We start from the raw sequence: 72,089 nt of genomic DNA, 5'->3' as shown, positions 1-72,089 counted from the left end.
TTGTATACCACCTACCCGTGGTTTTTTTTTTCTTTCTTCTTTATACATACTACATCTCATTATCAACCAGTCTATATTAGCAGCAGACACAGTACGGTAGTCCACGGCTGTAGCTACCTCTGTGTCGGCACTTGGCAGTCCGTCCATAATTGTATACCACCTACCCGTGGTTTTTTTTTTCTTTCTTCTTTATACATACTACATCTCATTATCAACCAGTCTATATTAGCAGCAGACACAGTACGGTAGTCCACGGCTGTAGCTACCTCTGTGTCGGCACTCGGCAGTCCATCCATAATTGTATACCACCTACCCGTGGTTTTTTTTTCTTTCTTCTTTATACATACATACTACATCTCATTATCATCCAGTCTATATTAGCAGCAGACACAGTACAGTACAATAGTCCACGGCTGTAGCTACCTCTGTGTCGGCACTCGGCAGTCCATCCATAATTGTATACTAGTATCCATCCATCTCCATTGTTTACCTGAGGTGCCTTTTAGTTGTGCCTATTAAAATATGGAGAACAAAAATGTTGAGGTTCCAAAATTAGGGAAAGATCAAGATCCACTTCCACCTCGTGCTGAAGCTGCTGCCACTAGTCATGGCCGAGACGATGAAATGCCAGCAACGTCGTCTGCCAAGGCCGATGCCCAATGTCATAGTACAGAGCATGTCAAATCCAAAACACCAAATATCAGTAAAAAAAGGACTCCAAAACCTAAAATAAAATTGTCGGAGGAGAAGCGTAAACTTGCCAATATGCCATTTACCACACGGAGTGGCAAGGAACGGCTGAGGCCCTGGCCTATGTTCATGGCTAGTGGTTCAGCTTCACATGAGGATGGAAGCACTCAGCCTCTCGCTAGAAAACTGAAAAGACTCAAGCTGGCAAAAGCACCGCAAAGAACTGTGCGTTCTTCGAAATCCCAAATCCACAAGGAGAGTCCAATTGTGTCGGTTGCGATGCCTGACCTTCCCAACACTGGACGTGAAGAGCATGCGCCTTCCACCATTTGCACGCCCCCTGCAAGTGCTGGAAGGAGCACCCGCAGTCCAGTTCCTGATAGTCAGATTGAAGATGTCAGTGTTGAAGTACACCAGGATGAGGAGGATATGGGTGTTGCTGGCGCTGGGGAGGAAATTGACCAGGAGGATTCTGATGGTGAGGTGGTTTGTTTAAGTCAGGCACCCGGGGAGACACCTGTTGTCCGTGGGAGGAATATGGCCGTTGACATGCCTGGTCAAATTACAAAAAAAATCAGCTCTTCGGTGTGGAAGTATTTCACCAGAAATGCGGACAACATTTGTCAAGCCGTGTGTTCCCTTTGTCAAGCTGTAATAAGTAGGGGTAAGGACGTTAACCACCTCGGAACATCCTCCCTTATACGTCACCTGCAGCGCATTCATAATAAGTCAGTGACAAGTTCAAAAACTTTGGGCGACAGCGGAAGCAGTCCACTGACCAGTAAATCCCTTCCTCTTGTAACCAAGCTCACGCAAACCACCCCACCAACTCCCTCAGTGTCAATTTCCTCCTTCCCCAGGAATGCCAATAGTCCTGCAGGCCATGTCACTGGCAATTCTGACGAGTCCTCTCCTGCCTGGGATTCCTCCGATGCATCCTTGCGTGTAACGCCTACTGCTGCTGGCGCTGCTGTTGTTGCTGCTGGGAGTCGATGGTCATCCCAGAGGGGAAGTCGTAAGCCCACTTGTACTACTTCCAGTAAGCAATTGACTGTCCAACAGTCCTTTGCGAGGAAGATGAAATATCACAGCAGTCATCCTGCTGCAAAGCGGATAACTGAGGCCTTGACAACTATGTTGGTGTTAGACGTGCGTCCGGTATCCGCCGTTAGTTCACAGGGAACTAGACAATTTATTGAGGCAGTGTGCCCCCGTTACCAAATACCATCTAGGTTCCACTTCTGTAGGCAGGCGATACCGAGAATGTACACGGACGTCAGAAAAAGACTCACCAGTGTCCTAAAAAATGCAGTTGTACCCAATGTCCACTTAACCACGGACATGTGGACAAGTGGAGCAGGGCAGGGTCAGGACTATATGACTGTGACAGCCCACTGGGTAGATGTATGGACTCCCGCCGCAAGAACAGCAGCGGTGGCACCAGTAGCAGCATCTCGCAAACGCCAACTCTTTCCTAGGCAGGCTACGCTTTGTATCACCGCTTTCCAGAATACGCACACAGCTAAAAACCTCTTACGGCAACTGAGGAAGATCATCGCAGAATGGCTTACCCCAATTGGACTCTCCTGTGGATTTGTGGCATCGGACAACGCCAGCAATATTGTGTGTGCATTAAATATGGGCAAATTCCAGCACGTCCCATGTTTTGCACATACCTTGAATTTGGTGGTGCAGAATTTTTAAAAAAACGACAGGGGCGTGCAAGAGATGCTGTTGGTGGCCAGAAGAATTGCGGGACACTTTCGGCGTACAGGCACCACGTACAGAAGACTGGAGCACCACCAAAAACTACTGAACCTGCCCTGCCATCATCTGAAGCAAGAAGTGGTAACGAGGTGGAATTCAACCCTCTATATGCTTCAGAGGTTGGAGGAGCAGCAAAAGGCCATTCAAGCCTATACAATTGAGCACGATATAGGAGGTGGAATGCACCTGTCTCAAGTGCAGTGGAGAATGATTTCAACGTTGTGCAAGGTTCTGATGCCCTTTGAACTTGCCACACGTGAAGTCAGTTCAGACACTGCCAGCCTGAGTCAGGTCATTCCCCTCATCAGGCTTTTGCAGAAGAAGCTGGAGACATTGAAGGAGGAGCTAACACGGAGCGATTCCGCTAGGCATGTGGGACTTGTGGATGGAGCCCTTAATTCGCTTAACAAGGATTCACGGGTGGTCAATCTGTTGAAATCAGAGCACTACATTTTGGCCACCGTGCTCGATCCTAGATTTAAAACCTACCTTGGATCTCTCTTTCCGGCAGACACAAGTCTGCTGGGGTTGAAAGACCTGCTGGTGAGAAAATTGTCAAGTCAAGCGGAACGCGACCTGTCAACATCTCCTCCTTCACATTCTCCCGCAACTGGGGGTGCGAGGAAAAGGCTCAGAATTCCGAGCCCACCCACTGGCGGTGATGCAGGGCAGTCTGGAGCGACTGCTGATGCTGACATCTGGTCCGGACTGAAGGACCTGACAACGATTACGGACATGTCGTCTACTGTCACTGCATATGATTCTCTCAACATTGAAAGAATGGTGGAGGATTATATGAGTGACCGCATCCAAGCAGGCACGTCACACAGTCCGTACTTATACTGGCAGGAAAAAGAGGCAATTTGGAGGCCCTTGCACAAACTGGCTTTATTCTACCTAAGTTGCCCTCCCACAAGTGTGTACTCCGAAAGAGTGTTTAGTGCCGCCGCTCACCTTGTCAGCAATCGGCGTACGAGGTTACATCCAGAAAATGTGGAGAAGAAGATGTTCATTAAAATGAATTATAATCAATTCCTCCGCGGAGACATTGACCAGCAGCAATTGCCTCCACAAAGTACACAGGGAGCTGAGATGGTGGATTCCAGTGGGGACGAATTGATAATCTGTGAGGAGGGGGATGTACACGGTGATATATCGGAGGATGATGATGAGGTGGACATCTTGCCTCTGTAGAGCCAGTTTGTGCAAGGAGAGATTAATTGCTTCTTTTTTGGGGGGGGGTCCAAACCAACCCGTCATATCAGTCACAGTCGTGTGGCAGACCCTGTCACTGAAATGATGGGTTGGTTAAAGTGTGCATGTCCTGTTTATACAACATAAGGGTGGGTGGGAGGGCCCAAGGACAATTCCATCTTGCACCTCTTTTTTCTTTTATTTTTCTTTGCGTCATGTGCTGTTTGGGGAGGGTTTTTTGGAAGGGCCATCCTGCGTGACACTGCAGTGCCACTCCTAGATGGGCCCGGTGTTTGTGTCGGCCACTAGGGTCGCTTATCTTACTCACACAGTCAGCTACCTCATTGCGCCTCTTTTTTTCTTTGCGTCATGTGCTGTTTGGGGAGGGTTTTTTGGAAGGGCCATCCTGCGTGACACTGCAGTGCCACTCCTAGATGGGCCCGGTGTTTGTGTCGGCCACTAGGGTCGCTTATCTTACTCACACAGTCAGCTACCTCATTGCGCCTCTTTTTTTCTTTGCGTCATGTGCTGTTTGGGGAGGGTTTTTTGGAAGGGCCATCCTGCGTGACACTGCAGTGCCACTCCTAAATGGGCCCGGTGTTTGTGTCGGCCACTAGGGTCGCTTATCTTACTCACACAGTCAGCTACCTCATTGCGCCTCTTTTTTTCTTTGCGTCATGTGCTGTTTGGGGAGGGTTTTTTGGAAGGGACATCCTGCGTGACACTGCAGTGCCACTCCTAGATGGGCCCGGTGTTTGTGTCGGCCACTAGGGTCGCTTATCTTACTCACACAGTCAGCTACCTCATTGCGCCTCTTTTTTTCTTTGCTTCATGTGCTGTTTGGGGAGGGTTTTTTGGAAGGGACATCCTGCGTGACACTGCAGTGCCACTCCTAGATGGGCCCGGTGTTTGTGTCGGCCACTAGGGTCGCTTATCTTACTCACACAGCGACCTCGGTGCAAATTTTAGGACTAAAAATAATATTGTGAGGTGTGAGGTATTCAGAATAGACTGAAAATGAGTGTAAATTATGGTTTTTGAGGTTAATAATACTTTGGGATCAAAATGACCCCCAAATTCTATGATTTAAGCTGTTTTTTAGGGTTTTTTGAAAAAAACACCCGAATCCAAAACACACCCGAATCCGACAAAAAAAATTCGGTGAGGTTTTGCCAAAACGCGGTCGAACCCAAAACACGGCCGCGGAACCGAACCCAAAACCAAAACACAAAACCCGAAAAATTTCCGGCGCTCATCTCTAATTTTTACATTGATTCAGCGAGTCAGTCAGTTCTGCCAGCCAGTCACTATTGTTAGTGCCGGTGTTCCAACGCGCACGCATTACAGGGTAGTAGACAGACTAAATAAACTGCAGCTCCAAGCAGCCCTTAGTGCCGGAGCATTCCGGCGCTAAGGGCTGCTGGGAGCTTTAGTTTATTGAGTGCATCTCCTTCCCTGTAATGCGGCGCATTGGGACACCGGCACTAACAATAGTGACTGGCTGCTTGGCTGCTGTGCGAGTCTCCGAGAGAGCCACCGCTGAAGGGAGGACAGCAGATTAGCTACTTCCAGGAGAAGAAGCAGGAGAAGCATTACCCGCCCCTTCCCCACATGCAGTACCTCTGGGCCGCATCTGCGGCACTCCCACAACCACCCTCCACAACCCGCGGTGGCCCCGGACCCTTCTCCCACCCAGAGCACCCCCGCACCTGCCCCTCCCGCACTCCCTCCCCTTCCCCGTGGCACCACTACAACCGCTCCTTCCCCACCCATGGTGGCTCTGGACTCCTCCCCCGCGGCACCACCGCAGCTGCCCCTCCCCCACCCGCGGCACCCCCGGACCCCTCCCCCATCTGCAGCACCCCCAGACCCCTCCCCCATCTGCAGCACCCCCGGACCCCCTCCACCATCTGCGTCTCCCCCACACCCGGCACTTCCCCAACCACAGCACCTACTAGGTGATTCATCAAGTCCTGCGTGCGCTGTTCACGCCGTTGCAAAGGGCTACGGCCCCTTAACCATCGCACGCCCTTTGTCCGCACAATATTTAACCACTCACAAAATTATGATTGGAGGTAATACTCCATATAAAAAAAAAATTGCATTCCACAAGGGCGTGCTAGGGTTAAGGGGGCGCAGCCCCTTACGACGGTGTGAAGAGCACCTGTAGGGCACGATGAATCACCTGCAGCACTATTATCAGACAAAAGAAAAGGTGAAGAAATCATTGATTTCTTTGTACTTTGCTTTATTTTAAATAGCGAGAAATAAAATGGAGCAACAATGTTGGAGAAATTTAGCAAACAATATTAATTTTATCTACTAAATAGACATACTGTAGTCATTATATTACAGACCAACATATATCAGTATTACTGCTGCTTGTACATATACATGGTCATTAATATGAAATTATTCTTTCTCTAATTATATGCAGTATGCTGAGTGCACATCATGGCCCTCATTCCGAGTTGATCGCAGAGAGACATCGCATCGCAAATGTGCAAAACCTAACTAACTGCGCATGCGCAAATGCGTAAATACGCATGCGCGAGCTCAGCCGTGCGACACCGGTGCAAAAATACTACAAAAAAACCCACACGTTACTCACAAACGAAAACGAGGAGTGGCGGAGGCGTGGCGGAGGCGAGACTTCGCAATGGTCCGACATGGGCGTGAAAGTGGGCGTACAGTGTGGGAGTATGCAACTCGCAATGGGCGTGTTTTTCGCAATAAAACATTGTCGCTGTTAAAACTAACATAGGAATCCATAGCAATCTTCACGCAGCAGCCGAGTAGGTCTGCAGTTACTCTGCATTTGCGAAGTGCTGTTACAAGTGTGTATGCAGTAATTAGCAGTTAATTGGAGAGCACATTCATCTGTTGGCCAATTACTTGTTAAATACTGCTCAGATGAAAGTTAGCAAACAGCAATTGTCTGAACCCACATTACATGTTTATTCTACTCACATATAAATCTCACACACTGCCAAATAAGGTTGTTGTTTGTGTTAAAGTTGGTGTGTAAAATGTTTGTAAAGGGCAGGTTTTAATGTGTGTAAGACTACTAACTGCAAACAAGTGAAATTACACAAAATGTTAATTGCAAGCAGCAACATTTTACCTAAATAAACAGACACCCACATAATGCAGCATACACTTAATTTTGGCCAGAAATGTTGTTTTTTTTATAATATCTGACAATGTTTTAAATGATGTCCTGTTGACCATAGATAAAACTAAAAAGTGTTGTGTCAGTTTAATTAATATGGACATTAAACTGTGGTGCAAGGCATACCTGTAGTATTTTTGAAGATGCAATTGTTTTAAAAACTTGCAGATTGTTCCCTCGTTACACAAGTGTCTATATGCTTACATAATCTTCCTGGAACTAAGATTTACATAATGCATTACCTTGAATAAAGTGCACAATTGTTGGTAAAATATGATATGTTTATTACTGTAGTAATATTTGTAAACATCAAAACAACATGGCTACACGTGAGTATCACAGGCAGAGATGGACCAAGCAGCAAGCAGATGACACTGACACAAATGAGATAGCAGAACTCAGTACTTGGCAAAATTCAGCTTCTGACAAACTGAGAAATTTAACTAACACAATAAAATATTACACACCCTGCCACACAAAAATTTGGACCCAACTGAGAAAGAATTAGGATCCACCACACAAACACAGCAATACATAGCACACTAGTAAGAGGAAGATGGCTCTGTTGTTTCTGAAAATAAGCTCACAGGCTACAATACCTCCAAACATTAATAATACATTTCACTAAGAGGGAGTTAGCCATTCTGGACACACAAGCCAACTCCAAAATAACATAGAGGCAACATGAAAAACATGGGTGCTGCCCATCTGGAGAGACATCACTTTCTTTTTTTTCACCCCGCCTGAGGCTGTTCTTCTTGGCTTGGTCTGCGGAGCGACCTTCGTTGGGCCTGCCCAGTGGCCTGTTCTTCCTGGGCAGGGGCAGGGGAGGGAGCCGATGTGGGTGGCTCTCTGCCACTGTGGGCAAGGGAGACAGCGATGGCCTGGAGCCCTTGCAAGATGTTAGTTGCAAGGCTTTGGAATGAGGAGGCAAGTTGTTCTTGTCCCTGCCTGATCTCTGCCAGACCTTGGCAGAGTTGAGCAACACCTTGCTCAACACTGGTTCGGTGCTCACTGAGCCGGACAGCTATCTGGCTTACCTCCCGGAGGACCCCGTCTTGAAATGCATTTAGGCTCTCACCATACCTAGCTATTTCAAGCAGGATCTCCGGGATAGCAGAGGGTTGGGTGGGGGGGCCAGTAGGAATCTGCAGAGGTGGGATTTGTGGGCCCACACGCCCAGACCCACTAGGTCCCTCCACCTCAGCCTCAGCCACATAACCTTCCTGTGACTCTAACTGATCACCCCCCTGTGCTGTGTTTTGTGGCAAGCAAATAGAAGAATGTGTGGGAAAAGAGTACAATAAAAATTAATTTTATTTAAAAGCATACAGTTTAATTTGCAGACAAATACGTGTGTAAACTTACCTGGCAAGTCATGTTCCGTCAGGATCTCAGGCAGGTCCGTGTCCATATTTAACACCCCTTGGGCCTCCTCATAACTGATACAGGGCATCGCCATCTCCTCCAAGTCTGTAAACTCCACAGCGACAGATGGTCCTCCACCTGTAGCCCTAGAGGCATTCCACTCCGCAGACCTCTTTGCCTTCAGGCGGGATTTGAAGTCGGCCCAACTACATATGTTTGTGGAAATAGGGGCAAAGTAGAGTATTATTATTTCTGTCTAAAAATATATAGGACACATGTTCTGCTTTTGTTTGCTATACATAACATCACATGTAACTACATTTTTAAGACAACTTAGCACAGAGAATGGACTGCCAAGATGCACTTACCGTCGTCTAACTTCCTTTGTTTTTTTTTTTGTTTTTTTGGACATAACCTGTACTTTAGTGTTTCTGTTTTGTGGACTAATGTAAAAATGTTGGTCTTAGTGTCATTTTGTGTCTCTTGTAGGTGTCTTATTTGGGAGAAGTTATCCCTTTTGTTTTTTGGACTACATTCTAGTTTCTTATTTTTGTCCAGCTTAGAACACTAACCAAGTGTTGGTTTTTGAGGAGCAGGTAAGTCCCCTTGGCCTGTGTTTGTGTCTGTTTGTGCTAATGGGCTCTATGTGGTCTTAGTGTCATTTTGTGTCTCTTGTAGGTGTCTTATTTGGGAGAAGTTATCCCTTTTGTTTTTTGGACTACATTCTAGTTTCTTATTTTTGTCCAGCTTAGAACACTAACCAAGTGTTGGTTTTTGAGGAGCAGGTAAGTCCCATTGGCCTGTGTTTGTGTCTGTTTGTGCTAATGGGCTCTATGTGGTCTTAGTGTCATTTTGTGTCTCTTGTAGGTGTCTTATTTGGGAGAAGTTATCCCTTTTGTTTTTTGGACTACATTCTAGTTTCTTATTTTTGTCCAGCTTAGAACACTAACCAAGTGTTTGATTTTGAGGAGCAGGTAAGTCCCCTTGGCCTGTGTGTTGTGGAGTATGTGTGTGTTCAAAGTGTGTTGATTATGTTTGTCATCCATATTTATAACAAATTAACTTATTTTTTGCTGGATTGTTCTGCAAAGTAGTGTTGTTCTTGCCTGTAATAGCTACTAAAGGACTAAATTTTGGGCTGAATCTAATTTAGATGTATAACATAATTTTCATAATTTATACTTAGGTGTTGGTTATGTTTTTGATGCTCTTATTATGTGTCTGTTTGGTTGTTTGTCTTTTTTGTGAATTTTTGTGCTTAAACTATGTTTGTTTCTCCCTTTTAATTTGTGTTTTTCCTTTTTTGTCTCAATTTCAAATTGTTCCGGAATTGAATCCAGAAAAAATGTCGTATGCTCCTGCAGTAAGTTTACACCCTGATTTTATTTTTTGGATTAAGGTTGTACATTTTTTTTTTGCATTTGTCTTATTGTCAATATTTTTTTTTTTTTTAAAGTTGGTGATGTCGGTCTTTGTGGCTGCAGAAGCCCTCCCACCCCAACCCACGGCAGCACTCCCACCCCAACCACCAGCCCCCCAACCACAACCGGCTCCTCATCAACCAAGGCAACGGAGGCGTGCTAGGCCACCAATTTTCCGCACCCGTGTCATACTTTTTGGGATGCCAGATGATGTGGTTTTGCGTAGATACCGGCTGCCACCACATCTAATCCTAGACACTCTCTCCATAATAGAGAGTGATCTGGAGTCTTTAATTCGGTATCCTACAGCAATACCACCATTGACACAATTCCTTGCTGTGTTACATTTTGTGGCCACAGGGTCATTCCAGCATGTGGTTGGAGACCTGGTTGGCATGTCGCAGGGCCAGTTCAGTAAGGTCCTGCGGCGTGTCAGCCAGGCTTTCCTAAAGCGTGTTAAGCAATTTATTGCTATGCCTTTGGATGCTGGTGCCCTAGATGTGGTGAAGTGGCAATTTGAGGAAGGTGGTAGTCGCTTCCCACATGTTATTGGGGTTGTGGATGGCACACATGTAGCTATTGTGCCACCAAGACATAATGAAGAAATTTATAGAAACAGGAAACTGTTTCACTCTCTGAAGGTAATGGTTGTTTGTGGGCCATCCCTCCAGATCCTGTCCCTGAATGCTAAGTTCCCTGGGAGCTCCCATGACGCACATGTTATTAGACAATCAGGGATATGGCAGAGATTAAGATCAAGTCAACGACAAGACATGTGGTTATTGGGTGAGTTATTGTAATTTTTGATATACATTAAATTTGTATACAGAAATAATGTTATCATTCTAATTTAATGTTCTAATCAAACAGGAGACCGTAGATATCCTTGCACCCCCTGGCTCATGACTCCTTACCGTAATCCCAGGCCAGGACCACAGACGGCATTTAACTCCGCGCTTACTGCCACTAGACAGCTGGTGGAGCGCACAATTGGTGTGCTTAAAGGGCGTTTTCGTGTGCTCCACCGCACTGGTGGCGATATCATGTATTCGCCGGAGATGGCAAGTAAAATAGTGGTCCTGTGCGCTATACTTCATAACATCGCGGTAAGGAGTCGCGTTGAGCTTCCTGACACAGGAATTGCCAGATGAGGAGCCAGGGGTTGGGCGGAGATTTGGTGGTGGGAGTGTTTCCCGGAGGGGCAGCCAAGTAAGGGCAAGCATTGTCCAAGAATATTTCAGGTATAGTGTATTTTGTTATCCTTTAGGAAATTCCTAAAAAACACTGTATGCTTATGGTCATTTTGCCCACATGTCATTTAGGTTGTTCTTGTAAGGTCATTGTGTAATTGTTAGGGTGTGTTTGAATATATTATTCTGTTTGTGTTTTATTTAATTATAAAATGTTAAGCTTACAATGTTTTTTCAGGGAATATAATAATGTGTCGTTGCTAATTGTTTTTTTTTATCATTTTAAAAATCATGTTTTCTTTGAAAAAAAAAACACCAACATATGTTTAAAAATGTTGAACATTTTGTGACTGTGCAGCTGATTTCTCACAACAAATGTGGTGAGTACACTGTGTTTTTTGTTAATTTTATACAAAGTGTGTTTGTATTGGTGGTTGTGTCAGAATTTTTATTTTTTCTGGCTCTTCCGCGACTGCGTATTTCCGCTTGAGCGAAATAAGGAGTTTATTTCAATGACAGCATAGATTTTACACCAATCACATGCCAACACACACTATAAATATATGCCCAAACAAGGAAAACGCCATTGCCATGATGCGTGCTGCCCCGTTCACACGGCGGGAACTCCGCGTGCTGGTGGCGGTAATGGACCGACGCGTAGGCCGCGTTGGGCGTTTTATCCCAAATAGGGTAAAACGCGAGGCCTACGCGGAGGTCCGCCGCTTACTACGGAGGCGCCTCCGCAGTCGCAGGACCATCATCCAGCTTGAGAGGCGCTGGAGCGACCTGCGGAGGCGCACGCCAAACCTCATGGCTGAGCTCCGCCAACAGATCCGGACCCTACGTGTCCGCAGTAAGTAACATTTCGTGCACAGACAGAATTAACGCATAACCTTTGCATACTATCGTTAAGTGTGGTTGCAAAAATTTGCACAGAGAAAATTTGCATGAGTGTGTGTAGGTAGGTTATGCAGTGATGCATAACTCCCAATATGACCTTTTGCAAGAGGAACCGAAAACTCTGCTTAGGTATTTGTAACTTAATTGTTAATCTCAAGATTTCTCTGCACAAATGATGCCAATCATACATTAAGAGTGAAGTGACGGAGCAGAACATTCTGTCCCTCCTGGCGAGACTCATGTTGGGAGGTATGGTACTGACTGTATGTTGTTGGCCATAATTAATACACAGGCAGAAAAGTTTAAACTAATACCGGATCATTGTTTTTTTAAACATTTAAAATTGTGGGTCAATTTTTACACTGGGGATGTTGTTTAGATTAAAAAATGTGAATATATTTTAAAATGGATAGACGGTATTTAATATACTTTATTTTGATTCTGTTTGTTTGATAAGGGCAACATCACCATGAAATATATTTTACTAACTTAGTCATGTTAACCCTGTTTCTTTAACATGGTACAGAACAGAGTAATAGGAATATTGTGGGTTTTTTTTTGGTTTTTAACCAAAAAATAACATATGTCATTATAGGGCGAGCACAACGGCAAGGTGCTGGTGCAGGGAGTACACACCAGCAACATTCCCCATCCCCTTCCCGATCACCCTCCCCCTCTCCGGCCCAATCCCCCTCTCCTGCCCAATCCCCCTCTCCTGCCCAATCCCCCTCTCCTGCCACCTCACCCACTCCAGCCACCTCCCCCTCTCCTGCCCAATCCCCCTCTCCTGCCCAATCCCCCTCTCCTGCCACCTCACCCTCTCCTGCCCAATCCCCCTCTCCTGCCCAATCCCCCTCTCCTGCCACCTCACCCTCTCCTGCCACCTCACCCTCTCCTGCCCAATCCCCCTCTCCTGCCCAATCCCCCTCTCCTGCCACCTCACCCTCTCCTGCCACCTCACCCTCTCCTGCCCAATCCCCCTCTCCGCCCACCTCACCCTCTCCAGCCACCTCTGCATCATTTTCCAAAACCCCCTCTCCAGCCCAAGCCCACTCTCTTTCCCAATCCCCCTCTCCAGCCCACACCCCCTCTCCAGACCAATCCCACTCTCTTACCAAATTCCCCTCTCTGCCCCCCTCCCCCTCTGTGTCCCAAAAAAACACACCACCACCCTCACCCTATCATTCCCAAACACCCTCTGAAAGTACCTCCCCCTTCCATCCTCTCACCCAATTGGACCCTCCTTCCCCCATCCTGCCTTCTTCCCCCATCCAGCACCCATCCCCCATCCAGCCAACCTCACCCATCCAGCCTCCATTCCCCAGCCAGCACCCATCCCCCATCCAGCCTCCATCCCCCAGCCAGCAAACATCGCTGACAGAATGGGCAGCAGAGGCCCCGGAGCCACTAGAGGGAGGTGTCCAAGTGGCAGAGGAGAGTAAGTTGGCACACATTCCTTATTTTTAATTTTATTTAAAAAAAAAACATTCAAATAAATGCAGTGTTGTACTGTGGGCAATCTTTTGTCTAGGTTAAATGCTTGTCTTCTTCATCATGGTATGGATGATGCATTCACATTTGTGTGCGGGACATTATATGTACAGTGTCTACATCTGGTTGATAATCACTATGTGGACAGGTTTGCCCGCACAACAAGGTTTGTATGTGAAACATTATATGCAACACATTTAGACCAGAGTGTTATTTTTTGTGTTTTTTGACTTTTACAATTGAGCTTGGGTCTTGCAATATTTTCTTACAAAAGTTGCAGGAGTCACTTTGTTAGCCAGCCTAACGACACAATGATTTGTGTTGTGAAAGTTACACTCACAAAATACTTATTTGCTTTTTCAAAACCTGTTTGACCTTGTTTTTTTTTGTATGGCAGGCTTTCAGGGAGTGTGGGCATGCTAGGGTATGTTGTCCTTCTGAAGATGTTGATATGCAGTGTGATGATGCCGGACAAAACAGCACAAAAAACAAGTCTGCTTCATTACAGATGTGAATGAAGACCAGTATGGGGTTACATGTACTAATTTGGGGGTGTGATTCAAGATTGGATGTTTACCATAGCAAACAAACAAGAACAAGATTTTTGTTCTTTTCCACCTTCTAGAAGAGAAGTTTAAAGTGATTGGTTGCTATGGGCAACATCCCATCTTAAATATAACTCCCGTCTTGGGAAATGTACATCATGGTGTGTTAGACTTTTACACATTGTAATTTTCGAATGACAAACATTGCTGAGTATGCTTTGGTGTTAGTATGCTACTGTTTTGTCATTTAAACATCCATGATGTATATCATTTTATATGAAAGTGTGCTTTGTGGAATTGTGATGTAATAGCTAATGTGAGTTATGTTTTAAATGTCATTTTTACTCTGCATTTCAGATGTTGCCATTGGAGATCCCACAAGCCTGGTAGGCATCGTTGGACGAATGAAGGCAAATTTGGAGGCCATGTTGGCCGAACTTAACAATTTGTCCGAATTAATTTAACCCAAAAAAATTATTTATTTTTAAAAACTGAAAAAAAAATGAGTCCAAAAAATATTTACAAACAAATATGAAAAAAAAAAAAAATTTGATCTGTTATGCGCTTGTGATGTTTTTATTGTCCAAAAATTAAAGCATATTGCAAAGCAGAAATTGGTTAACAAAACATAGAAAAAAAAAAAAAACACGAGTATTAGTCTTATTTATTACATACAAATTAGGTTAGTTAGTAGCTACTTTTTTAAACAAACATGTAAACACATACATTCACACACTAAACATCCACACCAAATTAAGCTATTTACATTTATGTCAGGCACAGTTTACACATCTCTTGCACACCTTTAAAAACAAACATGGTAATGTCCAATTATGCCTGCAAAGTGTTCTTGAGGTATTCTTTGCAGACTTAATTGGTCATGCACACAATCAATTATTCCACTAAATGGATTTATAATTGAGGGACGCTTGCTGAGTTAGAATTGCAAGGTGTCATCTAAATTAGGTTTAAAAAGCCATTGCTGTGCGTTTGTTTGCACAAAACTTAGCATATTTAAGAGGAATGCGTAAATCTACGATGATATTGTATTTTTGTGATGAGGTTTGTGTGTATGCGTTGGATTCGCAATAATGCGTCGTAAAATGGCATACGCCTACCTTGTGTAATACTGCGTACGAAATAGCAAAAATACGTTGGGGGCGGATGTTCGCAATTTTACAACATAATCGCAACTTTGCGAATATGTTGTGCGAACGAAAAACTTAGCGACCAACTCGGAATGAGGGCCCATGTTTTTTCAGTGGCGTGCGGTGAGGTCAGTGGCTGGTGAGGCACTACAGCCATAATGTCTGCCGAATCCTGCCGATGACCACTACCGCCGCTGAGCCAATGCCCGTTACTAGCCCTGAGTCAATGCCTGCTGCCACCGCCAATGGCTTACAAACTCGCCCACCATCAACTGACCCAGCCCTCCGCCACTAATTTGCATCTCAGTCCGATGCTGCTAATGGCCGCTGCCTGCTCATCATACTTGTGATATATTGTACATTTGTATAGGAAAAAAATAAAATAAATAGTGTTTGGGACTGGGAAGGGAGTGGGAGGAGGACATGAATGCAATTTTGCTTTCCAGGGCTTCCATTAACTTAATGGAAAAGGGTCTGAATGGGTTAAAAAAAATGCGCGAGGTCCCCCCTCCTAAGTATAACCAGCCTCGGGCTCTTTGAGCTGGTCCTGGTTGTTAAAATACTGGGGGGAAAATTGGACAGGGGTTCCCCGTATTTAGACAACCAGCACCGGGCTCTTAGTCTGATCCTGGTTCCAAAAATATGGGGGTACCTGTAAAAATGAGAGAGAGATTACTTACATATATCCCACACCGATCACGTCCACTTGTCCATGTAGAATCCAGTAGGGGTACCTGTAAAAATGAGAGAGAGATTACTTACCTACATCCCACGCCGGTCACGTCCACTTGTCCATGCAGAATCCAATAGGGGTACCCGTAAAAATGAGAGATAGATTACTTACCTACATCCCACGCCAATCACGTCCACTTGTCCATGTAGAATCCATAGGGGTATCTGTAAAAATGAAAGTCATCCACAGGTGGTGGAAAAAAGGAGAGGGAGAGAGAGAGAGAGAGAGAGAGAGAGACCTGGTTATCAGTCTGCTGCTGGCTGGGACCGGGGAGGACGGAGCCAGCAGAGGGGGAGATCAGCGGTGATCATGCTGCTGCTTGCTGGGACCGGGGAGGACGGAGGCGGCGGAGGGGGAGAGCCACAGTGATCATGCTTCTGCTGGCTGGGACCAGGGAGCAGGGCCGGATTAAGCCTTCAGGGGGCCCAGGTCACTTAAGACAGTGGGGACCTCTCCCGCAACAGTGAAAACCGTGCCCTGGCTTAGCCCAGAGAGATGGGTATGTCATCCCCCTCCCAGCACCTCATCACCTCTGCCCTTAGAATAAATATATTTAATGATCCCCATCTCAGCCTCACACGTCACCCCTTATATAATATATTTAATGATCCCCCTCATATATTTAATGACCTCCCCACATATACATACACATATATGTGTATATATATATATATATATATATACACATACATACATATATACATATATATATATACACACACATATATATATATATATACATATATATACATACGTGTGTGTGTGTGTGTGTGTGTGTGTGTGTGTGTGTGTGTGTGTGTGTGTGTGTGTGTGTGTGTGTGTAATGATCACCCCCATATGAATAGATGTAATGATTTTTCACACTCATATTTTTAGCTCACTGACCTGGGGTGGGCTGCTGTCAGGTCAGACCTCCCGGAGAGTCCCTCCAAGTCCCACTCCGCGTCGCCTTCATCCACCAGTGTCAGTTGCGCTGAGCAGCGGCACCGCCATCTACTTGTCAGCGTCATTGGCCGCCAGAGGAGGGGAGCGACTGTGAGGAAGCGGGACGGGAGCACTGTGGCTGTGCAGAAAGAAAGACGGATGTAGGTGGACGGGGACGATTCTGTTTATCTCCAGGGTCTGCCGCCAGCAGCAGCTCTCCCAGCAGCTGCTGTTCTGCTGCTGAGAGTGCTGCTGCTAGCAAAGGAACTCAGAGATGAGCAGAATCTTCCGTTGAGAGCTTGAGCTGGGTCTGAGCAGCTCTGGCCAGGGGGACCCCAGCGTAAGAAGGGCCCAGGGTACTGACCCCATGTGACCCCACATTAATCCGGTACTGCCGAGGAGGACGGAGTCGGCGGAGGGGGAGAACCGCACTTACTCTCCTGCTTCAGGGCCGCTACTTCCACAGCAACTGACCGCCGGGACCCGCCGCCACTTCCTCCAGCGCCGTGTGTGCGTGATTGGACAGCGGATCCAGCACTGGATCCGCTGTCAAATCACAGGTGCCTCGCTGATATGGGGGTGGTGTCCTTGTCAGCGAGGCACTTGAATAAGTGCCGCTTCCTCTGTCTTTTTCAATGGGCTTTTACAGCCCAGTTCTTGGCCCCGCCCCCCACTCTGTCCCCGTTCCCATTCTGTATGGGAGGCACTGCTATCAGTGCCTCCCAAAGTAATTAAAGGATAGAAAATTATTAAAATTACATAAAGAAAATATTTATGACACAGAATATGTGTCATAAGTATCTTCTTTGTGTTATTTTAATAATCACAGGGGAGGCACTGCCTCCCCTGCCTCCCCTAACTGCACGTCCCTGTGTTTTTTTTCCTTACTGAATTTCCTGTATTACTCACTGAAGGGATTAGCAGTGGAATAATGGATACCCACGACACTGCTATGTAACTCCCATGACACTCTCACCAGTTTTTCACGGAAAAACAGATCGAGCAAAGACGGAGATACATGTACACAACAGGGACGTGCAATCAGTGGAGGCAGTGCCTCCCCTGTCATATTCCAGGGGCAAACACAGGATTTCAGGGGGATTTCTGTGGGTGGGTGTGTATGTGTGCAACTATGTCTATATATATATATACACTGCTCAAAAAAATAAAGGGAACACTAAAATAACACATCCTAGATCTGAATGAATGAAATATTCTTATTAAATACTTTGTTCTTTACATAGTTGAATGTGCTGACAACAAAATCACACAAAAATTATCAATGGAAATCAAATTTATTAACCCATGGAGGTCTGGATTTGGAGTCACACTCAAAATTAAAGTGGAAAAACACACTACAGGCTGATCCAACTATGATGTAATGTCCTTAAAACAAGTCAAAATGAGGCTCAGTAGTGTCTGTGGCCTCCTCGTGCCTGTATAACCTCCAAACAATGCCTGGGCATGCTCCTGATGAGGTGGCGGATGGTCTCCTGAGGGATCTCCTCCCAGACCTGGACTAAAGTATCCGCAAACTTCTGGACAGTCTGTGGTGCAACATGGCGTTGGTGGATGGAGCGAGACATGATGTCCCAGATGTGCTCAATTGGATTCAGGTCTGTGGAACGGGCGGGCCATAGCATCAATGCCTTCATCTTGCAGGAACTGCTGACACACTCCAGCCACATGAGGTCTAGCATTGTCTTGCATTAGGAGGAACCAACCGCACCAGCATATGGTCTCACAAGGGGTCTGAGGATCTCATCTCGGTACCTAATGGCAGTCAGGCTACCTCTGGCGAGCACATGGAGGGCTGTGCGGCCCCCCAAAGAAATGCCACCCCACACCATTACTGACCCACTGCCAAACCGGTCATGCTGGAGGATGTTGCAGGCAGCAGAACGTTCTCCTTGGCGTCTCCAGACTCTGTCACTTCTGTCACATGTGCTCAGTGAGAACCTGCTTTCATCTGTGAAGAGCACAGGGCGCCAGTGGCAAATTTGCCAATCTTGGTGTTCTCTGGCAAATGCCAAATGTCCTGCACGGTGTTGGGCTGTAAGCACAACCTCCACCTGTGGACATCGGGCCCTCATACCACCCTCATGGAGTCTGTTTCTGATCGTTTGAGTAGACACATGCACATTTGTGGCTTGCTGGAGGTCATTTTGCAAGGCTCTGGCAGTGCTCCTCCTGTTCCTCCTTGCACAAAGGCAGAGGTAGCGGTCCTGCTGCTGGGTTGTTGCCCTCCTACGGCCTCCTCCACATCTCCTGATGTACTAGCCTGTCTCCTGGTAGCGCCTCCATGCTCTGGACACTACGCTGACAGACACAGCAAACCTTCTTGCCACAACTCGCATTGATGTGCCATCCTGGATGAGCTGCACTACCTGAGCCACTTGTGTGAGTTGTAGACTCCGTCTCATGCTACCACTAGAGTGAAAGCACCGCCAGCTTTCAAAAGTGACCAAAACATCAGCCAGAAAACATAGGAGCTGAGAAGTGGTCTGTGGTCACCACCTGCAGAACTCCTTTATTGGGGGTGTCTTGCTAATTGCCTATAATTTCCACCTGCTGTCTATTCCATTTGCACAACAGCATGTGAAATTGATTGTCAATCAGTGTTGCTTCCTAAGTGGACAGTTTGATTTCACAGAAGTGTGATTGACTTGGAGTTACATTGTGTTGTTTAAGTGTTCCCTTTATTTTTTTTAGCAGTGTATATATATATATATATATATATATATATATTAACACACACACGCACACACACACACACACACACACACATATATATATATATATATATATATTGTAATAGGAGTCTTGCTAGAATGCGCTCTGCTACAAAAATTCCGCCAGCGACCGTCTCCAGGCTTGTGCAAAATCAACAAATACCATTTATTCAAGTAGCTCAAAAACAAAGATATACATAAAACAAAGATCACTGTCTTTAGTATAAACTACCAGGGAGGTTAGCCCCTGCCTCACTCCCTCTTACTTAATAAGGAACCCTTCAGGTCCCGGCATTCTGACACTACTGGCCCAGCCCTCCGGATCCCACTGTCCCTAGCAGGCCTGGACACTAACTGCCTTCAGGAGCCCTGACTAATGGGAGAGGTGCTGGCTGATGAAGCAGCTTCTTGGGCTAAGAAGCCTATAGGACCTGGTCTGGGCCAAATGGATGGGAACCCGGTCCATCCACACTTCCCATCTACCCCCAGGACCCTGTGTGTAGCTTACAGGTGGCAAAGTACCTCTCCTGCCACAATATATATATAAAATCAGAGCCGGATTAAGACAGGGGCGGCCGTCCCGTGGCCCCCACACATTAAGGGCCCCCACACACTTAATTTTGAATTGCAAATGTCACCCTATTACTCTGGCCTGTCAGCAGGCATTAACTCCGCGGCTGGGGACCATGCTGGCCAGCTGGCGCTGCTGGCAGCAGGGACGGAGGAGACCCCAGGGCGGAGCAGATGGGCTGAGTCCAGGTACTCAGATCTCCCCCCCCCCCCCCCTGCATGCACTACTTTATACTGTGTCATAAGTATCTACTTTATATTAATCTAATCATCTTAATTCATTAAATTAGTTTGGGAGGCACAGTGTGTGTGTGTGGGGGGGGGGGGGGCACCATGCACTGGGCTGTAAAAGCCCATTGAAAAAAGTGAAGAAAGCGACACATATACAAGTGCCTCGTTGACAGGGATGGGCTTTTAGCCGTCATCAAAGCACGCCCCTGTCAGCGAGGCAGCTGTGATTAGACAGCGAATCCAGGGCTGGTTCCGCTGGTCCAATCACCCATACGAGGTGTGGGAACTAGGCTCCCCTCTCTTCATTTCCTCTGACTCCACCCTTGCTGGTGGTAGTGGGAGCCTGACAGGAGCCTGGTGCTCTCCATTTCCCTGCAACTGGCAGCACCGGGGAGGCGGTAAACCCAGAGCTGGGACTGCATCGAGTAGCAGTTGCCGGTGCTCTCCTCCTCCTCTAAGGAAGCAGCCTCTGTAGTGCCGGAGTTTGTTACACTCTCCTGACAGCGGCTCTGCACACAGGACCCAGGTGAGAGGGGCTGGGGGGAAAGTGAGTGGCATTATTGTGGAGTCGGACAGTAGGATATCTCACAGGAGGCATTACGTGTTCCTGGCACTGAAGGGGGCATTATGTGTTCCTGGCACTTCAGGGGCATTAAGTGTAATTGGCACTACAGGGGGCATTTAGTGTAACTTGCACTACAGGGGGCATTACATGTAACTGGCACTACAGGAGGCATTAAATGTAGCTTGCACTACAAGGGACATCACGAGTAACTGGCAATGCAGGAGGCATTACATGTAACTGGTACTACAAGGGGTATTACGTTTAACTGGCACTACAGTGGGTATAAAGTGTAACTGGCACTACAGGGGGCATTATGTGTAACGCACTACAGAGGGCATTATGTGTAACTGGCACTACAGAGGGCATTACTTGTAACTTGCAATACAGGGGGAATTACATGTAACTGGCACTACAGCGTGTATTAAGTGTAACTGCCACTATACTGGGAATTACATGTAACTGCCACTACAGGAAGCAATTTGTGTAATTGGCACTACTGGGGCATTACGTTTAACTTGCACTATATTGGGGCATTACGTGTATCTGGCACTATACTGGGGACATTACGTGTATCTGGCACTATACTTGGGCATTATGTGCAACTGGCACTATACTGGGGACATTACGTGTATCTGGCACTATACTGGGGTATTACATGTAACTGGCACTATACTGGGGCATTATGTGTAACTGGCACTATACCGGGGGCGTTATGTTTATCTGGCTCTATACTGGGGCATTAGGTGTAAGGAGCACTAGTGTGGGCATTATTGTGTGTGTAAAGGGGGTGATAATACGGTATATATATTTATATAACACTATATAGTTGTGTGGCCACACCCACTTTCTTAGGCGCATGCGTGCCTTAAGCGCGCACATTGGATAGAGAGGAGGGTGCTTCAAAAGACCTCACTCAGGGTGCTACTAGTAGGCCTGGAGCCAGCTCTGGCTGCTGTCTGGGTAATTGGGGGTCTGCTTCCCCTTTTAAAAGGGATTGGATTTGAATCAAACACTGCCAGTGCTTTATGTTACTTTTCCTAGACGGTGCCTCAGCCCTGTGTTCCTGCAGTCCCTGGAAATCTCCTGCTTCACTCTCCAGCACGATACTTCACTATCCTCTATGCTCTGGCTCCGAGTTTGGTACTGACACCGAAGCTGTGGAAGTTGTGGGTTATCTGGAGCTGTTGTGATTCCTTCGGTTCTCTGCTCAGTTGCTTAGTATTCAGTTTTTGTGATCTAAGTCTTTCAGTCTTGTTTTTCAAATATCCAGAGCTCACAGTCCAAGTCTTTCAGTCACATTTTTCAAGTGTCCAGATTTTACAGTCAAAGTCTTTCAGTCACGTTGTCCAAGTATCCAGAGTTCACAGCATAAGCCTTTCAGCCACGATTTCCAAGTATCCAATTCTCTCAGTCTGAGTTTTCCATTCATGATTTCCAAGTATCCAGTTTTCTCAGTTAATATCTCCAAGCTAGAGGCGGAACAACCGCCAGTGCAACCAGTGCGTTGCACTGGGGCCCGCCTCTGTCCAGGGGCCCAAAGCATGTAATGAGTCAAACTGACTCATTACATGCCGCTGTGTGCTGCGGGCAACCGCTGCCCGCAGCGCACAGCCGCCCGGAGAGGAGAGGAGCAGCGGTACGGGGGAAGGAGGAGGAGGAAGGTTAAGGAGGGAGCCGCAGCAGCGCTTTGTTACTGGTGGAGGCGCTGCTGCCCCTCTGCTTCACTATAGGCTGTCTTCCGAGAACAGCCTATAGTGAAGCAGAGGGGCAACAGCAGCAGCGCCTCCACCAATAACATAGCGCTGCTGCGGCTCCCTCCTCCACCTCCCTCCTCCTCCTTCTCTCCTGCCCGGGAATCGTCAAGCTGCACCGAGGAGCCTGAGCCAGCGGAGAGGGTAAGTATAATTCTGTCTGTCTCTTTCTTTCTTTCTTTCTTTCTTTCTTTCTTTCTTTCTTTCTTTCTTTCTTTCTTTCTTTCTTTCTTTCTTTCTTTCTTTCTTTCTCTCTTTCTTTCTTTCTTTCTCTCTTTCTTTCTGTCTTTGTTGGGACTGCCTGCCGCAATGTGTAAAAAGGGGGAATCTGCCTGCCGCTATGTGTAAAAATGGGGAATCTGCCTGCCGCTATGTGTAAAATGGGGAATCTGCCTGCCGCAATGTGTAAAAATGGGGAATCTGCCTGCCGCAATGTGTAAAAAGGGGGAATCTGCCTGATGTAATGTGTAAAAATGGGGAATCTGCCTGCCGCTATGTGTAAAAATGGGGAATCTGCCTGCCGCAATGTGTAAAAAGGGGGAATCTGCCTGCCGCAATGTGTAAAAAGGGGGAATCTGCCTGCCGTAATGTGTAAAAAGGGGGACGCTGTCTGCCGTAATGTGTAACAAGGGCACGCTGTCTGCCGTTATGTGTAAAAAGTGTACGCTGTCTGCCGCTATGTTTAACAAGGGCACGCTGTCTGCCGTTATGTGTAAAAAGTGTACGCTGTCTGCCGCTATGTATAACAAGGGCACGCTGTCTGCGTTATGTGTAAAAAGGGGACGCTGTCTGCCGTTATGTGTAAAAAGGGGACGCTGTCTGCCGTTATGTGTAAAAAGTGCACGCTGTCTGCTGTAATGTGTAAAAAGGGGGACGCTGTCTGCCGTAATGTGTAAAAAGGGGACGCTGTCTTCCGTAATGTGTAAAAAGGGGACGCTGTCTGCCGTAATGTGTAAAAAGAGGAATCTGTCCGCCGTAAGGTGTAAAGGGGTCTCTACCTGGTGTAGTGGTGCTACTGTGCGGCGTAATTTGAATAATGGAGACTACTGTGCACCGTTTTATGAATTGGTATTATTTTGTGGCCACACCCCTTCCCCACGAAGCCACGCCACTATGTATTTTTGCGCACACCTATGGCGCGCACTGCCCCTGTTTTGCAGGCAGGGGTGGGGCTCCGATGCCGTTTCTTGCACACAGTGCTAAAATGTCTAGTTACGGCACTGTTGCTAGGTATCCATTTCTCTGGCCCTGAGCAGGTCCCCCTCACCAGATCCTCTCCAGGGGTGAGGGGGTGGACTTGGATGGGGGGGGGGCCCAAAGCATTTTGTCGCACCTGGGCCCACCGCTTGCTAGTTCCGCCACTGCTCCAAGCCACCATTACCAAGTTCTCAATTTCTGCAGTTGTTTCCAAGCCACTTTTGTCAAGTCCCCAGTCTCCACAATCATTATCATCTCGCCGCAGTTGTCTTGCTCACAGGTAATATCTGCCTATCACAGTTACTGAGGCTCCAGTCTTCATAATCACAGTTATATAGTGTCCACTTGTCACAAATAGGGGGAGATTCAAATGCTTGAAAAGTCAGTTGGGAGTCTGTTTTTTCCTATCTAATAGACAGGAAAAAACTAGAGATGAGCGCCGGAAATTTTTCGGGTTTTGTGTTTTGGTTTTGGGTTCGGTTCCGCGGCCGTGTTTTGGGTTCGACCGCGTTTTGGCAAAACCTCACCGAATTTTTTTTGTCGGATTCGGGTGTGTTTTGGATTCGGGTGTTTTTTTCAAAAAACCCTAAAAAACAGCTTAAATCATAGAATTTGGGGGTAATTTTGATCCCAAAGTATTATTAACCTCAAAAAACATAATTTACACTCATTTTCAGCCTATTCTGAACACATCACACCTCACAATATTATTTTTAGTCCTAAAATTTGCACCGAGGTCGCTGTGTGAGTAAGATAAGCGACCCTAGTGGCCGACACAAACACCGGGCCCATCTAGGAGTGGCACTGCAGTGTCACGCAGGATGGCCCTTCCAAAAAACCCTCCCCAAACAGCACATGACGCAAAGAAAAAAAGAGGCGCAATGAGGTAGCTGACTGTGTGAGTAAGATTAGCGACCCTAGTGGCCGACACAAACACCGGGCACATCTAGGAGTGGCACTGCCGTGTCACGCAGGATGTCCCTTCCAAAAAACCCTCCCCAAACAGCACATGACGCAAAGAAAAAAAGAGGCGCAATGAGGTAGCTGACTGTGTGAGTAAGATTAGCGACCCTAGTGGCCGACACAAACACCGGGCCCATCTAGGAGTGGCACTGCAGTGTCACGCAGGATGTCCCTTCCAAAAAACCCTCCCCAAACAGCACATGACGCAAAGAAAAAAAGAGGCGCAATGAGGTAGCTGACTGTGTGAGTAAGATTAGCGACCCTAGTGGCCGACACAAACACCGGGCCCATCTAGGAGTGGCACTGCAGTGTCACGCAGGATGTCCCTTCCAAAAAACCCTCCCCAATCAGCACATGATGCAAAGAAAAAGAAAAGAAAAAAGAGGTGCAAGATGGAATTATCCTTGGGCCCTCCCACCCACCCTTATGTTGTATAAACAAAACAGGACATGCACACTTTAACCAACCCATCATTTCAGTGACAGGGTCTGCCACACGACTGTGACTGATATGACGGGTTGGTTTGGACCCCCCCCAAAAAAGAAGCAATTAATCTCTCCTTGCACAAACTGGCTCTACAGAGGCAAGATGTCCACCTCATCTTCACCCTCCGATATATCACCGTGTACATCCCCCTCCTCACAGATTATCAATTCGTCCCCACTGGAATCCACCATCTCAGCTCCCTGTGTACTTTGTGGAGGCAATTGCTGCTGGTCAATGTCTCCGCGGAGGAATTGATTATAATTCATTTTAATGAACATCATCTTCTCCACATTTTCTGGATGTAACCTCGTACGCCGATTGCTGACAAGGTGAGCGGCGGCACTAAACACTCTTTCGGAGTACACACTTGTGGGAGGGCAACTTAGGTAGAATAAAGCCAGTTTGTGCAAGGGCCTCCAAATTGCCTCTTTTTCCTGCCAGTATAAGTACGGACTGTGTGACGTGCCTACTTGGATGCGGTCACTCATATAATCCTCCACCATTCTATCAATGTTGAGAGAATCATATGCAGTGACAGTAGACGACATGTCCGTAATCGTTGTCAGGTCCTTCAGTCCGGACCAGATGTCAGCATCAGCAGTCGCTCCAGACTGCCCTGCATTACCGCCAGCGGGTGGGCTCGGAATTCTGAGCCTTTTCCTCGCACCCCCAGTTGCGGGAGAATGTGAAGGAGGAGATGTTGACAGGTCGCGTTCCGCTTGACTTGACAATTTTGTCACCAGCAGGTCTTTCAACCCCAGCAGACCTGTGTCTGCCGGAAAGAGAGATCCAAGGTAGGCTTTAAATCTAGGATCGAGCACGGTGGCCAAAATGTAGTGCTCTGATTTCAACAGATTGACCACCCGTGAATCCTTGTTAAGCGAATTAAGGGCTGCATCCACAAGTCCCACATGCCTAGCGGAATCGCTCCGTGTTAGCTCCTTCTTCAATGCCTCCAGCTTCTTCTGCAAAAGCCTGATGAGGGGAATGACCTGACTCAGGCTGGCAGTGTCTGAACTGACTTCACGTGTGGCAAGTTCAAAGGGCATCAGAACCTTGCACAACGTTGAAATCATTCTCCACTGCACTTGAGACAGGTGCATTCCATCTCCTATATCGTGCTCAATTGTATAGGCTTGAATGGCCTTTTGCTGCTCCTCCAACCTCTGAAGCATATAGAGGGTTGAATTCCACCTCGTTACCACTTCTTGCTTCAGATGATGGCAGGGCAGGTTCAGTAGTTTTTGGTGGTGCTCCAGTCTTCTGTACGTGGTGCCTGTACGCCGAAAGTGTCCCGCAATTTTTCTGGCCACCGACAGCATCTCTTGCACGCCCCTGTCGTTTTTTAAAAAATTCTGCACCACCAAATTCAAGGTATGTGCAAAACATGGGACGTGCTGGAATTTGCCCATATTTAATGCACACACAATATTGCTGGCGTTGTCCGATGCCACAAATCCACAGGAGAGTCCAATTGGGGTAAGCCATTCCGCGATGATCTTCCTCAGTTGCCGTAAGAGGTTTTCAGCTGTGTGCGTATTCTGGAAAGCGGTGATACAAAGCGTAGCCTGCCTAGGAAAGAGTTGGCGTTTGCGAGATGCTGCTACTGGTGCCGCCGCTGCTGTTCTTGCGGCGGGAGTCCATACATCTACCCAGTGGGCTGTCACAGTCATATAGTCCTGACCCTGCCCTGCTCCACTTGTCCACATGTCCGTGGTTAAGTGGACATTGGGTACAACTGCATTTTTTAGGACACTGGTGAGTCTTTTTCTGACGTCCGTGTACATTCTCGGTATCGCCTGCCTAGAGAAGTGGAACCTAGATGGTATTTGGTAACGGGGGCACACTGCCTCAATAAATTGTCTAGTTCCCTGTGAACTAACGGCGGATACCGGACGCACGTCTAACACCAACATAGTTGTCAAGGACTCAGTTATCCGCTTTGCAGTAGGATGACTGCTGTGATATTTCATCTTCCTCGCAAAGGACTGTTGAACAGTCAATTGCTTACTGGAAGTAGTACAAGTGGGCTTACGACTTCCCCTCTGGGATGACCATCGACTCCCAGCGGCAACAACAGCAGCGCCAGCAGCAGTAGGCGTTACACGCAAGGATGCATCGGAGGAATCCCAGGCAGGAAAGGACTCGTCAGACTTGCCAGTGACATGGCCTGCAGGACTATTGGCATTCCTGGGGAAGGAGGAAATTGACACTGAGGGAGTTGGTGGGGTGGTTTGCGTGAGCTTGGTTACAAGAGGAAGGGATTTACTGGTCAGTGGACTGCTTCCGCTGTCACCCAAAGTTTTTGAACTTGTCACTGACTTATTATGAATGCGCTGCAGGTGACGTATAAGGGAGGATGTTCCGAGGTGGTTAACGTCCTTACCCCTACTTATTACAGCTTGACAAAGGGAACACACGGCTTGACACCTGTTGTCCGCATTTCTGGTGAAATACCTCCACACCGAAGAGCTGATTTTTTTGGTATTTTCACCTGGCATGTCAACGGCCATATTCCTCCCACGGACAACAGGTGTCTCCCCGGGTGCCTGACTTAAACAAACCACCTCACCATCAGAATCCTCCTGGTCAATTTCCTCCCCAGCGCCAGCAACACCCATATCCTCCTCATCCTGGTGTACTTCAACACTGACATCTTCAATCTGACTATCAGGAACTGGACTGCGGGTGCTCCTTCCAGCACTTGCAGGGGGCATGCAAATAGTGGAAGGCGCATGCTCTTCACGTCCAGTGTTGGGAAGGTCAGGCATCGCAAACGACACAATTGGACTCTCCTTGTGGATTTGGGATTTCAAAGAACGCACAGTTCTTTGCGGTGCTTTTGCCAGCTTGAGTCTTTTCAGTTTTCTAGCGAGAGGCTGAGTGCTTCCATCCTCATGTGAAGCTGAACCACTAGCCATGAACATAGGCCAGGGCCTCAGCCGTTCCTTGCCACTCCGTGTGGTAAATGGCATATTGGCAAGTTTACGCTTCTCCTCCGACAATTTTATTTTAGGTTTTGGAGTCCTTTTTTTTCTGATATTTGGTGTTTTGGATTTGACATGCTCTGTACTATGACATTGGGCATCGGCCTTGGCAGACGACGTTGCTGGCATTTCATCGTCTCGGCCATGACTAGTGGCAGCAGCTTCAGCACGAGGTGGAAGTGGATCTTGATCTTTCCCTAATTTTGGAACCTCAACTTTTTTGTTCTCCATATTTTATAGGCAGAACTAAAAGGCACCTCAGGTAAACAATGGAGATGGATGGATTGGATACTAGTATACAATTATGGACGGACTGCCACGGTTAGGTGGTATAAAAAAACCACGGTTAGGTGGTATATATTATAATAATAATACAATTATGGATGGACGGACTGCCTGCCGACTGCCGACACAGAGGTAGCCACAGCCGTGAACTACCGCACTGTACACTGGTTGATAAAGAGATAGTAGTATACTCGTAACAACTAGTATGACACTATGACGACGGTATAAAGAATGGAAAAAAAACCACGGTTAGGTGGTATATATTATAATAATAATACAATTATGGATGGACGGACTGCCTGCCGACTGCCGACACAGAGGTAGCCACAGCCGTGAACTACCGCACTGTACACTGGTTGATAAAGAGATAGTAGTATACTCGTAACAACTAGTATGACACTATGACGACGGTATAAAGAATGAAAAAAAAACCACGGTTAGGTGGTATATATTATAATAATAATACAATTATGGATGGACGGACTGCCTGCCGACTGCCGACACAGAGGTAGCCACAGCCGTGAACTACCGCACTGTACACTGGTTGATAAAGAGATAGTAGTATACTCGTAACAACTAGTATGACACTATGACGACGGTATAAAGAATGAAAAAAAAACCACGGTTAGGTGGTATATATTATAATAATAATACAATTATGGATGGACGGACTGCCTGCCGACTGCCGACACAGAGGTAGCCACAGCCGTGAACTACCGCACTGTACACTGGTTGATAAAGAGATAGTAGTATACTCGTAACAATTAGGATGACACTATGACGGTATAAAGAATGAAAAAAAAAACCACGGTTAGGTGGTAGGTATATAATAATAAATAATACAATTCTGGTCGGACGGACTGCCTGCCGTGTGCCGACACAGAGGTAGCCACAGCCGTGAACTACCGCACTGTACACTGGTTGATAAAGAGATAGTAGTATACTCGTAACAATTAGGATGACACTATGACGGTATAAAGAATGAAAAAAAAAACCACGGTTAGGTGGTAGGTATATAATAATAAATAATACAATTCTGGTCGGACGGACTGCCTGCCGTGTGCCGACACAGAGGTAGCCACAGCCGTGAACTACCGCACTGTACACTGGTTGATAAAGAGATAGTAGTATACTCGTAACAATTAGGATGACACTATGACGGTATAAAGAATGAAAAAAAAAACCACGGTTAGGTGGTAGGTATATAATAATAAATAATACAATTCTGGTCGGACGGACTGCCTGCCGTGTGCCGACACAGAGGTAGCCACAGCCGTGAACTACCGCACTGTACACTGGTTGATAAAGAGATAGTAGTATACTCGTAACAATTAGGATGACACTATGACGGTATAAAGAATGAAAAAAAAAACCACGGTTAGGTGGTAGGTATATAATAATAAATAATACAATTCTGGTCGGACGGACTGCCTGCCGTGTGCCGACACAGAGGTAGCCACAGCCGTGAACTACCGCACTGTACACTGGTTGATAAAGAGATAGTAGTATACTCGTAACAATTAGGATGACACTATGACGGTATAAAGAATGAAAAAAAAACCACGGTTAGGTGGTAGGTATATAATAATAAATAATACAATTCTGGTCGGACGGACTGCCTGCCGTGTGCCGACACAGAGGTAGCCACAGCCGTGAACTACCGCACTGTACACTGGTTGATAAAGAGATAGTAGTATACTCGTAACAATTAGGATGACACTATGACGGTATAAAGAATGAAAAAAAAAACACGGTTAGGTGGTAGGTATATAATAATAAATAATACAATTCTGGTCGGACGGACTGCCTGCCGTGTGCCGACACAGAGGTAGCCACAGCCGTGAACTACCGCACTGTACTGTGTCTGCTGCTAATATAGACTGGTTGATATTTAAAGAGATATTAGTAGTATACAACAATACTATACTGGTGGTCAGGCACTGGTCACCACTCCTGCAGCAAAAGTGTGCACTGTTAATTAATATAATTGTACTCCTGGCTCCTGCTAACAACCTGCAGTGCTCCCCAGTCTCCCCCACAATTAATTATAAGCTTTTAATTTATACATTGATGACTGTGCAGCACACTGGGCTGAGCTGAGTGCACACAGACTGAGTCACACTGTGTGACTGACTGTGCTGTGTATCGTTTTTTTTTTCAGGCAGAGAACGGATATAGCAGAGAGAAGTGAACGGATATATTATATTAAATAAAAGTTAACTAGCAACTGCACTGGTCACTGACTGTGGTAAACTAACTCTGTCTGCGACTCTGCACAATCTCTCTCTCTCTATCTAATCTATCTCTATTCTAATGGAGAGGACGCCAGACACGTCCTCTCCCTATCAATCTCAATGCACGAGTGAAAATGGCGGCGACGCGCGGCTCCTTATATAGAATCCGAGTCTCGCGATAGAATCCGAGCCTCGCGAGAATCCGACAGCGTCATGATGACGTTCGGGCGCGCTCGGGTTAACCGAGCAAGGCGGGAAGATCCGAGTCGCTCGGACCCGTGAAAAAAAACATGAAGTTCGGGCGGGTTCGGATTCCGAGGAACCGAACCCGCTCATCTCTAGAAAAAACAGACACCCAACTGACTTTTCAAACATTTGAATCTCCCCCATAGTGTATCTTCCCGTTCCAGGAGTCCATGAGAAGAAACCACATACGACCTCCATACTTTCCCCCTCAGTGGTCCCTGCTACTTCAGCTCAAGTCCATTCGTCAGATACCTTATTACAGCCTGACCTGAAACCTATTGCACAGTTCATTAGAACTAAATATGTTTGTATGTCCGTGGCACTGTTTTGTAACATTTTTGCTTATCCTACACACAGTCCACCTTATGTACAAAAAATTGGCCCGGCCCCTCCCTCATTTCACCTCCACCCACCCCTTCAAACCAAATTGTTCCCACTCCCCTCACCCAGCACTAGCTAGGAATGGCCATCAGTGTGGTTATACCTTGCCATCAATGGAGGGAAACCATGTGAGTCTCCCCATCAATGGCAAAAATACTACATTGGCCATAAATCATCAAATATTTGTCATACGTCCTAGAGGATGCTGGGGTCCACTTTAGTACCATGGGGTATAGACGGTTCCGCAGGAGCCATGGGCACTTTAAGACTTTTTCAGAGTGTGAACTGGCTCCTCCCTCTATGCCCCTCCTCCAGACCTCAGTTTAGAAAATGTGCCCAGGCAGACTGGTCGCACTCTAGTGGAGCTCTACTGAGCTCTACTAAAATACTTTATTTAGGTTTTTTATTTTACATGGAGACTGCTGGCAACAGTCTCCCTGCTTCGTGGGACTTAGGGAGAAGAAGTAGGAACCAACTTCCTAAATAGTTTCATGGCTCTGCTTCTGCTGACAGGACACCATTAGCTCCTGGAGGGTACTGAACACTAGCTGCGGCTATGCGCTCACTCCCACAGCACGCCATCACCCCCCTAACAGAGCCAGAAGTCAGAAGACTGGTGAGTAGTGTTACCGGAGATCTGCAGAGAGGGACCTCCGGTCATCGTGACGGCTTAAGGTACCGTGCAGCGAGCGGGAACGCTGCGCGAACATGCTATCCATAGCACAGAGCCCAGCAGGGCGCGGGGGGGGGGGGGGTCCAAGGCAGCATGAAACCTCCTCTCACTGGCAAAAGGTAGCATATGATGTTGTGGCACAGTCCTACACCCCCGCCAGTCTAAAGATTAGAAATTAGCTCTGAGGGGAAACGCGCCATTACAGGGGGCGGAGCTTCTTCCTCAGGCAGCCAGCACACTGCTCAGCACCATTTTCTCCCACCTGTTGCAGGGGAAGAAACACTGATTCTCCTCTCCACTTCTGAATCAAGTATCAGGGTGCAAAAAGGGGGGGGGGGGGTGGACAGTGTAATTTGGGTGCTCAGTCATATTATTGGCATTATATAAGCGCTTAAGGTCTCTGTGTACAAGGTACATGGCAAAGGGATTTTTTCCTTGGCGCTGAGTTGTGAGCTGGCAAATCCTGTTCTGTGTCCTTCTGACAGATTTTACTGTGGGTCTGTCCCCAATAAGCCCCGTAGTGTCTTTGGTGTGATTGTGTACGTGTGTGACATGTCTGAGGCAGGGAGCTCGTCCCCTGAGGGAGCCATTTTAGAGACTCAGAGTTGTAATGTGGTGGCGTTGCCGTCGCACCACGAGCCTGAATGGGTGAAAGAATTACATGATAGTGTGAATCATATCAGTAAGAGATTGGATAAGTCTGAGTCTCATGCAGAAAACTGGAGAAAATCCGTGGAAGATGTGATTTTTAATAGTTCTGCCTTTTCATCCACAGGGGACCCCTCGAGTTCACAAAAAAGATCTTTTGCATAAGTAGTACAAACTGATACCGACACGGACTCTGATTCCTGTGTCGACACTAGTGATTCCAGGGGAATAGATCGAAAGTTAGCAAAAAACATTCGATACATGATTGTTACTATAAAGGAGGTGTTAGAAGTTACGGAGCTCCCTCCTTTACCACAGGAGAAGGCTTACTTTAATAAAGAGAAGAAAATTAATGTAACTTTCCCTCCATCTCATGAGCTGAACAGTCTCTTTGAGGGAGTCTAGACAAACCCTGAAAAGAAATTTCAGATTCCCAAAAGAATTCAGGCAGCTTACCCTTTTCCAGCAGAGGACAGGAAAAGGTGGGAATCACCCACCATTTTAGACAGTACCCTGTCACGGTTAACAAAAAAGGTGATGGGATGGCTTCACTAAAGGAGCCAGCAGACCGCAAGTTAGAGACTACGTTGAAATCTATTTATGTGACCAATGGGACACTACTCAGGCCTACCATTGCCTGTGCGTGGGTGAGTAGTGCTATTGAAAAGTGGTTAGAAAACTTGTCATCAGACATTGATACAATAGATAGAGACGAGATACTCCTAACATTGGGTCATATCAAAGACGCTGCTGCGTATATGCTAGAAGCTATGAAAGATATTGGTCTCTTCGGATCAAGAGCCGCTACCATGGCGATCTCAGCATGTAGGGCGTTGTGGATTCGTCAATGGAATGCTGACGCAGATTCCAAAAGGAATATGGAGGCTCTCCAGTATAAAGGCGAGGCCTTGTTTCGAGATGGGCTGGATGCTTTAGTTTCTGTGGCTACCGCAGGTAAATCGACTTTTTTGCCTAATGCTCCTGCGCCAGCGAAAAAGACACATCACTCTCAGATGCAGTCCTTTCGGCCCAATAAATACAAAAAGGGTAACGGTTCCCCTTTCTTTGCGGGTAAAGGAAGGGGAAAAGGTAAATAATCCACAGCCTCTCCTGGATCACAGGAGCAGAAATCAACCTCTGCTTCTGCCAAATCTTCAGCATGACGCTGGGGCTCCCTTGCGGGAATCCGCTCAAGTGGCGGCACGTCTGCAACTCTTCAGTCAGATTTGGGTTCAATCTCTCCTGGACCCATGGGTCTTACATATAGTGTCCCACGGGTACAAGCTGGAGTTTCAAGACATTCCCCCATGCCGATTTTTCAAATCGGCCTTACCAGCTTCTATCCCAGACAGGGAAGTGGTATCAGCAGCAATACAAAAATTGTGTCAGGATCAAGTGATTGTCCTGGTTCCCTTGTCGCAACAAGGAGAAGGGTTTTATTCAAGCCTTTTCGTAGTTCCGATACCGGACGGCTCGGTCAGACCGATTCTAAATCTGAAAACACTGAATCTCTACCTGCAAAGGTTCAAATTCAAGATGGAATCTCTGAGGGCAGTAATTTCCAGTGTGGAGCAGGGGGAATTCATGGTGTCAGTGGACATAAAAGATGCCTATTTACATGTTCCCTTTATCCTCCGCATCAAGCTTATCTGAGATTTGCAGTGCAGGATTGTCATTACCAGTTTCAGACGTCGCCGTTCGGACTCTCCACGGCACCGAGGGTGTTCACCAAGGTGATGACAGCAAGGAGTCAATATAATTCCTTACCTGGACGATCTCCTGATAAAAGCGAGGTCCAGGGAAAGGTTGGTGCAGAACATTGCACTCTCCCTGACAGTACTTCAACAACACGGTTGGATCATAAATTTTCCAAAGTCACAGTTGGAACCGACAACAAGATTATCGTTTCTGGGGATGATACTGGACACAAGTACAGAGGGTATTTCTTCCAGTAGAAAAAGATCTGGAAATCCAGAGAATGGTCAAACAAATTCTGAAACCAACAAGAGTGTTGATTCATCAATGCATTCGGTTGTTGGGGAAGATTGTAGCGGCCTAAGAGGCCATACAGCTTGGCCGCTTCCATGCCAGAGTATTCCAGTGGGAACTGTTGGACAAGTGGTCCGGATCCCATCTACACATGCATCAGAGGATAATCCTGTAATCCAAAGACAGAATTTCGCTCCTGTGGTGGCTGCACAGTTCTCACCTCCTGGAAGGACGTAGGTTCGGGATTCAGGACTGGGTCTTAGTAACCACGGATGCAAGTCTCCGAGGCTGGGGAGCAGTCACACAGGGGGAAAGCTTCCAAGGAAGATGGTCAAGTCAAGAAGCCTGTCTTCACATAAACATTATGGAGTTGAGAGCCATTTACAATGGCCTTCTACAAGTGGTGCATCTTCTTCAAGATCAACCCATACAGATCCAGTCGGACAAAGTAACAGCAGTAGCGTACATAAACCGTCAGGGCGGAACGAAAAGCAGATCGGCAATGGCAGAGGTGACAAAGATCCTCCTCTGGCAGAAAGACATGCAAGAGTTCTGTCGGCAATTTTCATTCCAGGAGTGGGCAACTGTGAAGCGGACTTCCTCAGCAGACACGATCTCCATCCAGGAGAATGGGGCCTCCACCAAGAAGTCTTCGCGGAAGTGACAGGTCTTTGGGGAGTTCCTCAAGTAGACATGATGGCATTTCGTCTCAACAAGAAGCTTCAGAGATATTGTTCCAGGTCGAGAGATCCTCAAGCAATAGCAGTGGATGCACTAGTGACCCAGTGGATGTTTCAGTTGGTGTATGTAACATAGTAACATAGTAACATAGTATCTGAGGTTGAAAAAAGACAATTGTCCATCGAGTTCAACCTATTTGTGGTCTCCTATGCATGATGATTTGACTAAAATTTCTGACTGATGCTGCTGTCAGCCGTTGCATTTTATCCCTATTTATAGTAACTATAATGCATGACTATGCACCATACCCCTGGATATCCTTATCCATTAGGAATTTATCTAACCCATTCTTAAAGGTGTTGACAGATTCCGCCATTACAACTCCCTCAGGCAGGGAATTCCAAACACGTATTGTCCTTACCGTGAAAAAGCCTTTACGCCGTATTGTGCGGAATCTCCTCTCCTCTAACCTGAGCGAGTGTCCACGAGTCCTCTGTGTTGATCTAACCAAAAACAGGTCCCGCGCAAGCTCTGTGTATTGTCCCCTTATATATTTGTAGATGTTGATCATATCCCCTCTTAGTCTCCGCTTTTCCAATGTAAACATGCCTAGTCTTTCAAGCCTTTCCTTGTATTCCATCGTCTCCATGCCCTTAATTAGTTTGTTCGCCCTCCTCTGAACCTTTTCTAGCTCCAGGATATCCTTTTTGTAGTACGGTGCCCAGAATTGTACACAGTATTCAAGGTGTGGCCTCACTAGTGATTTATATAACGGGAGTATAATACTCTCGTCCCTAGCATCAATACCCCGTTTTATGCATGCTAATATCTTATTAGCCTTCTTTGCTGCAGTCCTACTTTGGGTACTACTGCTTAGTTTGCTATCTATGAGGACACCTAAGTCCTTTTCCAGTACAGAATCCCCTAATTTTACCCCATTTAGTAGGTAGGTGTAATTTTTGTTCTTGTTACCACAGTGCATTACCTTACTTTTGTCTGTGTTGAAGCGCATTCTCCATTTGGCTGCCCATGCTTCTAATTTAACTAAGTCGTTCTGAAGAGACTCGGCATCCTCCTCTGTATTTATAGCCTTACACAATGTGGTATCATCTGCAAAAATTGACACCATGCTCTCTAGACCTTCTGTTAGGTCGTTAATGAAAATATTGAACAATAGCGGTCCTAATACTGAGCCTTGCGGCACACCACTTAGCACGTCAGTCCAAGTTGAAAAAGATCCATTAACCACAACGCGCTGCTCCCTATTATCTAACCAGTTTTTGACCCAAGTGCATATTGTGCTTCCTAGCCCTGATTCTTGTAGCTTGTAGATAAGTCTCATGTGTGGTACAGTATCGAACGCTTTGGCAAAGTCTAAAAAGATTACATCCACGTCTTTACCCTGATCTAGGTTTGCGCTTACTGTTTCATAAAAGCCAAGTAAGTTGGTTTGACAAGATCTGTCCTTCATAAACCCATGTTGATTCCTTTTAATGACCTTATTGACTTCAAGGAACTTATGAATACTATCTCTTAAATACCTTCCAATACTTTCCCCACTATAGATGTAAGACTAACTGGTCTATAATTACCTGGTTCAGCTTTACTTCCCTTTTTGAATATAGGCACTACTTCCGCTATACGCCAGTCTTTGGGAACCATACCTGATATAACTGAATCCTTAAAGATCAAAGATAGCGGTTTTGCCAGTTCAGAGTGAAGCTCCATTAGAACCCTTGGGTGAATACCATCGGGCCCTGGTGATTTATTTATCTTTAAATGTTTTAATTGGTCACAGACTACTTCCTCACTTAAATAAGTACCTATCAGTGGGATATTCTCATTATTGAGATTGTGTGTCAGCCCCTGAATTGGGTCCTCTCTAGTGAATACTGTTGAAAAAAACTCATTTAGTGTGTCCACTATGTCATTATCATTTTTGCTTAAGACTCCCAACTTGTCTTTTAAAGGGCCTATACTCTCCTTCTTTAATCTCTTGCTATTAATGTATTTAAATAATGTTTTGGGATTCGCTTTGCTTTCCTTTGCTACTAGTTTTTCAGTATCTACTTTAGCCGCTCTTATTTCCTTTTTGCAAATTTTGTTACATTCCTTATAGTGCTGAAATGACTCCGCTTCCCCGTCAGATTTGTATTTTTTAAATGCTCGCCTTTTCTTGCCCATAAGTTCCTTGATCTTTTTGTTAAGCCACATCGGTTTATGATTTTTATTCCTTTTTTTGCTGCTCATAGGAATAAATTTGAGTGTATTTTTAGCTAGCAGGAATTTTAGTACCTCCCATTTCTCCGTAGTATTTTTTTCCTAAAAACAAACCTTCCCATTCAATATCCCTGAAAAATACCGTCATCTTTTCAAAATTTGCTTTGCTAAAGTTTAGAGTCTTAGTTGAGCCAGTATAGGGCTGTTTATGGAAACTGATTGATGTGACCATATTGTGGTCGCTGTTTCCTATGGGTTCCCCTACTATAATACCTGATACCAAATCCCCATTGTTTGTTAATACCAGGTCTAAGATTGCATTGTACCTAGTTGGTTCCTCAATTAGTTGGACTAAGTAGTTATCATTAAGTGTGTTTAAAAACATATTGCCCCTAGCAGTATCACATGAATCGTTTTTACAGTTTATCTCTGGATAGTTAAAATCTCCCATCACTACTATGTCTCCTACTCCTGCTGCTCTTTCAATTTGCTTTAGTAACAATTCCTCATCAGATGCGTTGATGCCAGGCGGCCTATAGCATACACTCAATACTAACTTTTTTATTCCTTTTTCCCCGCATGCAATTTCTACCCATAATGTCTCGACAGTGTCTACAGTCCCCTCCTGAATATCTTCCCGTATATCAGGTTTTAAAAACGGCTTTACGTAGAGACACACCCCTCCACCATTTTTATTTAGTCTGTCTCTCCTAAACAGTGTATAGCCCTCTAGATTGACTGTCCAATCATGAGATTCATCCCACCAAGTTTCAGTAATGCCTATAATATCATACTGTTTGCTTGCTGCAAGTATACAACTAAGATAAGTATTTTCCCTTGCGTTAGGGACATCTTTCACCTTATGTAGCAATGATGACCTGTAATCGGCAATGATTAGTGCTATGACCCGTAGTTTCTAGCTAAACCCTCCCCCCAGGCTCCTAGTTTAAAATCTCCTCCAACCTTCTAACCATCCTTCCCCCCAGCACCGCTGCCCCCTCCTCAGTCAGGTGCAATCCGTCACGACAAAAGAGATAGCGCCTGACTGAGAAGTCTGCCCAGTGTTCCAGGAACACAAACCCCTCTTTCCTGCACCAATCCCTAAGCCACACATTTACCTCCCTAATCTCCCTCTGCCTCCCTGGACTAGCGCATGGCACGGGTAATAATTCCGAGAATATTACCTTAGATGTCCTTGCCTTCAGTTTCTTTCCTAAGTCCCTATAGTCTTTCTTAAGGACATCCCACCTTCCGCTAACTTTGTCATTGGTGCCAACGTGCACCAAGACCGCCGGGTCTTTCCCAGCCCCTCCCAACAATCTATCTACCCGGTCCGCGATGTGCCGTACCCGAGCACCCGGGAGACAACAGACTGTACGGCGATCACGGTCCCGGTAGCAGATTGCCCTATCTGCCTTCCTGATGATAGAATCCCCTACCACCACCATCTGACAAGGTATCTCACTATCTTTTATCCCAACCGCGCCAGAGGGACCGCTCCTCTGGATGCTAGAGGGAGCAGTCTCCTCCGGCACCGTCATTTCTTCACTATCATCCTCCGATTCCTCGTCCAATCGGGCAAATTTGTTCGGGTTTGATAGTTCGGAGATGTCGAGCCTCCCCCTCTTTTTCTTCCTTCTAACTGTGACCCACCTGGCTACCTAATCATCATCCTCTTCTACCAGTGACCCCTCCCGCAACTCCTCCACCGTTCTGTCTAAACTACGCTCGAGATTGTGAATCTCCCTCAGTCGCGTAACGGTTTGCTCTAGATCAGTTACTTGGGCTTCCAGGGTAACCGTTCGCACACACCTTGTGCAGATGTAATCACACTGGGCCGGTAGCTCCAGGTGTGCATACATCTTGCACGACATGCACTGAGTGAGGTCCCCAATCACAGCCCCTCCCATATTGTTTGTAAGGTCTAACTCCCTGTTACTCTCAAAGAAAAAGCAGCAAAAATAAAAAGTAGAAGACAAGCAATCTAACTTATACAATAATTAAGCTGGCTTATACTTATCTATCTTTGTGCGGTTCTTGGTCCTTCACTTTTATGCAGCCGTAGTACTCTACTCCACTTAGCAGTTGCAGTTGTTCCAGCTTACTGCACCTCCTTTTCACTCGGCTTCCAGCTCCTGCTAAAAAAAAAAAAAAATGCCCCTCACACACGCACAATCACAGCCCCTCTGCTACTCCAAGTAAGAGACCCTCTCACTCACTCACCAGAAGTTTAATGGTACTGCAAATGTGTGTTCCTGATTGTGTATTATAAAACTCACCTTTTTCTGTATTCTAACTCACCTTTTTGCTGTTTAACACTCACACTTACAAATCCAAGCAGCACTTAAACAATACAAGCCCTTACACTTCCACTGATACCAAAAGTTCTCAAAATCATAAGAAGAACAAGGGTTCGAGCGATCCTCATTGTCCCAGACTGGCCAAGGAGGGCTTGGTATCCAGATCTTCAGGAGTTACTCATAGAAGATCCTCGGCCTCTTCCTCTTCGCGAGGACCTGCTGCAGCAGGGGCCGTGCATGTATCAAGACTTACCGCGGCTACGTTTGATGGCATGGCTGTTGATCGCCGGATCCTAGCCCGAAAGGGTATTCCCAAAGAAGTCATTCCCACTCTTATTCAGGCCAGGAAAGGAGTAACGTCTAAACATTACCACCATATTTGGAGAAAATATGTGTCTTGGTGTGAAACCAAGAAGGCTCCAACGGAAGAGTTTCAGTTAGGATGTTTTCTCCATTTTCTTCAGGTGGGTGTGGATGCTGGTCTACGATTGGGTTCAATCAAGGTCCAGATTTCGGCCTTGTCCGTTTTCTTTCAGAAACAATTGGCCTCCCTTCCAGAAGTTCTGACGTTCGTGAAAGGGGTTCTGCACATCCAACCTCCATTTGTGCCTCCTACGGCACCGTGGGATCTTAACGTGGTATTGCAGTTCCTTCAATCAGATTGGTTTGAACCTCTCCAGGAGGTAGAGTTGAAGTTTCTCACTTGGAAAGTGGTCATGCTGTTGACCTTGGCATCCGCAAGGTGTCTGAGTTAGGGGCCTTGTCTCACAAGAGTCCTTACTTGATATTCCATGAAGATAGGGCTAAGCTAAGAGCTCGTCAGCAATTTCTTCCAAAGGTGGTTTCTTCTTTCCATGTAAACCAACCTATTGTGGTGCCAGTGGCTACTGACACCTTCGCTGGTTTGAAGTCTCTGGATGTGGTCAGAGCTTTGAGAATTTATGTCGCAAGAACAGCTCGGATACGGAAAACAGGCACTGTTTGTACTGTATGCTCCCAACAAGATTGGGTGTCCTGCTTCTAAGCAGACTATTGCGAGTTGGATCAGAGGTACGATTCAACACGCTCATTCCACGGCAGGATTGCCGATGCCTAATTCGGTGAATGCCCATTCTACAAGAAAGGTGGGCTCATCCTGGGCGGCTGCCCGGGGGGTCTCGGCATTACAACTTTGCCGAGCAGCTACTTGGTCAGGGACAAACACGTTTGCTAAGTTTTACAAGTTTGACACCTTGGCCGCTGATGACCTAAAGTTTGGTCAATCGGTCCTGCAGGGACATCCGCACTTTCCCGCCCGTACTGGAGCTTTGGTAGAACCCCATGGTACTAAAGTGGACCCCAGCATCCTCTAGGACGTATGAGAAAACAGGATTTTTATACCTACTGGTAAATCCTTTTCTCATACGTCCTAGAGGATGCTGGGGACTCCGTAAGGAACATGGGGTATAGACAGGATCCGCAGGAGACATGGGCACACTATAAGACTTTGAATGGGTGTGAACTGGCTCCTTCCTCTATGCCCCTCCTCCAGACCTCAGTTAGATTCTGTGCCCAGGAGTGACTGGACACACACTAGGGGAGCTCTACTGAGTTTCTCTAAAAGACTTTATTGTTAGGTTTTTTATTTTCAGAGAGACCTGCTGGCTACAGGCTCCCTGCATCGTGGGACTGAGGGGAGAGAAGTCAGACCTACTTCTGTGAGTTAAATGCTCTGCTTCTTCGGCTACTGGACACATTAGCTCCAGAGGGTTCGATCACTTGGTGCGCCTAGCTGCTCGTTCCCGGAGCTGCACCGTCACCCCCCTCACTGAAGCCAGAAGAAAGAAGCCGGGTGAGTATGTGAAGATCAGAAGACTTCAGTGACGGCAGAAGACTTCAGTAACGGAGGTACAGCGCAGCGGTGGCGCTGCGCTCCATGCTCCCACACACCAACGGCACTCACAGGGTGCAGGGCGCTGGGGGGGAGCGCCCTGGGCAGCAAGTTACTGATGGTCTCTCCACTGGCATAATATGCATATTCGGTGCCTGGACACCGTGTACGATACCACCACCAGAATAAAGCAGCGGTCGCGCTGCGCACCATTGCTCCCACACACCAACGGCTTTACAAGGGTGCAGGGCGCAGGGGGGGGCACCCTGGGTGGCAATATATACCTCAAATAAGGCTGGCAAAGCATGTATACAGTGCATAGGCACTGTATACGGACCCCTGCCAGCATAAAAAGCTATATTAATAGCGGGGCTGAAGCGCGCCGAGAAGGGGCGGATCTTAGCCCTCACAACAGGATTCAGTGCCATTTTCTCAATGTCCCCGCCAAAAGCAATGTATACAGTGCAAACGAGGGGGGGGGGGGGGCACAGTGTTTTAGTGCTATATAGAGGAAATATAGCACTATTTTAGAAACGGTCATGTGTTGTGCACATATCTCTGTGTGTTCCCTGTCGTATATACCCATAGCATTTTAGTCCACATATGTCGAGTCGACACAACCAGCTGTGGGGATCACTGTCGGCATCGCCGACGCCTGTGGGTACTTGATTCGGTAGATGCAGTATCAGCTGGTCGGTAGTTGTATGCTTGTCAAAGTAAACACTGTATGGGAAACACAGTAGTATGTGGGTGACCCTGTCGGCACCAACTGTTATTACTGGGTGTAAATTAACATGTTGTAACTACCTTATACCTGTATATATATTTATATGTATATGTATGGTACGGTTCCATGGGTCGAGCACAGACATGGTAGTATATGTGAGGGAGTGTTATTAAACTTATTTATCTATACTTCCCTCGGACCCCTCGGGGTTGCAAGAATGCTATTTTGCCTGGTTACTACTCCCTGCTGTCGACGAATACTAGGTTTTCTGTCGACCATAATGTTTCCTGGTAGATCCACAACTGGGGCATTCAGTACATGGTCATACACATTCAGAACACATTAATGTCACTAGGGACCCGAAGGTTCCGGACAATCCGCTTATATGTATGTTATATATATATATATATATATATATATATATATATATATATAGGATATGTGTGTAATTGTGTATTACATTATGTATATTCATATTATGATTTATAATATTATGATTTATAATGAATGCTGAAGTAATAATATTCCTTTTCATGTGCTGGTCGCTCTGTTGATAAAGATCTAGGTCGGCCGTGACGAGTTGGTCTCAGATCCTCTCAAGGAGTCCGAATGTTTATTCTTTTCCCGCCGCGGATAGAATACTGTGAAAGTCAACTCCTGGTCGTCACGGGGCCCTGTCACAAAGGATCGTATACAGGAAGCTAAGTGATATTTTATTTCTATGCTTCGGGCTTATTTGCATTACATGCACATGAGGGAGTGTTTATATTCGGAAAGGCATCCGATAGAATTACCCTAAAGAGAGAGGAGATGTTCCTTATGTTGGTTCTTCTCTATAACATTGCGGCAGGCTGCCGTGCGTATACAGGAGGTGTGGCCGGGGGAATGCTGAGGCTGACTCCGAGAGATACTGGAGTTTTTCCCTGGGACGGTGTACCGCTGTTTGGGGATGCCTCAGTTCAGTCAATCTCGGCGGATACTGCTGGTAAAACTAACATCGTGAGTTAGTCTCCTTCACAACGGTTGGTGACGCATTCTTTTGTGGGATGCAGTCGTTTTAACCGGTTCAATACCGTTCTTTTTTCCTTTTCTGTGCAGACAGCGGAAGGTGAAAAGGTAAGAGTTCTGCAGCCTTGTTAGGTTCGCAGAAGCGGATGTCGTTTTCTGTTTCTACCACATCCACCACATGTCGCTGAGTCTATCTGGCTGGAGCCCACTCCGGTGGGAACTCGTCTACTACTTTTCAGTCAGTCCGGGAATAGACTAGGACCTGTGATTTAATTATAGAATCCAAAGGGGGACATTCTGGCGTTACAGATGTTTCCCCTCACTGATTTTTCTAATAGATCTTGCCGTTTCCCCTCTGGAAGGGGAGGTAGTACGCGACGCCATATCAGAGGTACGTCAGGTTCAGGGCATTGTCCTGCTGTCCCTGTTTAAAAAAAAAAAAAAAACTAAGAGGTTTAAATGCGTTGTTCTCCGCATTCAGATTACCTCGGTGGATATCCAGGATTGTCTTTGTCATTTCACCGGAGTGATGGCAGTAGGATGGTATTCTTTCAATAGTAAAGCCATTGTTATTCTGTACTGGGACACTCTCCTGATTAAGGCGAGGTCAAGACACAAGTGGTGCAAATCGTTGTTTTCTCTCTGACTGTTCTTCAACACAGGGGAAGGCTGTTATTCCCAATGACGCAGGTGTCGGAGGTGGGTATCAGAGTAGATACGGAACGGTTGAAGTTCTGTGTGTTCCTGTGGAAAGAGGTCTGAGGATCCGGAGTTGGATCAGATTTGCAGTGACAATCCATCAATATGTTCCGTTGATGAAGAAGATCGGTGCGGCCTAAGAGGCCTTTTCGGTGAGCAGGTCAAATGCCAGAGTGGTTTTCACGGGGCCAGTTGGAAATGTGGTCCGGGCCTCACCTGCGCATGTGCCGGAATATAATCCTAATGGCCAGGTTTTCGCTCCTGTGGTGTCGGCTCAGTTCTCACCTCCTAGAGGGACGAAGGTTCGGAATCCAGGATGAGATCCTGGCGTCCATGCATGCAGATCTCCGAGACTGGGGAGCAGTCCGTGCAAGGGAAGTATTTCCAGAGGAAAAGGTCAAGCTGGGAAGCTTGTCTGCAATAAGCTTTCTTGAATTAAGAGCTATTTTCAATGAACATATGCTTCGTGATCTGCCCGTGTTAATTCTGTCGGACGACTTGACAGCAGTGGTGTAAGTAAGCCGCTAGGGCAGAACAAGGAGCAAAGCGGCAATGGCAGATCCCGAAAAAGTTTTCCGCGGGGTGGAAAGACTGGTAAACGCTATATTAGTAGTCTTCATTCCGGTTGTGAACGACGGAGAAATAGATTCCTCTGCAGACGCGATCTCCATCTGGGAGAAATACGGTCGTCATCGAGAAGTTTTCACTGAAGCGACAAGTCTTTGAGGAGTGCCTCAATTGGACATGTTGGTCTCTCGCCTCAACGAGAGATCTCAGAGATATTGTTCCAGGTCAGAGGACACTCAAGCTATAGCAGTGGATGTCCTCGGGACACCTTGGGTGTTTTCAGTTGGTGTATGTGTCCCCTCCGTTTTCACTCTTCTGAAGGTGATAAACGGAAGAAGAACAAAGGTTCAGGTGATCCTCATTGTTTGGTCTAAACGGGGAGGGCTTGGTATCCAGTTCTTTAGGATTTACTCATAGAAGATCCCTGGCCTCTTCTTCTACGTGAGGAACTGTTACAACAAGGTCCGGGCGTGTATCAAAACTTACCGCGGCTGCGTTTGACGGCGTGGCGGTTGAACGCCATATCCTAACCAGAAAGGATATTCCCAGTGAAGTCGTTTCCACACTTCTTCGGGCTAGAAAAGAAGTAACGGCAAAGCCTTACCACCGTGTTTGGAGAAAATGTGTGTCTTGGTGTGAATCCAAGAAGGCTACTACGGAAGATTTCAGCTGGGTCGTTCTTCTCCATTCTTTGCAAGCAGGTGTGGGTGCAGGCCTAAAGTTAGGCTCCATTTCAGTGCGGTTTTGGTCTTATAAATTTTCTTTCGAGAAAGAATTGGCAACCTTTCCGGAAGTTCGGACCTTCGTGGAAGGAGTACTGCACATCCAACCTCCATTTGTGCCCCCATTGGCACCGTGGGACCTTGACGTGGTGTTGCGTTTTCTTGTGTCAAAATGTTTGGAACCTGTATGAAAGGTTGTGGTAAAATTTCTCTCTTGGAGAGTGGTCATGCATTTGGCTTTGGCGTCTGCAGGGCGGATGTCGGAAGTAGCGGCTGGATCTCTCAAGAGCCCCTGTTTGATCTTCCAGGTGGATAGAGCGTAATTGAGAACTCGGATAATAGTTCTGCCAAAAGTGGTTTCGGTGTTTTGCAGAAACCTGCCTATTTGATGCATGTGGTTTCTTAAGCATTGGCTGATTCAAGGTCTCTCGATGTAGTCAGGGCTTTCAATATTTATGTCGCCAATTTGGCTCAGATTGGGGAAACAGAGGCTTTGTTTGTCCGGTATGCCCCAGCGTGATTGGGGCGCCTGCGTCTCTGCAGTCTGTTACACGCTAGACCTGTGATACGATTCGGCGTGCTCGTTCTACAGCTGGATTGCCGTTACCGAAGTCGGTGGTGACCCATTCTACTAGGTAGATGGGCTCTTCTTGGGAGTCTCGCCACTTCAACTTTGCCGAGCGGATACTTGATCGGGTTCAAACACTTTGGCTAAGCTATACAAGTTTGATACCCTGGCAGATGGGGACCTCATGTTTGCTCAATCGGTGCTGCAGAGTCGTCCGCACTCTCCCGCCCGGTCTGTAGCTTTGGTATAAACCCCATGGTCCTTACGGAGTCCCCAGCATCCTCTAGGACGTATGAGAAAATAGGATTTTAATACCTACCGGTAAATCCTTTTCTCTTAGTCCGTAGAGGATGCTGGGCGCCCGTACCAGTGCGTACTGTGCCTGCAGTTATTGGTTATGGTTACACTCTTGTGGTGTTTCTTTTCTGTCAGGCTGTGGCTGACGTTGTGCATGCCATGGCATGCAGTGTCTTATTATTAGTTGTGTTGACACACTGGTTGTGTTACATATTCTCTCAGCATGTGGCTGTGTATTGTTCATGCCGTTGGCTGGTATTCTATTGAATGCCACGTTCTGCGGTATGTTCGTGGTGTGAGCTGGTATGACACTCACCGTGTTTAAACAATAAATTCTTTCCTTGAAATGTCCGTCTCCCTGGGCACAGTTTTCTAACTGAGGTCTGGAGGAGGGGCATAGAGGGAGGAGCCAGTTCACACCCATTCAAAGTCTTATAGTGTGCCCATGTCTCCTGCGGATCCCGTCTATACGCCATGGTCCTTACGGAGTCCCCAGCATCCTCTACGGACTAAGAGAAAAGGATTTACCGGTAGGTATTAAAATCCTATTTTCTCCTAGTCCGTAGAGGATGCTGGGCACCCAACCCAGTGCGTACTTTACCTGCAGTAGTTATTTTGCTATAGTTTTGCACAGGTGTTGTGTTAAAATTATTATCAGCTTGCTGCTGTAATGTTTATGCTGGTTAGCATGTGTTAGGTTGAATGCCATGTTGTGCGGCATGGTTGAAGTGTGAGCTGGTGTGAATCTCACCATTAACTTAAAAGTAAATCCTTTTCTCGAATTGTCCGTCTCCCTGGGCACAGTTCCTATACTGAGGTCTGGAGGAGGGGCATAGAGGGAGGAGCCAGTTCACACTCTGAAAAAGTCTTAAAGTGCCCATGGCTCCTGCGGAACCGTCTATACCCCATGGTACTAAAGTGGACCCCAGCATCCTCTACAGACTAGGAGAAAAGGATTTACCGGTAGGTATAAAAATCCTGTTTTTAAATTATTGATGGTCAATAGCCATCCGTATCACTAGGTCCTGAACCACCAGCCTCTGTGTGTATGCTATATGTGGCCCGCCCCCTTCCCCTGCCAATCCTTACTCAGCTTCATTAGCAGTTCTGCTAAAACAGCAGAATTGCTACTGCTAAAAATCGCAAACTGAGAGGCACCCAGTACAGCGCAAGGCTGCCCAACATGTGAAGTGCCGCCCTGTGATGCATTTGCATTTCAAATGCAAACACATCGCAGAATTCAAATACCACCGGGAATACCAGTTGTCCACCTGCATACGCAGCCAGGCTATGTATGCAGGTGCACCAATGCCATGTTTCACAGAGATCCCACGTGATGTCACGCTCCTGCCCAAAATTGGCCAATGACGCGCCTACATTTCCCGCACCATTTCTCACCAACACGCGTTTCCGCTCCCGAACACCCGCCGGCTGTCAATCAATATGCGATTGCATCATGCTGAAATGCAATAGTATTGTGGAAGTCCATGCATGCGCGATGCGAATAAGGCCGTATGTACATAAAGTGGACCCACCCCCTTTTCCTAAACATTACTAACTGATGAACAAGGTTTGCTAAAACAAGGAAAAAGATTATTTACTAAAAGTGTATATAAAGAATTTTCTGCAGCAGGTTACATTGGTTTCCACAGGGAAACATCGGGGTGTAGAGTGTATCTTGATCCAGAGGCACCAACAGGCTAAAGCTTTAGCCCATGCTTGCCGATATTCTGGCTGCTCTCTGCGGGAGAGAGCAGCCAGGTTGGCTCAGAGGGCGGGCAGGGGAGGCTGTGACATAGAGGAGGGGGTGGACCGGAGGCGGGATGGGGCGGAGCAAGGTGGGGTGGTGGCGAAGCAAGGGCGGGGTCACGATGACGCCTCCTTTAAGCCACGCCCCCCGCTCTGTAATGCCGCTATCACCGGCATTACACTGCAGGGGGCGTGGCTATGATGATCAGCAAGAATCGCGTCATCAACTGCCCGGACCTCCCACTTTACACACTAAGTGGGCGGACGGGCAGGGGGGACCCCGCGAATCGGGTGTCTTGCCTGCTCTTCCGGGGGGGCGGGAGGGTCACCCGATTTTCGGGAGCCTCCCGGCCATTCCGGGAGAGTAGGCAATTATGTTTTAGCCTATCCCAGGATGCATTTGGGCATCCTCTATAACCCCGCCTCCAGGCACTGTGAGATCAGTTTCAGTTGGTGTCTGCAGCAGCAGGTCACTTAACAGGTGGGCTGCACTGAGCAGCCCTGAAAAAGCTTTTCCGGAAAGAAAATGTACTCAAAACTGGGCGGTCAGCGCTGTATGTCATGGAGACACTTCAGCGCTGCAGCTCCATCACCTCCAATGCAGCGTCGCATACTCTCACTGCCTCAGTTCCCGGATAATTGCGGCGGAGATGCTCCGACTTTAGGCACATGGTCGCAGTCACTCTCCTGGTTCGAGTGGCTGCTATGGCGAAGAGCTAAGAGGGTCCCCCAGGTGGGACCTGCCATTAAATTGCATTCCATCTGCGACCTAGGGAGACGGGTCGCGGCACTGACGTGGATACTGTCGCTGAACAGAGACCCTACTAGACCACCTGCGCATATTGAATACAGGTTGGGTGTACTAACACCCCATTTAATAAGGCTTACAGTACCCAGGGTGGAAGTGCAGCATAGGGGAGACGGCGCTTGACCTGTAGCCCCGGCCCAGGGCTCCATCTACTGCAGGTTTTCCCGCCCTGGACCTGCCTCACACAATCCCTCACTCCCTGACTGAGACGCTGGGCGCCATCTTATAAGCATAGTTGTGGCTAGTCTCTGGAACTGCAGGGCAAGATCTCCCTTGTAAAGCCGCTTGTATACAGCGCTGTGACTTTACAAACACTTGAGTATTCTTCATGTCTTTATACAGACAGCATCAGTAAAGAAAAAGTGTACCTACTGTATTACAGGATATATTGTACGATATAGAAAGATAGATATCTGTACTATACTAGTCCAGTGCAGTTTTATTGTCATAATAATGTCAAAGTCGAAAAATATCATGATGCATACCCCTTGTACTAACCCCTCATGCACATGCACGCTGCTCGTGCACCTGTTCCCCCGTGCGTACACATACCCGAAAGTTGCGTAGGGGACGCTCCAGCGTCTCGTGCGCATAAGATGTGTATTTACGGCGGAGTTTGTGAGCATGTAGCGTGCGACTCGATCGTAGCATATTTAACCCAAATAGTGCATTTTGTAGTTAATATTCCCCTAGACCATGTCAGCGAGTATGATTAGTTTAAACTGTTCCTGGACAGAGAGATTCCTCTTTGCATGATAGGAAGGGTCAGATAAAGGTTGAAAGGTGGTGTCTAGTATCCAGCTGTAGGGCATTTTAAGGGTAACATTCCGATGTTAGTTAGGAAAGGATCGCTCGCTCCTGCGTATAGTTATGTACAGAAGTAGATTATGAACATTAACTGTATTTGCTGTAAATTACACATGCGGCGGGAATCCTGAGGATACCTCCCACCAGAGCAGTTGGGGAAAGACACAGCCCACCTGTTCAAATCCACCTATGACCTTTGCTGTAATGTATAGACACATCCCTGTGTCCAATGAACAATGAGATTACAGGTACCATTGTATTGTGAATGTATGTTGTGTATATAAAGACCACTGTTGCCTGGCCAGCCTGATGTCTCTGAAGGCTTTCTACCTGAATAGCTGAGGACTGGATTCCAGGTCCCGCTTGCGAAAGATTCCCCACGTATGTATATTCTCTGTAGCCATTGTTCGTCTTATTCTCTGTTATTCTGTTAGATTTCTGTGTTAGCTTGTAGTGTATAACTTGTACTGTTTTCCCCTTTTTCTCTGAATAATCCACGGCGGTGTTAGTGCTGCTGTGGTTGTATTCTAAGGGGGAGGACACAAAGTCCAATAGATACTGCACTTGTAACTAAGAAAATTATAGGATATAAAGTGTATAAACCAACCATTTGAGGAAGAAATTCAAATAAGGGCCACTAGGAGGTCCTTCTAAAAATCAATGAGGGTTGGAGGTGCGCCACTAAGCAAGATTAAAGTATTTTTTGGGGGGAAATTGTTAGTGTAGGCCACTAGTGGGCCTGCCACTAAGAGAGCTTAGTGTGTGGCGCACTCTTTTGAAATGATTATTTTGTATCACTGCTGTGGTTGTAACCAAACCCGGTGTTGTGTTTTCACTTTCCTGCAAAGGGCTTTCTTAGAGTCTTAATCGCTCAAACAGCATACAAATTGTTAAGGTTTTTAAGCGTTACATCATTGCAGTATTTGACTACTAAGGTTTAGAGTATAAGCATATTCTTACTGTGTTTTATTAACAAGGTTTAAAGGTTATCAACTGTGTGTGCGCCCGCTGTGTGTATTCCGTACACTCAGCGCAGCGTGTGTACGTCAAGTGCGTACCACGTGCGGGACTCTGTACGCATATAGCGTACAAAGTGCGTAGCACGTGCACGTGGTCTAGCGGCCATACCAGCTCCACGGAAATAGTGTATAGCTTTATGTTTGAAGATAATAATTGACATTATCAATTGGGAGCTCGTCCGGTTCTCCTCATATCCGCAGCCTAGCAGGACAAGGCAGACTTTTATCTATCAGCAAAGGGCGGGAAGGTAGTGTCCCCTGTTAGCCGTTTTGTGGTCGGGGATACATTAGTGCTGATTAGATAAGCGTCTGCTCCGCTTGGTTTGAAGGGATGCTGGTGGGATCCGGAAGGTAAGAACGTAAAGCTATTTTTTGTTTTTTTTAATCTGTTTAATTTGTTTGGTGCCAACTGCGCACACAACACACGTAACACACGCACACACCTGTATTTTATTTGTGTATTTTGCATATCTACCCTCTTGTTTGCCATTAGCATTGATCACGTGCTGAGAAATTTGTTGCTATTTAGTTAAAAGTAAAGAGTAATATTTAAGGGAGTAAGTGTAAAACACACACGCAGCCTGACCCAGTTATAAAGGTTTATACAGGAGATACTGTGTGGTGTTAGTAAGCGATTATAGTTAAATATCGTTTACATTTATAGAAGCGTGTTATTTGTGTTACTGCGGGCGTATCCGGCCTTTGTACACGTGTCTCGGACAGCGTGCGAGACTGCGTACGCAACGCAAAGGTCTACACACGTGGCGTATTTTACGCAACGTGCGTACAGGTACGCCCACTTAATACAAATCACACGATAGCATTGGTTTTAGTTTAAGCGACACGGTAGCACAAATTATAGCGATAATAGCACAAATTAATCAGTGTCCAAAAATTTAGTTTAAAAGATCCTTCTCTTTTAAACATCATCTCTGGGATTAGGCTGTTTCACCTGTATGAAAGTTAATTTTCTGTACAGAAAAAACAAAGTGTATATGAGTGAACGAGCGTGTGTATGCAAATAAAGGTTTTGTGAACCCGGGATCCGGGATCCCAGAGGACACCAGTGAAGTGAACACTTGGTGGCGTGAGATTGGCTTGCTCACGTTAACGTTGATAAGGTATAAAGGAGCAGAGTAGCAAGTAACAGCAGACCAAGAGGTCGGCGAAGTCAGAAATCAGCTGACTAGGTCAAGCGAAGCTCTGAAAACCCTGGCCTGAGAAAGGTCAGCGGTGAGAGCGCAGCCCCGGGGGTTTGCGTAGTACCCATATAGGCCTGTTAATACGCTCCGGCTGAGGTTTCGCAGCCTAAACAACCGATTCCGTTGGTCGTGCAGCGGATTAGTAATAGTTACTTATACGCAGTGCGACTGTACCGCACGTTACTGTGTGCATTAGTTAGTTCACCTTGATACCCATTACGCAATTTGTGTACAATCGCGGGGTCATAGATGCTAATTGTACACGTAATGTGATTTGTGTAACAGGTTTTTTTTATTTTAAGGGAGTTTCCCTGTTCACTCAGGAAATCTCCAGCAACTGATATTTACTGGGAGGGGTAGCATACTCCCACACGCTCTCAGTAAATAGAGGTTACACAGGGGCCCTAGGTTGGGTACGACCAGCGCTGCAGACAGTGTGTAGGTGTATTGGCCGACGTGGGCGAAAGTGAGTGTGAGCACTTGTTGGACTTTCACCGTTGCCTTACCTCTTAGTAACTTGGTTTTTGTAGGAATTCGCTGAGAAGGCAATACCTGCAAAGAATGGGGGCCAGTTGCTCAAGTAAGGGACGATCAACCAGGGTTCAGGTTGATATCATTCCGCGGCCCAAAGGGTCGGCGAGGTACATAATGTGTGAAAAATATGGATCACACGCAGAGGTCTTATGCAATGAATGGGAACGAATGACTGTGGATGATAGGGAACCGTTCCCTAGGGTAGGCAGTTTTAATCCTGAGGTGTTGCAAAATCTAAGGAGAAGGATATGTCTGATAAAATCCAAGACACAAAGGATTAGACATTATGATTATTTACAGTTATGGCAACAGGAAGGTGAAATACAACGGGGATTAGCTCAAGCAGCTGGTTCCAACCCTAGCAGGAAACTGATAGCAACTGCACCACCACCACCACCGTACATAACAGGAGAGAAAATGGCTAGAGAGAATGGCATACTGGTATACGATAAAAGTGCACTTACTAAATGTATTAATGGTGATAAGAGTAAAGTAGATAAGTGTATTAATGCTAATGCTAACCCGTGCAAGTTGTATCCCATCCTAAACTTCCCTCAGGACTGCGACCAAGAAGATGAGCCCAGCACGATATCGGCACTCTCTCTAGCAGCCACCATACTAGAAACTCAAGTGGGCACGGCCCAACCAGTAAGAGCAGTAGCGAAGGCCCCTAGTGGAGGGACAGGTGAGGTCGTGTCCACAGGTAAGTACGGTACTGTACATTACACAGAAACAATTGCACCACACATTATAGAGTCAACACAAAGTGATGTAATTGAACTGAATCCTGTCAGGGTGATCGCAGTCCCCAATGGGAAAACTGACGCTCTGGGAATCACTCCCGTCAGGAACATTGCTATGCATTGCCCCTGGTCCCGGACAGAATTGAGAACAATTATGTCTGAATTTCCCGATCCCAGGAAAGATCTAGTCGCATGTCAGAGGTTTATTAGAGAACTAGGTAATGCCACCGAACCCACAAACAAAGATCCATAATTTCCAACATAATTGGAAAACAAGGGATGTGGACCTTAGACTTTCTAAAGCTGAAATGAAATGGATCTACTTATTGAAATCTCTGGTCCCTAGAGGTTTAAATGGGGATTTTGAGCTCAAGCATTTCCTCTAGATTTTAGTATCTTTTTAAATGATTTTTTCCTATCTCTTCCCTCTATGGATTTTTTATTTCATTAATTGTATAATTATTAATATGTTCTGTATTTATTTTTTTACAGACTATTTATTATAATTGACCACTTTCACCCCAAGAGAGTGTGAGCCGCTAGTAAACGCTAACTACGTTACTATGGAAACCACCGCCGCTATGCTTCCGAATCAGAGTAAGGGGAGCGTGAAGAAGGAAGCTTTAAGAACTGCCGCAATGGAACGCGGTGGAACGCAAGTACCACTTCCGGGCGCTACCGGAAGTGAGCGGACGAGACCTAGATGTTTGAATGGAATGCGGTGGTACGCATACTTCCGGTAATCGAAAGTGATGCAACTTGAAGAATGGCTCCGTTTCTTGCCCTATTGGCTGTTTTGATTTTTGGCGCCCATTCTCAGGTGGGGTGGGAGTGGTCCCAATTATGTTTCTTTGGTATAAAAACCCAATTAGATTGTATTCCACCATGCTTCTGATGAAGGACCTTTGAGTCCGAAACGCGTAAAGCAGGTGGATTCTGTGCTCTGGACTTTTGGACTTTGGACTTGCCTCTGGGAACATCTTGGGGACGGTGATACCTTTTTGGCGGTTGGAACGGCTGGTTCCAAATCTCGCTGTCGTGAGAATCATCTTACCCTATTGAGGAGGTTCTATATGCTTTGTTTTCTTTTAATAAATGTGAGTGTAACCCTGTAATAAATCCATTTTTGCTTTTAAACAAACAGTGTTCCACTAAATATTTCTCTTTATTTGAGCCACATATGTGCGGTGAAGGAGGAAAAGACATGTGGAGGATGATGGGCATACATATTTATCATAGAATGTGAGTGCGACATCATATGTTAAAAGTGTGTTTCATCTAGATCTAACAGTGTTACACTAAGAATATTTTCCTCCCATCTGAGGTATTTATCTGGAGTGAATCCCTTGAGAGGAGGATGACATTCCTGGAAGAACTCTACTATCCCTAACAAGGGAAATAAAGGGGACTGTATTGTATATATTATATACCATATCTGCGCCACAGGGTCTCTCTCTTTTCTATTGTAAAGATCTAGTCGCATGTCAAAAGTTTATTAAAGAACTAGGTAACGCCGCCGAACCCAATAATAAAGATTGGCGGACATTGCTGAGGGCATGTTTGCCCTCCAATGTTGACCCCGTGGAATTCATTGCTGAATGTAAATTAGATGAAGAGGTACCTCTCACTGATGAGTACAATCAGGAGAACGTAAAACGGATCAATCTGCAGTTAGGAGTATATTTCCCAGCTGTTGTCAAATGGAACAAAATCTTCTCCATTAGACAAAAAGAAGGTGAAACTGCTTCTGACTATTTCCATCGAGCACTGCAGGAAATGGCTAGATATACTGGGATCGAAGACATTAAGAATAATGTGAACCATAGGGAGGTAGCGGTGTCTGTATTAATGGACGGGTTAAAGGAAGTGTTGAGAACCAGGGTACAAACCACTCAACCTAGCTGGAGAGGTATTTCTGTGGCTGCCTTGAGAGAGACCGCTATTGAGCATGATCGGAACATCATTAAGCACAGGGAGTCACAGGGGGACAAGCTGATGACAGTAAGTATACAGGCCCTTACAACAAGGCCTCATCAGCCTAAACCCCTGACCCCTGTTGGTAAGTCGAATGTGATAACATGTTTTAACTGTCAGAGAGAAGGACATTACGCACGAAGCTGTATTTTTAAAGACCCACATAAGGTATATCGACCCCCTAGACAACAACGTGACACACAGTATGACACACGTAATTGGGATCAGGGACCGCAGAGGAGAAGTTATGAACTGCATGCAGGGGAAACAAAAGTCTCACCAAGGAGAGACTGGCAGGTCTCTGAAAATTCTCAGTTACCCCCCTCACATATTGTAGCTGCCAGCGCGCTGCAGGGAGGTCACCACACACAATAGGGGTGGGGCCACACCTGTAGTCTGCAGCCAGTGAAATTAATTGCGAGCCTTGGAAGTGAACCTGAGGTCACAATTGATGTAGCTGGTAGATCACTACCTTTCCTTGTAGATACGGGGGCGGCCAAGTCAGTGTTAAATTCAATGGTGGGTATGAAAACCACGGGTAAAACAATCCCAGCAATGGGAGTAACAGGAGTAGTACAACACTACCCTTTAAGTAAACCAGCAGAGATTACGATAGGGCCTTTGCAGACCAAGCACTCCTTTTTGCTACCTGCATCGGCTCCGACTAATCTACTTGGGAGAGATTTACTGTGTAAGATGGGGTGTGTCATATATTGTACTCCTGAAGGTGTTTTCTTAGATATACCCGAGAACCACGCTCAGGAAGTGCAGGATATGTTAGACTCCCCTCAAAGGTTGCTGTTACAGACAGGTGTCCATCCAAGGTAGAGAAAATGATCTCCCAGATACCGGAGTCACTTTGGACAAAAGATGGACAAGACACTGGATTGATGGCAAATGTAGCTCCTGTAGTAGTTCAAGTAAAAGATGGTAGGATAGCTCCAAAATCCCACAGTATCCTCTGAAGCCAGAGGTGGAGTTAGGAGTGTACCCAGTCATAGAGCGCTTGCTGCAACAGGGCATCCTAGTTAGGACGTGCAGCACTGCCAATAGTCCCATCTTCCCTGTGAAAAAGAGTGGGGGGAGGGGTTACAGGCTAGTGCAGGATCTAAGGGGGATCAACAAAATAGTTTAGAGCCAATTCCCCGTAGTGCCAATTCCAGCTGTCATCCTTATTCAAATCCCTCCCACTGCGAAATGTTTCACTGTTATTGACCTCTGCTCCGCCTTCTTCTCGGTCCCTCTGCACCCTGACAGCAAATACTTGTTTGCATTCACATACAGAGGAGTACAGTACACCTGGACTCGCTTACCACAAGGTTTCATTGACAGCCCAAGTATTTTCTCACAGGCTTTGCATGACTGTTTACAATCCTTTCAACCTGAGAGCGGATCAGTATTAATACAGTATGTAGATGACTTACTGCTGTGTTCTGAATCACTCGAATCGTCCTTGAGAGACACGAAACAGATTTTGTTTCATCTTTCTGATACGGGACACAAGGTCTCAAAGGATAAGTTGCAGTTATGCCAGACCAAGGTAAAATATTTGGGACATTGCTTGACACAAGGACTGAGACACCTCACCGCTGATAGAATACAGGCGATTCGCGACATGACTCTGCCACAAACCCAGCAACAGATCCGCACTTTCCTAGGAATGTGTGGGTATTGCCGAAACTGGATCCCAGGGTTTTCCATGCTAGCCTTACCTTTGCAAGAGATGGTCTCGTCAAACAAACCAGATCGGATTTCGCACACAGATGAGTCCGAACTGGCATTTGAGAGACTCAAACAGTGCCTATCACAGGCACCAGCATTAGGTATGCCAGATTATGGGAAACCCTTTGAATTGTACGGTACGGAGAGTGCTGGGTGTGCGGCAGGTGTTTTAACCCAGAAACATGGTGATGCCAGCAGGCCGGTAGCCTACTACAGCGCTCAGCTAGACACCGTAGCACGATCTCTCCCCACATGCTTGCGAAGTGTTGCAGCGATAGCATTGCTAGTGAGTAAAAGCGAAGATGTAGTGTTGGGACACAACCTGACCATCCATACACCTCATGTAGTGTCAGCCTTACTGAATTCTGCCCAAACCAGACACGTCTCATCTGCACAATTTACAAGGTGGGAATTAGCACTAATGGCCCCTGTAAACATCTCCATAAGGAGATGCAGCGCACTAAATCCTGCAACGTATCTCCCAGGTGTGCCTGGACAGGCACAAAGGGTGGGGGATGAGAGTGATGGTGAAGGAGGATTTAGTACAGACACTGACACACATGATTGTATGGAATATTTGACCCAAAATTTCACTGCAAGGCCTGACATCAGTGACAACCCATTGGAAGGTGTAGATTTAACTTTTTACACTGACGGTAGTTGCCACAGACAGACGGACTCGGGAGACTTGTGTACTGGATACGCAGTCGTAGATGACAAAGGTACCATAGAAGCGGAACCCCTGGGCCCACCTCACTCAGCACAAGTTGCTAAGCTGGTCGCCCTAACCAGAGTGTGTGAATTGGCTAAGGGTAAGTCAGCCAATATCTACACGGATTCTAGGTATGCCTTTGGAGTAGTGCATGATTTCGGGGCCCTATGGCGCCTCAGAAATTTCATGACGGCAGCTGGCACACCCGTGGCGCATGCGACCCACATCAAAAGACTTCTAGCAGCGATACAGGAACCTGACAGAGTGGCTGTTATCAAGTGTAAGGCCCACACGTACAGCCAAGACCCAGTGTCACTTGGTAACAGCCGGGCAGACGAAGCTGCTAAATCAGCAGCCAGCACCCCCATACAGACAGACATCACACAACTGATGGTATTCAATACTGTCAACACACAGAAATTGAGTGAAATGCAAAATTTGTGTTCCCCACAGGAAAAGGCAGTCTGGAGGTCAAAAGGATATGGCCAGGAGTCCTCAGGACTCTGGGCAGATGGACAGGGTAAGCCAGTGGCACCCAGAGCATACCTTCCAAGTTTAGCTGAGGCGGCACATGGTCTGACTCATCTGGGCAAAGAAGGTATGTGCAAGTTGGTAAGAGCCTACTGGTGCGCACCAGGATTCTCTTCTCATGCGGGTAAGAGAGCAATGACATGCCTCACCTGCTTGAGGAAGAATATTGGAAAGGCAATACCAACAGAACCATCCCATATCCCGCCAACAGACGGCCCTTTTCAGGTAATGCAAATTTATTTCATACAATTACCACCCTGTAGAAACTTAAAGTATGTGTTGGTTTGTATTGATGTGTTTTCAAATTGGGTAGAAGCGTTCCCCGCTGCCACAAGTACTGCTGCGTTTACTGCAAAGAAAATTGTGCAGGAATTTGTGTGCAGGTATGGTATCCCTAGGATAATTGAAAGTGATAGGGGTACCCATTTTACAGGTGAAGTCTTTCAGGTAATGTGCAAATTAATGGGAATTAATAGTAAGCTGCATACTCCGTACCACCCACAGGCGAGTGCGAAAGTGGAAAGAGTAAACAGCACTATTAAGAACAAGTTGAGCAAAGTGATGGCTGAAACTGGATTGTTGTGGCCAGAAGCTTTGCCACTTGTATTGTACAGCATCAGAACCACTCCCAGGTCCCCTCTTAACCTGTCACCCTTTGAGATTCTTTTTGGTCGACAACCCCATGTAATGATTGACCCCCAGGATGATTTGAAATGCAATAATGAAGTAACTGTAAAGTATTTGGTTAAGATGAGCAAGCAGTTGAGGAATCAAAATAGCAATCTAAAGCTAGTGATTCCTGATCTGCCAGACAGTAATTGTCATGACATTGAACCTGGGGATTATGTAATGATTCGGAATTTTCTACGCTCAGGTTGCCTGATTGACCGGTGGGAAGGACCGTACCAAGTCTTACTAACCAGCACGACAGCATTGAAGGTTGCCGAAAGAGAGACTTGGGTCCACTCGTCCCACTGTAAGAAGGTCGCTGACCCAGAGAAAGCCCGTGACAAAGAGCAGAGTATAGAGGAAACCATATCACTGGAGTGCCTGTTCCGGGAAGGTTGAGAGGCAGGACTGTTGTCACGACACCTGAGCACAGAGAACTACAGGATCAGAGGCGGTTGTCGCGCCAGTTTTCTTTCCCTTCTAATTATTTTCTTTACCTCCCATTACCACTCTTTCTTTCTCCTCCTGCAAGATGGACTTACCCCAAGAGACTGCGTTCCGGGTTTTCCTGTTAACCCTGTTGTTGACCAGAACAGTCTATTTCGGTGAGAGTACCAGAGAGGTCGAGAAAGGATCTGGAATGGGTTCTGATAACAAGGACGGATTCGTAGAATTCCAAGAGCAACACAATCACCGAGCAAAGGCGAGTATCAGAAAACGATCTGGTAGTCATGACACTAGGAGACATTGTGAAGGATTGTTAGCTGAAGAGAATTGTATCTGTAGGAATTGTGAAAACATAGTTGAGGACGGGTGCATCCAGAGATGTTAGTCCAGCCTTAATATCAACATGGACCGTCATCCATTGAGTGACTATCACTCATTAGTGGGTAAGGTTTTAAACCAAACGGAATGCTGGGTGTGCTCACAAGTACCTCAAGGTCATAGCAAGTCAGGACTAATGCCATACTCTTTAACAATAGGTGAGGTACTTGAATTAAGGGGTGGGAGACCGGTGGACAAGAAATTTAATATTTCTAGGCCTCCTAGTTTGAAGCTCCGCCAATATCATGTGGATAGGTCCTTAGTATATTTTAACATTTCCAATCCCCGAAAGTCGGGAAATTGGGAAGTGACATGGAACAACCAAACCATGGCATTTTCACACAGAGCCGATAGAATGCCCGTAGACTCAGAACTTATACGCCAAATAGCCAACGGTGGGAGATATTTTCAGTATAGGTATACTCTAGGAAGTAGGACCATGCGGGTTGGAGAAGTATCTCCAGGGTACTGTGCGCATATCATACAGCCTGATACGTGTACTGAACAGATGAGAGAGTTAGGGATAGGATTTTTCACCTGGAAGGTTTGCAATATGGTGATGTCATATTCTGTCCCATATGTCCTCCCCGATGATGCATATTTCATACGTGGGAGGAAGGCGTATAAGTGGCTTGCCCCAAACTCAGAGGGATTGTGTTACATTGGAAGAGTGTTGCCAGAAGTAATGACCATTACCCATGATAAGATGAAAGACGTTCACCGCAATGCTCAAGCTCCTTACACTCACACTCACTACGAACACATTGTTAAGAGACACCTTATAGATATGACAGAGCACGCAGCCTCTGATTTGATCCACGAATCCACCGGGATTCAATTCCTACTCGCGTTAGATATCACCCATACCGCCAGAGGAATTATAAATTTTAGGTATATTCATGCGCTAGCGAACCTGATAGACAATATCACCGAGATGTATGATGACACCTTCAGGTATACTGGGAGGGAATTGCAAGCTTACAAAACGGAACTGATCCAGCACAGGATGGTTCTCAATTACATCACAGCGGTGACAGGCGGGTATTGTGTCACCCTAGCAACTCAGTATGGTGTGAAGTGCTGTACATATATCACAAACAGCACTGATGACCCAACCGAGGTCATAGATCAAAAGATGGACGATATCTTGCAATTGAAGTGGGAGTTCCGAAGGAGACACAACCTTACCCTTACTGCTGTGAGTAATCAACTGACTGGCTGGGTTTCATGGTTGAACCCACGCAATTGGTTCTCAGGTTTAGGAGAATGGGCTCAAAATGTTATCGTGAATGTAGGGAAATTTCTCCTTTGTATCCTGGGAGTTGTCATAATGATTGGTTTGATATTTAGATGTCTTCGGATTTTAATGCATTGCAAGCGCAGTACCAAAGTGATGAGTTTAAGGAGCAAGGGCATTGTTACAACAACTGGTTTAATTTATGACCCATCAGTCGAGACAATGTTGTGATAAGACGTGATTCCACGGTCCGTTTCTTTCACCCGTTTCTCCTTTGTTTTTCTCCAATGTAAAAAGACATCCACTCGGAAGAAGATTTTGATGCACATTTCTACAGACCGATGATGAACATTTCCACAGACATTTGATGAACTTTTTCACAGACTTTGCGAGACACTTTAGAGACTTTAAAAGACTTCGTATGGACACTTGAAAAAACTTTGCTTATCACCCACAGCAAAGATACACCTATCCGGACAAGACTTCGACAGACATCCAAGGACAATTACACACATTATCATATGAATGTATTTGTGACATATATTTCTTATCTTCATCTCTACGATCTTCAGGTAGTAACACACATAGTCGACAGGTGATATAGGTACATATATTAGCACTCACATATTTTCCCCCTCCATGTATCATCAACTAATGTGCACCCCATTTGTTGGAACAAAAAGCCGAAAAGAGCTCGGTAGTGTTTGTTAGCCCACTTACAGACCCTTAATACAGGATAAGAAGGATTTAATGTATACTTCGCAATACCTCGAAGCTTATCTAGAACATGGATGGCACGATGATACATGACCCCTCAGACATGAATTTCATACATACATGCTTTTACTATCCCACTAGGTCATACATTTCCCACCTTCTCCTCTCCTCCCGCCACCCAATCATTTATAGGTATTTCATTGTATTGTATATTTTTCTGCTTAAGTGTTTGGATAGTGGCAGTTATTGTTGACTGCCAAAGGGTGGACTGTCAAAGTCGAAAAATATCATGATGCATACCACTTGTACTAACCCCTCATGCACATGCACGCTGCTCGTGCACCTGTTCCCCCGTGCGTACACATACCTGCAAGTTGCGTAGGGGACGCTCCAGCGTCTCGTGCGCATAATATGTGTATTTACGATGGAGTTTGTGAGCGTGTAGCGTGCGACTCGATCGTAGCATATTTAACCCAAATAGTGCATTTTGTAGTTAATATTCCCCTAGACCATGTCAGCGAGTATGATTAGTTTAAATTGTTCCTGGACAGAGAGATTCCTCTTTGCATGATAGGAAGGGTCAGATAAAGGTTGAAAGGTGGTGTCTAGTATCCAGCTGTAGGGTATGTTAAGGGTAACATTCCGATGTTAGTTAGGAAAGGATCGCTCGCTCCTGCGTATAGTTATGTACAGAAGTAGATTATGAACATTAACTGTATTTGCTGTAAATTACACATGCGGCGGGAATCCTGAGGATACCTCCCACCAGAGCAGTTGGGGAAAGACACAGCCCACCTGTTCAAATCCACCTATGACCTTTGCTGTAATGTAGAGACACATCCCAGTGTGCAATGAACAATGAGATTACAGGTACCATTGTATTGTGAATGTATGTTGTGTATATAAAGACCACTGTTGCCTGGCCAGCCTGATGTCTCTGAAGGCTTTCTACCTGAATAGCTGAGGACTGGATTCCAGGTCGCGCTTGCGAAAGATTCCCCACGTATGTATATTCTCTGTAGCCATTGTTCGTCTTATTCTCTGTTATTCTGTTAGATTTCTGTGTTAGCTTGTAGTGTATAACTTGTACTGTTTTCCCCTTTTTCTCTGAATAATCCACGGTGGTGTTAGAGCTGCTGTGGTTGTAACCAAACCCAGTGTTGTGTTTTCACTTTCCTGCAAAGGGCTTTCTTAGCGTCTTAATCGCTCAAACAGCATACACATTGTTAAGGTTTTTAAGCGTTACATCATTGCAGTATTTGACTACTAAGGTTTAGAGTATAAGCATATTCTTACTGTGTTTTAGTAACAAGGTTTAAAGGTTATCAACTGTGTGTGCGCCCGCTGTGTGTATTCCGTACACTCAGCGCAGCGTGTGTACGCCAAGTGCGTACCACGTGCGGGACTCTGTACGCAAATAGCGTACAAAGTGCGTAGCACGTGCACGTGGTCTAGCGGCCATAGCAGCTCCACGGAAATAGTGTATAGCTTTATGTTTGAAGATAATAATTGACATTATCAATAATTATATGCATTGCCTGTGACTGTGTGTTCCTGTATCTGCTGTGTGGTTTCACTTTCAGTGTTTCCCAGACATATATATCACTATATTCTGTACCCTAGGGGACTAGGGGGGTCATTCCGAGTTGATCGCACGCTGCCGATTTTTGCAGCGCAGCGATCAGGTAAAATAACGGGTTCAGGCATTAGAGGAAGAGCTGCCCAAGGATATATCTGACAATGCCAGACAATACCTGTCTCACATTATCACATTCAGGAGGCGTCCTCTGAGGCGGGTGTGTTGCAGCAAAGGCGTCGACAACGCCCCAGGGTGGGAGACTGACTTCTGCAGTTCACTCAGGTCTGGTTTATTACCACTTCAGACGCATGGGTGCGAGAAGTTGTCTCTCACGGGTACGCAGTCTCCTTCAAGAGACATCCCCCTCGCCAGTTTTGCACCACGGTTATCCCTTCGGATTCATTAAAGGCACAAGATCTGCAAAAGGTTGTGGGTTCCCTCCTGAATACAGGAGTGGTAGTGCCGGTTCCTTTGGCCCAGAGAGGCAGAGGTTACTACTCGACCCTCTTTTTAGTTCCAAAACCCAAAGGGTCTTTCCGGCCTATACTCAACCTCAAATCACAAGTTTGTGAGAGTGCCCAAGTTCCGTATGGAAACACTACGCTCAATTGTACTGGCTATGGAAGCCGGAGACTATATGGTATCCCTGGATATACAGGATGCGTACTTGCATATACCTATTGTCATGTCACATCAGCAGTATCTGCAGTTTGCTATTGGCAACCTTCACTATCAGTTCCAGGCTCTGCCATTTGGACTGGCTATGGCTCCTCAGATCTTCATCAAGTTCATGGCCGTAATGACGGCCCATTTCTATTGCCAGAGAGTCAGGATCCTGCCGTATCTGGACGACTTGCTGATTCTGGAAAACTCCCACAATGTCCTCCTCAGTAATCTGCATCTGATGGTAAGCTTCCTACAAGCATACGGGTGGCTCATCAGTTGGAAGAAATCCTCGCTGGTCCCAGCTCAGAGCATGGTGCACCTGGGGCACTCCTGGACACACACAGTCAACGACTGTTTCTGTCTCCAGAAAAAGTCCTGGACTTCAAGACTGGATAAGATGCTTCCTGTGTTGCTCCAGAGTGTCGATATACTCGGCGATGCAAGTACTTGGCCTGGTGGTGTCGGCAATCGACATGGTAGAGTACGCTCAATTTCATTCTTGCCCTCTGCAGAAGTTCCCTGTGGAACCCAATGTACTGCGCAGAAAGAGAGTTAACAATGGTAAGTCTACCATAACTCTCCTTATTTTTTCCATAAATAAAATGTAGAATTATCTTGAAAAATGTAGAAAAACTACACAAATATATTTTAGATAAAAATCTAACATTAACTATATTCAAAACAAAATAGGATAAATAAAAACAACAACAAAGGTATCCAACATTATTTATGCAATAAGAGGTACACATAGCTAAAGTAACATACACTATGGGGGTCATTCCGACCTGATCACACGCTAGGTTTTTCCGCTGCACTGCGATCAGGTCCGAACTGCGCATGCATATGCACCGCAATGCATAGGCGCATCACACGGGTGCAAAGCGGATAGTTGCTGAGCGATGGATTTTACGAAGAATCCACTCGCACAGCCGATCGCAAGGACATTAACAGGAAGAGGGCATTTGTGGGTGTCAACTGACCGTTTTCTGGGAGTGGTTGGAAAAATGCAGGAGTGTCCAAGCGTTTGCAGGGCGGGTGTCTGACGTCAATTCCGGACAAGAACAGGCTGAAGTGTTCGCAGCAGCTGAGTAAGTTCTGAGCTACTCAGAAACTGCACAAAACATTGTTGTACCGCTCGGCTTTGCAAAGCAAACATACACTCCTCTATAGGTGGTGACTATCTGTTTGCAGCGCTGCAAAAACTAGCTAGCGAGTGATCAACTCGGAATGGCCCCCTATGTGTGCTCACGATCTGGCAAATGATGAGTCAAAAATAATAGTGTCTTATAATGACATAACCACAGTCAGGAATGGGTAAATTTGGGCATGAGTTCAAAGCAATTCAGGCTACTTTATGCACCTTGGGCCTAATTCAAGGTTGAACGCAAATGCAAACGCATTTGCAGTTGCCGATAATCGATACACTGTGTATGCACAAAATTCGCACATCGCATGTTTGCCGCTATATTTGCATTCAAAATAGAGGAAAAATCGCCTCCGCTAAATTATTCTGCAAACTTACATGGAAAAACAACCCCTCCACTAAACAGTGTTAAAAAGGCATGGCGGAGGAGTGTACTAAACAGTGTTAAAAAGGCATGGCGGAGGAGTGTCTGTGGGCAGTTTCTGCAAGTTTACAAAGCTGGGCATGTAACAGAGGCGTGCAATGGGTGTGTGTACCTAGGTCCAGGGCGGTGCATATGCATATATGCAGATAGACAAGCTTAAAGTACAGAAAAAGTCAATACAGATTCTGGGCAGGTTTGAGCTAAGCACACTCTGCAAGTCACTATGGGGGTCATTCCGAGTTGTTCGCTCGCAAGCTGCTTTTAGCAGCTTTGCACACGCTAAGCCGCCGCCTACTGGGAGTGAATCTTAGCTTATCAAAATTGCGAACGAAAGATTTGCAATATTGCGAAAAGACTTCTCTGTGCAGTTTCTGAGTAGCTCGAGACTTACTCTGCCAGTGTGATCAGTTCAGTGCTTGTCGTTCCTGGTTTGACGTCACAAACACACCCAGCGTTCGCCCAGACACTCCTCCGTTTCTCCAGCCACTCCCGCGTTTTTCCCAGAAACGGTAGCATTTTTTCACACACTCCCATAAAACGGCCAGTTTCCGCCCACAAACACCCACTTCCTGTCAATCACATTACGATCAACAGAACGAAGAAAAAACCTCGTAATGCCGTGAGTAAAATACCTAACTGCATAGCAAATTTACTTGGCGCAGTCGCACTGCGGACATTACGCATGCGCATTAGCGACTAATCGCTCCGTTGCGAGAAAAAATAACGAGCGAACAACTCGGAATGACCCCCTATAATGGCAGCAATAACATCGATGGTCGATGCGGTTGCTGCACAATGGTGGTCATTCCGAGTTGTTCGCTCGTTGCCGATTTTCGCCACGCAGCGATTAGGTGGAAAATGCGCATGCGCATGGTACGCATCGCGCATGTACTAAGTACTTTCACACAAAACTTAGCAGATTTACACAAGGCCAACCGACGTTTTTTCATCGCTAGAGGGATCGCAGTGTGATTGACAGGAAGTGGGTGTTTCTGGGCGGAAACTGCCCATTTTCAGGCAGTGTGCTAAAAAACGCAGGCGTGCCAGGTAAAAATGCAGGAGTGGCTGCAGAAAAGGGGGAGTGGCTTGGCCAAAAGCAGGGCGTGTTTGTGACGTCAAACCAGGAACTAAACAGACTGAGCTGATCGCAATCTAGCAGTAAGTCTGGACCTACTCAGAAACTGCTGCAAATTATTTTGTAGCAATTCTGCTGATCTTTCATTCGCAAGTCTGCTAAGCGAAGATACACTCCCAGAGGGCGGCGGCCTAGTGTTTGCAATGCTGCTAAAAGCAGCTAGGGAGCGAACAACTCGGAATGAGGGCCAATTAGCGAATATTTGCACACAGCTGATGTTGTTTAGTAAAATCACACCCAGCTTGTGTGCTGCCTCACCATTTTAGCTGCAGGATTCTGAATTTCAGGTTTATTCCTTTGTTTAGCTTATGTTGGTAAGTGCATCATTCAAACTGTTTATGCATTACAATTTAGGACATTAGTAACATATGCACATTACGCTCTGTTTGTGGTTTCATTTACTGGAAACACTAGGGGGGTCATTCGGACCCATTCGCACGCAGCGGTTCTTCGCTGTGGTGCGAACGGGTTGGAAATACGCATGCGCGGCGGATGCATTGCGCATATGTGTCATTAGACACTGAACTGAGACAAAATCTGCTTCAAGCGCCTATATTTACAGAAAAATCTATTTGAATAACACCAAAAGCGCTCCAACCTGCAGGGGTTAATTGGAATGCTTGGATAATTAACACACAGGAGCAATTACAGCCTAGAATAACTGTGTTGTTCTCTCTCTTTCAACATAATCAGTGGGCTCTAGTGGACTTCACCGAGGACGCTCGGTGTAATTAGCCCAGGAGAGGTAACTATGGCCCTCATTCCGAGTTGATCGCTCGCAAGGCGAATTTAGCAGAGTTGCTCACGCTAAGCCTACGCCTACTGGGAGTGTATCTTAGCTTCTTAAAATTGCGACCGATGTATTCGCAATATTGCGATTACAAACTACTTAGCAGTTTCAGAGTAGCTTCAGACTTACTCGGCATCTGCGATCAGTTCAGTGCTTGTCGTTCCTGGTTTGACGTCACAAACACACCCAGCGTTCGCCCAGACACTCCCCCGTTTCCCCGGCCACTCCTGCGTTTTTTCCGGAAACGGTAGCGTTTTTTCCCGCACGCCCATAAAACGGCCTGTTTCCGCCCAGTAACACCCATTTCCTGTCAATCACATTACGATCGCCGGAGCGATGAAAAAGCCGTGAGTAAAAATACTATCTCCATTGTAAAATTACTTGGCGCAGTCGCAGTGCGATTATTGCGCATGCGTACTAAGCGGAATTTCACTGCGATGCGATGAAAAATACCGAGCGAACGACTCAGAATGAGGGCCTATATATATTCTCATACATACTAATTTATTTGCTGCCGGGACTTCCATTATGTGAGAGTTTCTTAGTATCATTCATCTCTGCTTTTACAAGAAAGCCTGCAGGACACTTTATACATGTATATTAGAGTGATACAGTTTTAGTGAGCAGTTACAATAACCTTACATTCTTAAACATTGTTGCCAGTTTCTATTGTATCTATTGAATGATTTTAGACACCAGAATAACAAATTGATTTGAAGATACTATGTTTAGTCTATTGTAACTATGTACGGTTCTTTCAGAGCATATATAACCTTATAATTTTCTATACATTGTATATAAAGTTTTATTGGTGTGTCATTATTTTAATAAAAAACATTTTTTATTATTATCTTGGTTGTCAGCTCTCCACAATTATGTTCTATTAAAGACACCATAAGCGCAGCCTTTTTCTTTTTCTTCTTTGCATATGTGTCATTGCCTAGTGATGATCGCCGCCGGGTAACGACGCCACCAGTGACAAATGTGATCGCAGCGGCGATCGCAAGAAGATGGTCAGGCGGGAGGCATTCCGGGGGGGGGGGAAATCACCGTTTCCAGCCGTTTTGGGGGAGTAGTAAGAAAAACGCAGGCGTGTCCAGGCGAACGGAGGGCGGATGTCTGACGTCAGGACTGGGATCTTTATCGCTGGAGCCTTCGCACAGGGTAAGTAACTCATACCCTGGTCTTGTTTTGTGTGAAACTTTTTTAGCATAGCAGGGCTGCACAAGCGATCGCAGCCCTGCTATGCTAAAATACACTCCCCCATAGGCGGAGATTAGTTGATCGCACCAGCAGCAAAAAGTTACTTGGTGCGATCAACTCGGAATGAGGGCCTAATGCTAGCCATATATTAGACCAACTTCAGACCAACTTTTCTCCAACACTCCAAATTTCCAACCATCCAACTTGTCTGTTCAACTAAAACAGTGCTCCACACATCTAACCAACTTTTTATCAGTGCTCCACACATCTAACCAACTTTTTATCAGTGCTCCACACATCTAACCAACTTGTCATCAGACCAACCAACCTGCCAACTTCTGTCCAACTTGTGGTGTCACCAAAGTAGGCGGACAGTGCCTGCCTACAGTACTTCAGTTTTTTTTAACGCAAAACATGCACTCTCACATCTCGCTCTCCATCACTTCTCTCTCGCATCCTCACATCTTGCTCTCCATCACTTCTCTCTCGCATCCTCACATCTCGCTCTCCATCACTTCTCTCTCGCATCCTCACATCTCGCTCTCCATCACTTCTCTCTCGCATCTTCACATCTTGCGCTCCATCACTTCTCTCTCGCATCTTCACATCTCGCTCTCCATCACTTCTCTTTCGCTCTCTCACACCCCCACATATCTTAAGTGTATGAGGGACAATAGTTGACCACCTAAGTGGTCTCCGCAGATTGTCCGACAGGCTGGAGCCCGCTATGTTACTGGAGCGGTGCGTGTGTGCTGCACAGCTCCATATGTGCCCTGCGACTGGAGCTTGCAGCGTTGTGAGGTGGTCCCTGGCTCCTGTAGCTGGAGCGGGAAGGAGGCGGTGAGTGGCAGGTCCCTGCGGCGTTGAAGGCAGCGGTCCTTGCAGCCTGTGAGGGATGAGGTGCCTGCTCCCTCCTGTAATTGGAGGTGGTCCCTGCGATGTTGAAGGCAGCGGCGGGATGGATCCTGAGAGCGATGAGATGGCCAGCCATTGCCGCCGGTGCGGGACAGAGGCTGGCGGCAGGTGTGGGAAGGATGCTGGCGGCTGTGAGGTGGATGGTACTTGTGGCCGGCGCGGGACAGAGGCTGGCGGCTCGTGCAGTACGGATGCTGGTGGCGGTGAGGTGGACGGTACCTGCGACCGGCACGGGACAGATGCTGGTGGCTGGTGCGGGGAGGATGCTGGCGGCGGTGAGGTGGACAGTACTTGCGGCTGGCGCAGTACAGAGGCTGGCGGCCGGTGCGGGAAGGATGCTGGTCAGGGACACATGTTCTGTGTCATAAGTATGTTCTTTATTTTATTCTAATAATTTTAGGGCTTTAAATAGGTTTGGGAGGCACTGATAGCAGTGCCTCCCGTAGATAATGGAAACGGGGATCGAGCGGGGGGCGAGGGCCAAGAACTGGGCTGTAAAAGCTTATTGAAAAAGATAGGCAAAGCGGCACCTATAGCATCACTGTCAGCAAGGCAGAAATGATTGGACAGCGGATCCAGCGCTGGATCCGCTGGTCCAATCATCCATACGAGGTGGCGGGACAGTAAGCTGCTCCCCTCCCTTCATCCCCCCCCCCTTAATCCGTCACCTGCTGCTGGCGATCATCCCTGGGACCCTGTGCACGAGACAAGGCCAGCGGCGGTAGCGGGCCTGCAGCCGGCGTCTGCAATCTAAGTGGTGAAAGTGCAGCGGCGGCGCCCGGCGCTCTCCTCCTCCTCCAAGCTAAGTTCAGCCACAGCACCGGGTGTCAGCCCGCGCCTGTGGTGAGTACAGTCTCTCATTCTCTCTCTCTCTCTCCTTTCCCCCCTCCTGTGGACTGAAGTATGTAAGTATATTAGTATATTTTTCATTTTTTACAGGTACCCCTAATGGATTCTATGGGACAAGTGGACGTGATCGGCGTGGGATGTAAGTAAGTAATCTCTCTCATTTTTACAGGTACCTCTATTGGATTCTACTGGACAAGTGGACGTGACCGGCGTGGGATGTAGGTAAGTATGTGTAAGTGTGTTTTTGATAAACTTTTACTTTCACGGTGTGTGTGTTGTGTTGTAGTTCCACAACAAAAAACAATATTCTTTTTTTTTACACACATGGCTATCAGCCTCCCATCCACCGCCCATGGATGGGGGGGCAGCCTCGGGCTTCACCCCTGGCCCTTGGGTGCCTGGAGGATGGGTGACCCCTTGATTTAAGGGGTCCCCACTCCTCCAGGGAACCCCGCCCAGTGGTGACTAGTTGGGGGGGTAATGCCACGGCCGCAGGGACCTACATAAATGTGTCCCCCGGCTGTGGCATTATGTCCCTGGCTAGTGGAGCCTGGTGCTGGTTTTAAAAATACAGGTGACCCCTACATCTTTTGTCCCCCGTATTTTTGGAACCAGGACCGGACTAAGAGCCCGCTGCTGGTTGTCTAAATACGGGGAACCCCTGTCCAATGTTTTCCCCAGTATTTAAACAACCAGGACAGGCTCAAAAAACCCGAGGCTGGTTATACTTTGGAGGGGGGACGTCATGCATTTTTTTTTACATTTTTTAACCCATTCAGACCCTTTTCCATTAAGTTAATGGAAGCCCTGGACAACAAAATTGCATTCGTGTCCTCCTCCCACTCCCTTCCCAGTCCCAAACACTAATTTTTATTTATTTTTTCTATACAAATGTACAAAATATTACAAGTATGATGAGCAGGCAGGCAGTGGGCATTGGCGGCATTGGACTGAGATGCAAATTAGTGGCGGAGGGCTGGGTCAGTTGATGGTGTGTGAGTTTGTAAGCAATTGGCGGTGGCAGCAGGCAGCAGCTCAGGGGCAGTAGCGGGCATTGGCTCGGCGGCGGTAAGGGTCATCGGCAGGATTCGGCGGACTTTATGGCTGTAGTGCCTCACCAGCCACTGACCTCACCGCACGCCACTGATGCTGGTGGCGGTGAGGTGGACGGCTGCGGCCGGCACGGGACAGAGGCTTGCGGCTGGTGGCGGTGAGGTGGACGGTACCTGTGGCTGGCACAGGACAGACGCTGGCGGCCGGTGCGGGAAGAATGCTGGCAGCTATGAGGTGGACGGTACCTGTTCCAGTGGTCAAAGAGCCTCCTCTGTTCCTATCCAACAAACAGCTTAAGGCTGGTGGGGTCCCAGGGGCAATGAAGTTGTGGGGGGCCCCACCAGTAAATGTGTTGGCAAATCCAGTGCCCCCCCCCCCGCACCCTGAGCATATCCCGTGCCCAACCTGCATCGCAGACACTACCCCTGAAGCATGCACACACCCCAGCAGCACACATACCCACAGAACAAGCACACAGCCCTGCAGCAGCAGACACCCCCCCCCCCCTTCCCGCAGCAGGTGCACTACCTGCTGTGCGCTGCAGCTTGGACAGGGACAGTGCGCTGAAGCAGATGCGGCTGGCTCAGGGTCAGTGTCTCGCGGGCTGTTACTTCCTTATCCCGCGACACTGACTGTAGATGGAGCAGTGAACTGCTGCCCCTGGTTCTCCTCCGGCCGCCGATGCCCCTGATATTCCTCCCACCTCCCGCTCCGCTACCGGGTGACAGGGGCTACCTGCACCCGCTGCCCATGGTTCTCCTCCGGCCGCTGATGCCGCAGTTGCCCCTGATATTCCTCCCACCTCCCGCTCCGCTAGCGGGTGACAGGGGCAGCCTGCACCCGCTGCCCATGGTTCTTCTCCGGCCGCTGATGCTGCAGCTACCCCTGATATTCCTCCCACCTCCCGCTCTGCTACCGGGTGACAGGGGCAGCCTGCTGCCC

The sequence above is a fragment of the Pseudophryne corroboree genome, chromosome 1 (genome assembly GCF_028390025.1).
Source record: "Pseudophryne corroboree isolate aPseCor3 chromosome 1, aPseCor3.hap2, whole genome shotgun sequence".
In the NCBI taxonomy this organism is placed as follows: domain Eukaryota; kingdom Metazoa; phylum Chordata; class Amphibia; order Anura; family Myobatrachidae; genus Pseudophryne; species Pseudophryne corroboree.
This window is presented reverse-complemented; position numbering follows the sequence as displayed.